This window comes from Tamandua tetradactyla, chromosome 6 (assembly GCF_023851605.1).
Source record: "Tamandua tetradactyla isolate mTamTet1 chromosome 6, mTamTet1.pri, whole genome shotgun sequence".
NCBI lineage: Eukaryota > Metazoa > Chordata > Mammalia > Pilosa > Myrmecophagidae > Tamandua > Tamandua tetradactyla.
The window spans coordinates 81,119,349-81,171,765 of NC_135332.1; the positions used below are offsets into that span (position 1 = coordinate 81,119,349).

Genomic DNA, 52,417 nt, shown 5'->3' on the forward strand with positions numbered 1-52,417 from the left:
ATGTTTTTTACATCTTTAAAGAGTTTTATGGAAATAGGAGGCCTAGAGATGTTGGCTGGTTGTTGTTAGATACACTGTATACGTGAATAAGTGAAAGGGATGAGCTTAAGGCCTCAAATGAGAAGCTTGAGCACTGTCTGGCAGATGTAAGCATTTCTATGAGTGCCCTAAAGGAAAATCTTATTTCATATAACCATAAACTTGAGATCTCCAAAAATCAGACTCAGAATCTTATTGTTAGATTAGCAGCTTTACAACGGAAACTGAAATATCAGTCTTGCATAGTGTCTGCCATTAAAGTGAGGGCATTGATTGGAAAGGAGTGGGACCCTGAAAAATGAGATGGCGACATATGGATTGATAATGATGTCAGTAGTTAAGTTGAAACCCTAGGTCATGTTGGGTCTTCTTTAGAAAACCCTGTAATAGTCTGCCCTGAGGACATAGCTGGCCCACCTCTAGCCTGTCTTAAAGAGTCAACCACCCAACCTCCACATGGAAGGATTAGCCCTAGGTGATTAATCCTGTTTCACCAGATGAAACTGCAAATTAATGTTCTGAAGCAAATGGCTTGGAAGATACTTCTAATTCTTTTCATGACCCACCCCTACCACCCCTCATTTCTTCCAGACCTATAATTAGACTAAAGTCCCAACAGGACCCTAAAGGTGAGGTACAAAGTATCACACATGAGGAGGCACATTATACTCCCAAAGAACTGGGTGAGTTTTCCAATTTATACAGACAGAAATCAGGGGAATATGTGTGGCAATGGATTTTAAGGGTGTGGGATAATGGTAAGAAGAATATAAGGCTGGATCAGGCTGAATTTATTGTTATGGGCCCACTAAGCAGAAATTCTGCATTCCATGTTATAGCTCAAGGGGTTAGAAAAGGCATGAACAGTTTGTTTGGATGGTTGGCTGAAACATGGATCAAAAGGTGACTGACATTACCTGAGATTAAAATGCCAGAAGTGCCCTGGTATAATGCAGATAAGGGGATCTAGAGGCTTAGAGATGTTGGAATGTGGGAATGGATTTATCATGCAAAGCCTGCTCTTACACTCCAGGAATGTCTGGAGGATGCACCTTTTACAAGAACAGTGAGAAACAAATTTGTGAGACTAGGGCCATCATACCTGAAGAGCTCTGTAGTTGCACTTCTCTGTAGGTCAGATATTACTGTGGGAACTGCTGTCACTGAGCTGGAATCCTTAAACACAATGGGGATGACCGGGTTCTGAATTGGCAGAAGCCAGGGGGCAGCATTGAATCACCAAAGACAGAGTCGACATGGCTATTATAATAGACTGCAAACTCAAAGCAGGAGTCAAAATAATCTGACTTGCAGAGATTTGTGGAGCTGGCTAGCAAATCATGGGGTAACTAGAAATAAAATAGATGGCAGTCTACTAAATTCTAGTTTGAGCTGTATAAACAAAAAAGCTCTACATCAAGTGAACAGAAGTCTAACTTGAATTACAAAACCACAGTGTCACAGCCCCTTAATCAATTTTCAGACTTGAAACAGGTTACAGACCCAGAGCCCCTTGAATGAAGGGAAGGCCAGGTCCTTTTGGGGGACAACCCTGTTACACTGCCACAAATTTATACTGTTACTCTTCCTCCAAGGCTTCCCCAAAGACACTGATGGACTTTTATGAGGGAAACTGTGAATTGGTGAAAGAGAAATGATCAGATATTTCAGGGATTATAAGACACTGGTTCAGAAGTGACATTAATTACAGGGGACCTAAAACATCACTCTAGTCCATCAGTCTGAGTGGGGATTTATGGAGGTCAGGTGATCGATGGAGTTTTAGCTCAGGTCTGTCTCACAGTGGGTCCAATTGGCCCCCCGGACCCATTCTGTTGTTATTTTCCCAGTTCCAGAATGCAAAATTGGAATAGACATACTGAGAAGTTGACAGAATCCTGACATCAGCTCTGTAACTCATACAGTGAGGGTTATTATGGTGGGAAAAGCAAAGTGGAAGCCACTGGAACCGCTCCTACCTAGTAAAATAGTAAATCAGAAGCAATATCAGATTACTGGGGGGATTGCAGAGATTACTGCCATTCTTGAGGACTTGTAGAATGCAGGGGTGGTGATTCCCACCACATCCCCACACAGCTCTCCTATTTGGCCTGTGCAGAAAACAGATGGGTCTTGGAGGATGACAGTGGATTATCATAAACTCAACCAGGTGGTAACTCTGATTGCAGCTGCTGTCCCAGATGTGGTATCATTGCTTGAACAAATCAATACATCCCCTGGTACCTGGTATGCAGCTATTGATCTGGAAAATGCTTTTTTTCTCAATAGCTGTTAGTATGAACCACCAGAAGCTGTTTGCTTTCAGCTGGCAAGGTCAGCAATATACTTTCACTGTCCTACCTTAGGGGTATATCAACTTTTCAGCCCTATGCTATAATCTTGTCCACAGGGAGTTTGATCATTTCTTCCCACAAGACACCACACTCGTCTATTATATTGATGATATCATGTTGATTGGACCTAGTGAGCAAGAACTAGCAGCTATTCTAGACTTACTGGTAAGGCATTTCTGTGTCAGAGGATGGGAGACAAATCAAACAAAAATGCAATGAAATTTCTAGGTGTCCAGTGGTGTGGGTCATGTTGAGATGTCCCTCCTAAGGTGTAGTTCTGAGCTGTCCACTTTTGGGATGCACCTGCATATGGAGCTGAAACATCTGTAAATCAGGCCCAGGTTTTCTCTTCCTCAGTCAATTCACAGTAAGGAAATCTCCAAGAAGCCATAGCTCTGGTCTGAGAAACAGAAGGTAATGTGGCAGGAGTGGAGACCATGGGCATTTGGGCCACTTACTCATACCTTCAAGACCTGCTCTGGCCCTATCTCATATTTCCATTTTATGGTGAAGTGCTGCTGCGCACACCCAACTTCATGGCTTGGTGGGTCAGACAACACCCAGCTCATGATAAGCAACTCAGGTCTCATGGTAACTTGGTCACCCATGGTTAAGTGTTCAGTCTCTGCTAAGGTCTAGTAGCAGACCAAAAGCTGCTTCTCAAAAGGAGAATAGCTATCTGCAGCAGATGGTAAGGCTTTGCTCCAAAATCCTAAGAATCTACATTGTGATTCTCCTATAGGGGCCTGCCAAAGGCTCCAAACAGCATCTCTGTTTGCCACTGACACTTCCAGCACCATTGGACCTGCTGGATAAAATGGTCCAAGTGGCAGAGCAGCTTGTACAGCAACCTGGACTTGTTGCAGAGCCTCCTCTTGTTCAAGTCCCCACTCAAAATTAGCAGCTTTTCTTGTCAATCAATAAATGGGTTGGAGTAGCACACCCAAATGATGAATGTGTTGTCACCAAAATCTAAAGAGACCAACTAGGCATTGTGCCTCTTTTTTGGTTGTAGGAGGGGCCACATGCAGGGATTTGTCCTTCACCTTAGGAGGTCTTACCATGTTCCCCATCATCTGGAAGCAAATGTATTGATAGAACAGTGGAATGACCTTTTGAAAACTCAATTATGGTGCCAAATAGTTGGCAGTACCTTGAAGAGCTGGGGTAATGTTCTCCAGGAAGGTATGTATGCTCTGAATCAGCATCCACTGTATGGTGCTTTTTTCCCATGGCCAGAATCCGTGGGTTCAGGAACCAAGGGGTAGAAATGGGAGTGACACCACTAATTATTTCCCTTAGTGATCCACTAGAAAAATTTTTGCTTCCTGTCCCTGCAACCTTGAGCTCTGCTGTTTTGCAGGCTTTAGTTCTAAAAGGAGGAGTGCTTCTACCAGGGGAAACAACAATGATTCCACTGAACTGGAATCTAAGACTCGTTACTTTGATCTACTCATGCCCAAAACAAGGGGATTACATTCTTGTCTGGGGTGTTTGGCCCTGACTATCAGGGGGTAATAGGGCTGCAACTACACAATGGAGGTAAAGAGGAATTTTCCTGGAACATAGGAGATTCCCTAGGGCATCTTTTAGTAGTACTATGCCCTGTGATTAAAATTGATGGAAAACTGCAACAACCAAATCCAGACAGGACTACTAATGGCTCTGAAATTTCATGAATAAAGGTTTGGGTCACCCCACCAGGCATAGAACCACTACCAGCTGAAGTGCTTGCTGAGGGTGAAGGGACCATGGAATGGGTAGTGGAAGAAGGTAGTGACAAATATGAACTACGACCACATGATCAGTTACAGAAATGAGGACCATAATGCTGTTTTGTTCATGTTATACTATTTAAGTTGTAAGATATCAAGTTTAAGAATGAATATTACCCAAAGACTTGCACCCTATTCTGAAGAGATTTAATGTGTTTCTGGTTATATGCAGGACAGTTGAGTATTGTTAGGTGAGGGAAAAAAGTGTTTTTATTATTTTCTATTTACAAATTAGGTATGGTTTAAGGTGATGTGTATAGCTGCCTAGTTGACAAGGGGTGGACTATCATGGTCAGGTTCATGCGTCAACTTGGCTAGGTGGTGGTACCTGTTTGTCCATCTGGGAAGTGTTGCCCTGTTTGTTGCTATGAGGACATTTCATAGAATTAAATCATGATCACATCAGCTGCATCCACAGCTAATTTCATTTGTAATCAGCCAAGGGGAGTGTCTTTTGCAATAAGTGATGCTTGATCTAATCGCTGGAAGCCTGTTAAGGAGAATTCAGAAGAGACAGACTCTCCTCTCTTCCTGCTTCATGCGGCAAGCCTCTCCCGTGGAGTTCATCCAGACCTTCTGTGGTAGTAGATTCAGTTGTCAACTGGCCAGGTGAAGGTGCCTGAATTTATTGCTGTGGACATGAACCAATGGCATGTGAACCTCATCTGTTGCTTATTACATCTGCAGTCAGCTAGGAGGCATGCCTGCTGCAAAGAATGATGTTTGAGTTAATTGTCTGGTGCTTAAATGAGAGAGCTCAATGTAGCACAGTCCAAGCAATTCAGCATACCTCATTTCAGCACTCACAGCTCAGCCCAGGCATTTGGAGATGCAGAAAGAAATTACCCCAGGGAAAGTTGTTGGAATCCAGAGGCTTGGAGAGAAGGCCAGCAGAGATCACCCTGTGCCTTCCCATGTAAGAAAGTAACTCAGTTGAAAGTTAGCTGCCTTTCCTCTGAAGAACAGACAAAATAAACCCCCTTTTATTAAAAGCCAATCAGTCTCTGGTGTGTTGCATACTGGCAGCTAGCAAACTAGAACAGCCTCCATTGGAATCATCAGCTCCACAGCCTGCTCTACAGATTTTGGACTCTACATTCCCATGGTTACGTGAGACACTTTTATGAATTTTATATTTATGGATATTTCTTCTTGATTCTATTTATCTAGAGACCCCTAACTAATACAGAGAGGAAGTCATGGAAACAGCCAGAAACTGGAAGTCAGTGGAACCTGGAGGAAAATGAAGATGCCATCATTTGCACTGGCATGTGATGGAAAGCTAAGAAATACCAAAGGTTAGTGACTAGCTAAAAGATGCAGAAAAAGGAGGACTCAAGACTTCAAACCCCTGAAACAGTGAGCCAATAAATTCCTATTGTTAAACTGACTCATTGATGTAATTTATTTTAGCAGCCAGGAAACTAAAACACATTTCTTGATCATTCTTTTATCTTTCTAATCTGTGTATTCTTAATCTATATATTTTATATATAGATTTTAATCTGTATATACCTTAATCTTCCCTACAATGACCAGCTTTTTGAACTAATCTTTTTATTTAAATCATCCACCTTAAAAGAACCAATACTGATATCAGTTAGAGATATCTCTTTGGAATAAATGTTATATCTATTCTACTTTGATAAAAAAAATAAGGGTAAGAATATTTATAATACTTGCTGCAAATATACTAACCAGTTACTTAAAAGTTCATTCATTAATACATTAATTCTTGCCATTAATCATGCATTCATTCAACATTTTTTTTTTGGACTTCTACCTTAGAGGCATTTTGTTAGTCACTGGAAACAAGATCATAAGCAAAAGCAAGCATTTCCTTTTCCTTATGGAGTTTATAGATTCAGTGTTGTAGAAAGACACTAAGTAATCAGAGCAATAAATTTAAAATTCCAATAATAGTTAAAATTAGAAAATAAATTCTATGGTGGGCCACTGTGGCTCAGCATGCAAACTTCTTGCCTGCATTCCAGAGACCAGGGTTCGATTCCCAGTGTCTGTCCATGCAAAACAAACAAAGAAAAAATTTAAATAAAAATAAATAAATACAAAAACTATAAGAACTATGAGAGTGTGTATAAAATAAATTTTAGAAAGTAAGGAAGTCTAGAATGTTTCTTTGGTAAAGATGGTTTAATAGAAATCTGTAGGATGAGTAGGCATTAACTAGGCAAAGAAAGCAGAGACACCTCCAGATGGAGAGGAATAGGGGCAAGTAGACCATGGAGCAAGAAGATGCCTAGCAAATCTGAGGGGTTGAAGAAAGCCAGTATGTTGGAATTCAGAAAGCAAGGAAGGCCATAGTGAAAGGTAATGCTGGAGAGCTATGCAGAAGCCATACCAAGCAAAAATCTGAAGACATCTTTTAGCGATTTTCCCTTGATTCTGAGAATAATGGAAAGGCACTCAAGCATTTTAGGCAAGGATAGCAAAGGATATTTTTAGAACTTTGCTTTGGAAAGGTTACCTAAATGTGAACATGATTGGAGAAGATCAAGGATTGATGTAGGTGAACTGGCTAAGAAATCATTCAAGTATTTCACCAAGCTCAGGATTCAGATAACCGTGTGAGATAATAAAAGCTTTTAGCAAATTGCAGGGAAGTAAAAGTGTTCAGCTCTGTTTCCTTTGTTTCTATCATCAATAATAAAATGATGGATATTTTTGTGTCAGGCTTGTTTTACTTTTTTTCCATTTCATGAACTATTTATGCATTAAAAATGTGCTATTAATTATAAATGATTTACAATGGGACGCATTGTTTGTGTTGTACAGTCTGATTTTTTTTTAAAATTATTCTCGTAAAAGAGACACAGCCTAAGAGTTCCCCTTTAACCACACTCAAATATACAATTCAGCTTTGTTAATTATGTTCACAATGTTGTGTCACCATCCCCCCCATCCATTAGCAAAACTTTTCCATTATCCCAAATAGAACATCTGTACCAGTCAAGCATAATAATAGGTTTTTTATTTTTATTCTTGAACTTATTTTTAGTGCAGTGTAGAAATGGCACAATGCCCTAAAGTTCTTTCAGAGGCAGAGCAACTACACCTGGGGGAAAAAAGGGGAAATTAGAAAGATATCTGGAGATGTGCCAAATGTGCATTTTCTTAATAATTAGAACATCACACATCTAGTTAGCATCTCATAAATAATCATAAAGAATATATTTAATGAATCATTTTATTTTCTACTGGCAGAGGTTAACAGGAAAGCAAAATGGTTTTCTTATTTTAAAAATGAGACACATTGATCTTTGAGTATACTCTATCTAAAAGGTAATGAAATGCAGCAAATAAGCCTTCAACCATAGCAACTTTAAAAACACTGATACTTTATATATGTGTGTATATAGATCTGTCATATCTGTCAAAACACCCTAAATTTATATATGTTGGAAAATAGCTATCTATATACATTTATGTTGTGACAGGCAAATGAATATGCATGCTCAGTTTGATTGTACATTTCCTTTTTAATCTAGATCTTTCTGTCAATAATTTGTCCCAAGTTGCCGTTTGAAGGTGTGCCCTTTCCCCCTTTTCCACCTTATAAGAAAACAGCTTGCAAAACTAGACACCATTAATATTTTCATCTTTAAATTGCCTTTTTATAGTTTCCTTCTATACTTCATGTTTTAAAATGATTCATCTACTACTAAGATTAATTTTGAAAAGTATTTGGTATCTATAGCAGTCCAAAACTCTATCACCAAACTGAGTGTGTTGAAGTAAGGATAATTTATGATTTTTATGATTCTGTGAGTTGTCTGTGCAGTTCCCCTGGTCTCACCTGGGCTTATGCATATGTGTTCAGCCAGATGTTGGCCCAGCTAGAGCAGGATGGTCTATGTTGGCTTCTTTCACATGTCTAGGATCTCAACTGGACCGTCCCAGAATGACTGGAATTTCTGGGCCTCCCTCTCCACCTAGTCTTCCGTCCCATCCTTCTTCACAGTATCAGGTGAAGAGAATGGCTACAAAACATTTTAAGGCCTAGCCTTGAAAGTCAAACAGTGTCATTTCTGCCACATTTTATTGGTCAAAACTAGTCCTAGTACCAGCCCATGTTTCAGGGGTGGGCAAGACAAGTTGCAACTTTTTGTTATAGTTCTACATATTATTCTACTTATCACAATATTATGTTATGCTGAAATAAGCAATGTTGCATTTTTACTAAAAATATTCCTGAGTGTTGACTCTTACTTGTCTTGTCTCAGACACACAGATTCATTGTTATATTTTCAATAAACAAAGTGAAACAGAGAGTGTCCACTTGTGTGCAAGTGTGATGGTAAGTTTCATATGTCAGCTTGGCCAGGTCATGGTGCCCAGTTGTCTGGTTAAGCAAGCACTGGCCTAATTGTTACTGTGAGGATGTTTAATGGACTTAAGCCATCATTAAATTGATTGCATCTGTGGCTGATTACATCTAAAATTAACTGAGGAGATTGCCTTCAGAAAAAAAGAGATGTTTCATCCAATCAGTTGAAGGCTTTAAAAGGAGGAGTGATTTCAGCAGTCAGAAGAAAATTTTCATTACTACTTCAGTCGGCCAACTTCTCCTGGGGAATTCATCAGAAACAGTTTCCAGCTTGCAGCCTGCTCTTTAGAATTTGGACTTATGCATTTCCACAGTTTCATGAGACAATTTTATAAAATCTCATATATTTACAGATATCTCCTGTTGGTTCTGTGTCCCTAGAGAACCCTAGAGAACCCTGACTGATACATCAAGGTACAAGACCTTCAATTCCCCTCTTAAAATGAACGTTGTAAAAGGTTATTAGCTCTCTCCAAAATAGTTTTATCCTTGGCTAAAACAGAAAAACCTGGTATTTCTGTAAAACTCTTTTGTCCATGTCAAGATCCTTCTTCACTAAAACATTCCAGAATATAGCTTCAAGACCAGGGCTGCTTAGTCTCAGGGATTTTTTTGTTTGGGTGGGTGGCTTTGTGTTCTTTTTTGTTTTCACACCATATAGCGTTTCCAAGATAACATTTGAATTGCATAATCTTTCTGTCTAACACTTTCATTTTCATTTAAAAAATGACACACCCGACTTCCGGAGAAGATGGCGGCTTAGTAAGACGCGCGGGTCTTAGTTCCTCCTCCAGAAAAGCAACTAAAGAAACAGAAACAATACGAAACAGCTCCCGGAGTCACGACAGAGACCAAAAAGACAGCGTACCCCACTCTGGAACAGCTGAACAGGCAGGGAGAATCCGCTGTGGTGAGATACTCGAGGGGCGCGCGTTTTCCCGGCCGGGGCGGCTGGCGACAGGGGTCCCCTCCACGCACGTGGCTCCCTGGTCTGACTGAGAACGTTGGATAGCGGGGCCCTCCCGTCATGCTTGGCGTTTCGGGCCAGCTGGGCAATTAGGACCAGCACTCTCCCAAGCCGCGGCGGCCAGCGACCCCCGCCTTCACGCGCGGTTTCCCGGGCCGACTGCCGTGCAGACAGACGAGCGCCACGAGCGCCACCTACTGGGCAGGAAAAGAAAAACAGAGCCCAGAGATTTCACAGAAAAACCTTTCAACCAGCTGGGTCCCACACCCAGGGAAATCTGATCAAATGCCCAGACACCAGCAGAAAATAATGGATGACGCGCGGAAAATTGAAGATATGGCCCAGTCAAAGGAACAAACCAATAGTTCAAATGAGATACAGGAGCTGAGACAACTAATGCTGAATATACGAACAGAAATGGAAGAAGTCTTCAAAAACCAAATCAATAAATTGAGGGAGGACATGAAGAAGACATGGGCTGAACAAAAAGAAGGAATAGAAAATCTGAAAAAACAAATCACAGAACTTATGGGAGTGAAGGACGAAGAAAAAATGGAAAAAACAATGGATACCTACAATGGTAGATCTAAAGAGACAGAAGCTACAATTAGTGAACTGGAGGATGGAACATCTGAATTCCAAAAAGAAACAGAAACTATAGGGAAAAGAATGGAAAAACTTGAGCAGGGGATCAGGGAACTGAATGACAATATGAAGCGCACAAATATACGTGTTGTGGGTGTCCCAGAAGGAGAAGAGAAGGGAAAAGGAGGAGAAAAACTAATGGAAGAAATTATCACTGAAAATTTCCCAACTCTTATGAAAGACCTAAATTTGCAGATCCAAGAAGTGCAGCGCACCCCAAAGAGAATAGACCCAAATAGGCGTTCTCCAAGACACTTACTAGTTAGAATGTCAGAGGTCAAAGAGAAAGAGAGGATCTTGAAAGCAGCAAGAGAAAAACAATCTGTCACATACAAGGGAAACCCAATAAGACTATGTGTAGATTTCTCAGCAGAAACCATGGAAGCTAGAAGACAGTGGGATGATATATTTAAATCACTAAAAGAGAAAAACTGCCAACCAAGACTCCTATATCCAGCAAAATTGTCCTTCAAAAATGAAGGAGAAATTAAAACATTTATAGACAAAAAGTCACTGAGAGAATTTGTGACCAAGAGACCAGCTCTGCAAGAAATACTAAAGGGAGCACTAAAGTCAGATATGAAAAGACAGAAAAGAGAGGTGTGGAGTAAAGTGTAGAAAGAAGGAAAATCAGATATGATATATATAATACAAAAGCCAAAATGGTAGAGGAAAATATTATCCAAACAGTAATAATACTAAAAGTTAATGGACTGAATTTCCCAATCAAAAGACGTAGAATGGCAGAATGGATTACGACCCAGCAATACCACTGCTAGGTATCTACTCAAAGGACTTAAGGGCAAAGACACAGACGGACATTTGCACACCAGTGTTTATAGCAGCATTATCTACAATTGCAAAGAGATGGAAACAGCCAAAATGTTCATCAACAGACGAGTGGCTAAACAAACTGTGGCGTATACCTACGATGGAATATTATGCAGCTTTAAGACAGACTAAACTTATGAAGCATGTAGTAACATGGATGGACCTAGAGAACATTATGCTGAGTGAGTCTAGCCCAAAACTAAAGGACAAATACTGTAAGGTTCCACTGATGTGAACCGACATTCGAGAATCAGCTTGGAATATATCATTGGTAACAGAGACCAGCAGGAGTTAGAAACAGGGTAAGATAATGGGTAATTGGAGCTGAAGGGATACAGACTGTGCAACAGGACTAGATACAAAAACTCAAAAATGGACAGCACAATAATACCTAGGTGTAATGTAACTAGTTTGGAACACTGAATGTAGCTGCACCTGAAATATGGTTTTTTGTTTGTTTGTGTGTTGGTATCTTTTGTTTTTGTTTTTTTCTTTTTCCTTTTTATATATATATATATGTATTTTATTAGTATTATTATTTTAATTCTCTTCTCTATATTAACATTCTATATCTTTTTCTGCTGTTTTGCTAGTTCTTTTCCTAAAGCGATGCAAATGTACTAAGAAATGATGATCATACATCTATGTGATGATACTAAGAATTACTGAGTGCATTTGTAGAATGGAATGATTTCTAAATGTTGCGTTAATTTCTTTTCTTTTTTTTTGATTAATAAAAAAAAATTAAAAAAAAAAAATGACACACCCGATGTGCAACAGATAATTAGTTACTTTACTGTTTTGATATATTCCTCCTACTGCTAATTTTATTTTAAAAATCTTTTAGTGACCTTGGGAACTTATTTTTTCAATTAGATTTTTGCAATCTAGAGAACAATTTGTTGAGCCCCAAATTCCATTAATAACATTCCATGGCTCCCTGATTTCAGAGATTTCAGCTTGGGAGATATTTTTTCCCAACTTCTGGATGAATAAAACAGAAACTTCTTTGCAGAATGTGGCACATGGATTAAAAAAAAAAAGAACATATGACAGCGTTCCATGTAAAGACCTATGAACCAAAGGCCCTGGCCACAGAAAATTGGTAAAATACCAATACAGAAATCTCAAAGGAAGGTATTGGCAAGTATATTCAATCACCCATATTCTAAATATTGAGGGAAATATTCTGTTTCATATTTTTCAACATGTGGAAAAGTATTACCATAGGATGTCTCTTGAGAAAATTTTTTTATTAAAGAAGTTGTAGGCTTACAGAATCATGCAGAAAATACTAAATTCCCATATACCTCCACTATTATTAAACACTTACATTAGTGTGGTACATTTGTTACAATTGATAAAAGAATCATTTTATAATTGTACTGTGAATGTTTTACATTAGAGTCCACTATGTGGTACATTCCTATGATTTCTGTGTGTTTGCTTTCAATTTTTTATTCTTTGAAAACTTATGCAACTTAAAACTTCTCCTTTTAACCACATTCAGGAATATAATTCAATGCTGTCAATTGCCTTCCCAATGTTATCCTACCATATCACTCTGAATGAGCCTGATTTTATCTCAGAAGATAAGCAGGATCAGGCCAGGTGAGCACTTGGATCAGAGAAAAATATTTTAAAAATTCTATGCTACACATATTGAAATTTATTTTTAAAGTTATATAACTTCATAGAAGGTTGGAACATTGAATACAAGGCATAGTTTCTTCTGACATGCAGTGCCACTCTCATAGAATGGTGGGGTTTTCCTTTGACCCTGCCACTGCCATATTTACATAATTAGTATGGCCCACTGTGGGGAGGAAGGGTCTTACAAGAGCCCTAAGACATTACCAGATGTGTATCTATGCAAGACAGCTGGGATATGATTTGTTTATGATTGAGCACAACAAGTCTTTGGAAATGCATGGTGTCAATTCTATTAAACTATCCATGAGTGATGTTCAGACAACTGAAGATGGATGCTGCACATGGAACTAATGAGAAGGATGACTCACTTTGATCCTTAGCTCAGGTGGCATGCTGGCTTATTGGAATGGAAACTAAAGGCATTGCTTCTGCTTCTCTAGGAAGCTCTATTCTTGGCAGCAGTGCTTAGCAGTTTATGTTACCTTCTCCAAGGTCTTCCCCTCATATACTTCCCTACCTCCTTCAAGATAATATCCAATACAAATCAAACTTAACCGTCATTGAGTCTCAGTGAACGCTTGAAAAATGGGTAGTCTGTTTTTGCTTTTTGTTTATTTTTGGTCCTTCTCAACAATTTTTTATAGAATTAATGCTACAACACAATTGCATTTTTAGGCTTCAGTTTCATTTTTAAAAGTCTAATTTAAAAGTCCAGAAATTATACCATGTCTTATCTCTTTTCACTTGTGTCCTTGAATGAGGCAAGGATGCCACATAAAGAAATAAAGATAAATTGTAAATATTGATATTTTTTGTGTGTTTATTTGTTTGCCTTTTGCTGTGAACATCTAATAGTGTATTATAACTCTGCAATAAGAGGAATTTCTTTTCAAAATGTTGGACCATTTTTTATGGAATAATGTTGAATGGAAGAGATAAGATAAAATGCTGGTATTATTGAGTCAAAGATTATAGAATATTAATTATACATGGATTCAAAATATGCCCTATCCTATCCCTTTGCCCCTTGATTTCCTTGTCTACACATTGAGAAGTTGGAAGTATCTTTGTTAATGTCAAACAATTAGACATGCAAAATCCAATACTTTAATGCATGTGACCACTTACAAGGTACATTTACGTCTTTATTATTTGATTTTCAAAGCAAACAGGGCTTAGTGTGCAAACTATTAGATGAAGAAATTGAGTCTCAGACACTATGTATTTCACTCCCTACAAAAAGTTGGAATTAGTGTCCATATTCTTGGGTCACAATAAGTCCCATGAAACCTAAATATTTAACAGATATGGTTGATGGATTCAACTTTCTGTCATCTTTCTCTTCAATATTCTTCCTTATCAAGTTCCTCTCATCTTTTTCTTACTCTATGGTTTCCATAACATCCATTCATTGGTTTTGTGACACTCCAACTCAACAAACATTTTTTAGGTGCCTGCTGTCATTTAGAGACCATGCTAGATACTTGACCTCTAAGAGGGAGCAAATGCAGCTCTGGCTTCTGTCTTATCGACACTAATAGTTTGATGAGGGAGAGAATGATATCAAATATGGAATCAAGTAAGTTTAAAATTACAACAATGATCAATTTTCATTAAAAAGTCAATTACATGGTGACTGTGTACAGGGCGACAATGAAGACCACCTTAAGACTTAATAACTGAGATTAACTATGAAGAGAAAATACTAAAACGTGCCAGTTTTCTTTAATGTTTTGAATATTTTTGTCATTAAATGTCAGAGAAACTACACAGCAATGTAGTAAATAGTCTCTCTCTGTCACTTCTCTCACACAGACACACACCACACGATGCAACAACAGAATTTCAAAGAAAACTTTCCTAAAGTCATATGGCTATTAATTACCTTTCATTCCAGGGTCCACATTGTTCACTTCCATGTTCATTTCCACCAAAGTGATGCCTTTGGGAGTGGAAGGTCAGGCATATAGAACAGGGTTTCTTAGCTATGGCTCTGACATTCAGGGTCATATAATTCTTCATTGCGCATGGCTGCTATGAGCATAGTAGGATGTAGCAGCATCTCTGGCCTTTATTCACTAGGTACCAATAATAAGAATTCCCTCTCCAGTTATAACAATAAAAACTATCTCCATATATTGTCAAATGTCCCCAGGGGAGGACAAGGTAAGAGATGGAGAGGGACGTATGCAAAATCACTAATATAAAGGAACCTTAAGATTTTTTTTTTTTGCTGAGAAATCACTGAATAAATAGATGAACAAATAAATGGGTGCATGTGTTACTGCTCCTTAGGAAAGAAAAGAACATGGTCATTTGCTTCCTATCTTTATTCCTCTAATTTCTCTCCAATCCAAAGACAAGTTAGAGTGAGCCATGCAAATCAGGTTTTATTTTGGGTGTTTTATGGTCAGCCATATCATTATTTCAATAATTAAAGACTGTTCATCATTTGAACTCAAACTTGGTGAGCTGAGAGCTCACCATTTAGGTTTGTCAATGCCTTGTCTGCTCTGGAGTAAAGCAGAAGACAACCTATCTTGACTGTATAAGCTGAGAAACAGCAGAATTAAGATCATCACAGAATATGTCCCTATAAAGAAATGCAAGTACATTGGAAATTCATAACAAGTTTGTCAATAAAAAAAAACAGATGAAATTAAATTGCTCAAAACTGTAGAGAACATTGAAAAACTAAATACCTTAATATCATCACCAGTCATTTCTACTTTGCATAAATAATACCATTGCTGAACAATTGAGAACCTTGATGTGGGTTTATTTCACAGATATTTATGTTTTCATTTATTCTTTTTTTTTTTTTTTTTTTTTTTTTTTTTTTTTTAAAGACAGAGAGAAGGAAGGAAGGATAGAAGGAAGGAAGGAAGGAGGAAAGGGAAACATTTTTAAACATTTTCTTGTTTTTATTGTATTCTGTTTCTCCGTTTTTGTTACATGGGGTGGGGCCGGGAATCGAACCGAGGTCCTCCGGCATAGCAGGCAAGCACTTTGCCCGCTGAGCCACCGCGGCCCGCCCTTTTCATTTATTCTTGAAGTGCTGGGGAATACAATATATTACACTAAGTTTTGAAATTCTGTGCTACCAGAAGAGAAGCTAGTAATACTAAATATGCAAGGGTGTTACAAGTGATGACAAGCACACAAGTCTTGTCACCCTAATATTCGCAGTATCACTTTCTCACTCTCTTCTTTCTCCTCTGTGAAAATTTAAAACACCTGCTTTATAATGGTTCAGTACCTCTTCCGAAAGGAAAAAAAAAGTTGCATTGTTTGTCTCTATGTATTTCCTGCCATAAAATAATACTCCTGCTTTTAAAAAATAAAGCATACTAATTTCAAATTGTTTATATATAATAAAAATCTTGAACATTTATCATTCTTATTTAGATAATGGGAAGTAATAATATGCTTTCTTGAAAACAGAGGATTCAACATAATCAAGTGACACTAGATAGTGATCAGGGAAGGTAAATTTTGGCATTTGTCAGTGTTGTACACCACCCAGGCATATTTCATTAGATGTTGTCAAAGACACTGAAAACTGTCAATCACATTAACAACTGACTTATTCTAAAAGCAATTCAACTAAGCTTAATTATAATTAAGTATATTTGAAATGAAGGAACATTAAATACACAAATGCTTCCCGGCAGTCTTTTCAGAGTTGGTGGTGAATAACAGTGCTTGCTCAATAGGAAGAAACCTTTTAATTTAGTCCAAAAATAAAATAAAATAAATAAATTATTATGCAAAATTGGTTGCATTCAGTAAAGAAACTTTTGCCCTCGCGCCCCCACTCCCCCATGGCCAGGCCGCCGGGCACCCCCGGCCCCGACGCGCGCGCAGCCATGGTGGGCCGGCTGAGCCTTCAGGATGTGCCCGAGCTCGTGGACACGAAGAAGGGCGACGGCGTCCTGGACAGCCCGGACTCGGGGCTGCCCCCCAGCCCCACCCCCAGACACTGGGGACTCGCGCCGGCCGGGGCTGGCAGCGGCGGGGACCGTACGGCGGCACCCGGAGCGCTGGAGCCCGACGCAGCCGCGACCCCCGCGGCCCCGAGTCCAGCGTCCCTCCCCAGCCTGGCCTCCAGTTGCTTGCCGCGGCTACGCCCCCTGTCCTTTGGTGAAGGAGTTGAGTTTGACCCCTTACCACCGATGGAAGTAAGGAACACGTCCTCGGTCAAGTACGACTCCGAGCGGCACTTCATCAACGATGTCCACCTGCCCCTGGGCCTGGCGGTGGCCTCCTGCAGCCAGACGGTCACCTGCGTCCCCAATTGCACGTGGCGCAACTACAAGGCGGAAGTGCGCTTCGAGCCCCGCCCCCGGCCCGCGCGCTTCGTCTGCACCACCATCGTCTACCCCAAGTGCCGCAAGGCCGTCTGCACCACCACCCTGGATTACAACTGCCAGAAGACGCTGCGGAGGTTTCTGTCGAGCGTGGAGCTCGAAGCCACGGAGTTCCTGGGCAGCGACGGCCTCCCGGATGAGTGCTGACTCGGGCCGGCCGGCCCCTAGACGGCCCTGGGCAAGTAGGGCGCTGCCGGCCCTGCGTGTCCTTTCGGCCCGGAAGGGCCCAGCCTGCGGAAGGAGAGAGTCACTGCCTCCTGTAACTGTCCAGGAACTATGGCCTGTTTTTAAAAATCGTATGTAGATTGCTTTTTAAAAAGGAGTATGTTTCCAGGTGTGCTACTGCCGATTTCCCCGGAGTCTCAATTTGGTGAGAAAATGAAAAGAAGAGGAGAGCGAAGGGAAAACAGCAAATCTTTGAAGTAGGGGCTGGGGGAGGGGCTCGTCTTCCGTTGTCTGAGGAAGAGCATGGAAAAAGCTTCTGGGATGGGAAAAATTGAGTTTCTAAGAAATATAAGCCACAAGTGCCTTCACGGCCATAAAAATGGTGCAAATTCAATAAATTTTAACCTCCAACTAGGTTCAGTCTACGGCGAGTTGAGTTCCATTTCCATGTGTATTTCCTGTTATCCCAAACTCTTGGGATTCTCTCAGTCTTTTTCATGATATTGAAAAGCCCCAACTACAATGTAAGATGCTTAAAAAAATAACAAAAATCGAAAAAGGTTCACCCTGTTCTTCCCGCCTCAGGACCGCGGGGTCACCAGGCTGCTTAGTTGGGGAGCAGTGGCCTGGGTTTCAGCTTCCTTCCGCTGGTCCCCCAAAGGGCCATGTGTCCTCAGCATCCGGCACACGTCTCCGCAGGCTTGTGTGAGCCTCCTGGTGTGTACTGGGGAAGGTTCTAAATACTTTCCTATTTTTCATAAGGAAAAACGCAGCGGAGAGCCCCTTTGGACTCCACGAAGTGGGTTTCCCTGAACTCACAACAGGCCACACGTCAGACCCCGGGAGGCGGCGGCTGGAGGTATCCTGGCCGTCTGGTTCATCACAACAGGTGACCCCTCCAGGGGTGCTGGATCCACTCACCGTAAAGACATCAGTTGTGTCAAAATTGCAGAGAAAATCTGCCAGCGCCTTAAGTCTAGCCTAGAAAGCGAGGAAATCTGCCACTCCGGTTAAGCGAGGTTGAATTCAGAATAGAGAAGGATGTCACAATTCGAACTCCAAAACCAAATTCAAAGCATTGTAGTGAAGGTATACATTTCTTTCAAGTTTTTATTTTGGTGTAAGCGACAGGCATGGAGTTGAGTGTTAACCAAAGATGTTTCTAAAGTGACTTTGTGACTTGAATCGGCTGCAGGAGCCAGGCAGGCCATGGGTCTGAGAGGGTGTGGATGGCCAGCCTGGACCCCCCCACCCCCGTCACTCGCCAGGCCTTACCTGGCACCCTACCCCTGGCCCTTAATTCTTTGTCCTGCCCATCGCTGTGGCTTTTGAGTAAAGCATGCAGCAAATGTTTTCTTTTCATCCAAGTTTTGGAAAGAAGAAACATGGATATTTCTTTTGAATAAATCCAAATCATGTCAAGTGCTCAGAGGGTTGGGGAGTGCTGTGAATGCGAGTACCGCTGTATCTCAGGGTTCCTGTTGACGGCTTCCATCTGTCCCCAGAGCAGAACTGATGGCTCTTTGGGTACCCTGGAGCCACAGCAGGAATTTTTGTTGCATTGGAGGAGGTGTGATGATGTTCACTCTTGTTTACAGTCAGTGGAGGCCTCCAGAGCCCGTTGTCTCGTGTCCTCTTCAGACTTGACAGTGTTCAGTCTGTTGTACTGATTGCCTCATCCCCTTGGCCGGGAGCCCGAGGTTGGCTTAATGGCCTGAGTTTGCCAGGGTGTGGCTCAGCAGGGACCTAGCGAGGGGGCACTTTGGGACCCAGCAATGCTTCCTACATTTGGAAGAGCAAATGACATGGCTGCAGCTGATAAAAATGGATTTTTAAGTCTGATTTCATAATCTTGTCATTTAATCTGTAAATGTGATTTTTCAATTTATTTGAGAGAACCCCCAGGGCTTTGCTCTGACCAGTTGGAGGCACTTAAATGAGGGCAGAATGATATTGGGGCAGAGTGGCCCGAGAGGAGTTTAGAAGACTGAGCCTTTGGATACAGCCACATTTCAAAACTTCCTTATGAGATGTTTTGTTTTGTTTTGTTTTAGGAAGATCACTTTAAGTTCAGGCAAATAATACCAGGTGTGGAGAGAATCTGAAATATAGCAATAAAGTAAGTGAAGCAAGCGATGGTGAAAGTGTATTAGAAATGGAGAAGCAGGTTTTACTTTAAGTTATTATTCATTAGGGAACCAAGTAGTTCCTTTTGATCCTCTTTTTTCCCCCAACCTGCTCTGCTGAAAGTTGCAGGAAAGGATGCATGTAAAGATGTAATGGAACACTTCAGGGTAAATGTGGATCAAGTGATGTAAATCAAGAGTGTATCATGTCAGTTTGCAAGGTGGAAGCAGTGACTTTTAAAACTCACTGCTCTAAACAAACATTCCTAATTGTATCTGGAAGATACTGTTTATGTGTTAGTTAAAAAGCCTTTTTCAGTCTCTTAAATTATGACTTTCATGTATTAAGAATGATTTGAATTTTAAGAGGAGCTGTTTTATTTTCAAATCACATACCTTCTTTTAAAAATTCAGTTTGAACGAGTACATTTTCATTTGATACTTTTCCTCTTTCTAACCTTAGGAAATCCAGAATAGTATGTGACAAAAATGATTTTTAAAATTTATCTTTGACATCTGTCCCATTCCATTTTGCTTTGTGACTTCTTCATTTAACAATAAATGATCTAAAAATAAAAAAAAGAAACTTTTGAATTTTCCTGTCAGAAAAATAATAAAAGGAAATGTACCTCTCTTTTATAGAAAGCAAGTAAGTTAGTACCACTAGTGTCACCTCAAGCCAGGGACCTAAAAAGTAGCCTAAATTTCCTTATTTAATTCTTGCCCATCATGGCAAAAAGTTAACCCAAATAAACTAAAAATCATATACTTGTGCATGTTGCTTAGTATCTACCTTCTTTTTTCTCTCTTGACAAAACTGGTTTCATCGTACAGGTTATCAAAACCTTTCCTGGGGCTTCTCTAACAAAATTACTTGATTTGCGTTTCTCCAGGTTCTCCTTCCTTCCATGCTCCATTTTCCCCAATACAAAAGGCAAATCTAAACATGAATTTTGCTATGGAGGAAGCTCCTTCAAATGTACTCTGTAGAAGCTTCACAGATCTGAAGAGATAGTTCTGTGATGGTCAAAGGGAGATTTTGTGTCTCTTTGGAGGTGGAGTGGAGGGCAGCTGACAAAGTCTAAGAGAGGAGATCCAAGAGGCTCCACCCAACATCAATCACAGCAGCTCTGCTTCCTGTTTTCCTCCTGAAGAATTTCTTTGTCCAAATGGCTATATTGGGAATCTCTATGGCCACTGCCACCACCACCACCGCCACCATCACATCATCACCATCATCACCGATAGTCTAAAGAACAAAGTGAAAAGTTTATACTGCTCTGACACCAATCTAATTTCTATTCCTTTTTTTTTTGCTAATAGTCCTTTATTCTATACATACCTCCAAATGCTTCACATTCCGTCCATATTGCACATCATTTATCAAACAATGTAAAAATCCTAAAACACAATTTGAAGTTTTTCACATCTATGCCTAGTTTTTGGTTCAGTAGTGCTGCAATATACCAGACATGGATCAGCTTTTACGAAGAGGATTTATTAGGGTACAAATTTACAGTTCTAAGGCCAAAATTTCAAATTAAGGCATCAATAGGAGAATACTTTCACTCAAGAAAGGTGGATCTCAGGTTTCTCTGCCAGCTGGGAAAGCACGTGGCTGGCAACTCCTGGTCTTTTGCTCCTGGGTTACATTGATTTCAGCTTCTGATTCCATTGACTTCCTATGTTGGCTCTTTAAACATCCTCAAATGTCTGCATCTAGGCATCAGCTCTTTGTATAAGTCCTGAGCTTTCTCTCTCTCTGTGAGCTCTTTTAAGGACCACCTTGAACGGGCAGATTCATATTGTCCATTGAAATAATCTAATAAAAAGATACCACCCACAACTGGTCTGAGGCCACAAGAGTGAATTAAAATATCATGGGTTTTCTGGGGTACAAACCAGCACATGTTGGAACCTACTACTCCTGTTATTTGGAATTAGCTGAATCCTCCCCACCCCCACTTCTGTTTCTCTGTATAGCCAATCGTCTTCTCTATACATTTTTGAACCTAGCTAAGAATGTGTTTTCAAGATGACTTACTCCGAGAGATAGAGGGAATCACTTTGACCAATCTATTTTATCTTAAAGGAAATATTAAGGTAATTATTACATGGTTTATCATAGATTTCTATACATCTTTAATATAAGTGTCTTGTAAAAACATCATTTTAGACATTTACTCTGCTCAATGTTTGGCTAATTTAGCTCAGTAACTCAGTAGAATCAAACTGAAAAATAAGCATTTCTGTTATTCTAAGAAAATTATTAATTCAGGCTCTCCCAGCCAAGCTTTAAAATATGCAATTATTTATTCTTAAACATGGGAAAACCCTCAAGTACAGGAAGAAGGGCTATTCCAGGAGTCTTTGAATCAACACTTTCCTCCATGTTCCTGAGTGATAACATTCAATCAAAGCACCACTATAGAGGCCAGAAGGTTTGGGAGAGACTTGTTGGACACCAGCTGCTTATAAACTGGCAGTTTAATGAAAGAAGAGATATTGAATTGCATTGGTAACTTCTAAACATTGAGTAGTTGAAATTATAATCTATTGTGATCACAGAAACATCAACATACTCTGGCAGATGTAAAGAGGGAACAATTGTTTTCTACATTTCAATCATACTGTATGAGTTTCAGTGCAATCGATGCTATTATTAAACTAATAATGCAGAAGGGGGAGTTCCTTAATAATCTTCTGAGATGGTTATCTGTCTCTTCCTCTCACCTCACTCCAATTTGGAGATCATATACATCCTGGATTTTAAGGATGCTTTTTGCCGTATTTGGTAAGGAACAGAGCTCCTCTTAGCATTATGTGGTACAAGATGTGGGCCACAGGAGGCACTGGATATTAGCAAAAAATAAAAGTTTGCCTTGTAAAGAAATGATGTTGGAGGGAGTTGAAGGAACTACAGACCTAGCTTGCAACAAGGGTGAACCAGATTTGACTGAAAATAAGAATGCAGGTCAGGGTATGCAGGGTGAGGGAATCCAAGAGGCATGTGGTGGCTGGAGTAGGAGGGTACTGGAGAGAAACAAGGGAGGTTATCCCTGGCATTAGTGAGTCTGTAAAGATCATATAAGTTAGTGTCTGAATGTTCCAATTAGGGATCCAATGGGAGAAGGGAAGAGTCTTTTTGCAGCATCCTCTGATTTATGTGTTTGCCTTGTCTAATAATCATATTTTCTTTCTTTTTTTTAATAGAATGCACCTTCTAACTAATGCATAATGAAGTACTTTTAGAGAATATGTCAATGAAAAAGATAATCATAATGAGCCAAAGGTAAAAATTATAAGTAATGTTTTTCAAAAAACACATTCATACTCCCTTCTAAGTACTACAAAATTCAATATATAGCTCAAGTTCTCAGAAATTTATATCCTATCTCTCCCCATTACATCTTTTTATAAAACTAACTTTACACTTTTTCATTAAAAAATACAAACTATTCATAATAACAGGTTGGACAATTATCCAATGCTTTTAGTCAGTAGAAATAGTCAATCTTTTATTAATTCAGATTAAAAAAACTCTTTCAAGAAAAAATATAAATATCCACTTAACTGTCTACTATCACACATGTATATATATAGCTAATTCTTTTGATATTATAAGGTTTCAATAAGATTGTATGCGATAAAATTACTTAACTCATTGTGCGATAAAATTCACTTAACTCATTTTGCAAGGTATGGCCTCCATATTTTATACCTCATCTGTAGTGAATGCAATCTGTTTCTTGCCTCTAAAATACTAAAGGGAATTACAGGAATCATTGGCTCACTGATTAGGACAAGCAATGAATTTACATTATACCCCAAATCAGTTCTCTTAAGAGTTTTCATTGGTGGTCATTATTTGAGCACAAATGAATATCTTAACTACTTGGTGGCTGTTAACCACCACAAAATAGGACAGACAGAGTCAGGAAAAAATCCACACACATAGGAGAAATTAAAAAAATAAATAAATACCATTTGGGGGTCTGGGGACAATGCACTCCATTCCCAAACAAGACTGGCCACAAGCCACGAAGCCCTTTTATATAGTCCAGCACAAACACTGGTCTTACCCACACACACTCTAAATTGTGGAAATTCAGAGATGCCGCCTTAAGGCTGCTAGGAAGAACATTTGCTTAGAGACAAGGCTGTCTAAGAGTTTTGTTTAACTTTGGGTATTAAAGGTATTTAGGTTTTAAAAGGTAGGCACGCGTCCCCATAGAAAGGAGGGAGTTTGTTGGCGAGACTATTTTCAATTGAACTTGTCCTCATTGTCTTGTAAGGTTGTGCAATGCTGTCATTTTCTTGGAATTCTGCATTCTTTCTCTGGGCCTTGGAAAGAAAGACTCTATACAGCTAGTAAGTTGTTAATATGGAGCTGTTTTATGTTTATATATGTTTACAACATTCAATTTTGTGATGAAGAGTGCCTTTAAGATTCTCTGTGCTTGGAGGACAGATAGAAAGAAGACATGTTAAAAAGAATGCTGGGAAAGAGATGATGATTAAATATTGATTAAATAATAATTTATGTGTCAAAAATTTTGCATTTTATTATAAGTTGGGTATAGTAAACAGCTTTAAATATAATAACATAAAGTGGATAGAAATTATTCAATAAATATTAGTTAATACCATGAATTGCAGTAGTTTCAACTTTAAATGGTTGTTCATTCATGATGGATGGATTGTGCTGCCTTGAGTGGTAAATTGTGGAGGATTCAGAAACATTGTGTCTGACTGACCAGAGACCTGCTGAGATGGATTAGTGAAGTCTGTCACAGGAAAAGGAAGCAGCATATCCAAACATAGTGTTGGCAGCTGCTAAACTATCATCTTTACCTGTGTGTTACCTTCACCAGGTTGTAGTTTAGCAATATCATAATAGTCATAGTGCAACAGCACCTCTGCTAAATGGAAAATTAATGTAAAGTGACCTGGGCACACAGAATAGATGTTTCCATGTTTTCCTGAGTGAGTACAAGGAAGATTTCACAGTGGAGGGAACTTTGGATTGACTCTGGAAGATAGAGACAGGGTAAGCAAGGATTCATGCATTCAAGGCAGAGAGAACCATATATGCCAAATTACACACACACAAATCAGAACAAAATTGCACTTGGGTAACTTTAAGCAGATCAGTTTTGCTGCAGCCTAAAGTATGAGGAGAATTTAATATGGACAAATAGGCAATGACTAGATCACAATATAGACTCTCAGCAATGCTGGAGGGTTTCAGTTATTCCTGTCAGTGACATTCTACCAAGGAAATGTAAGCTTGGTAAAGCATGGTCATATTTGCAGTTTCCACAGAATTTTTCAGTCCTCCTTTGTGTTTCCTTTGTTCCAGGCTCATGTTACTCATTTGTACCCACTTACCATTTTCCAGCATTCTTTCTGATCATAGCCCCTCATGCCAGTATTAAACCTGGTTACTAATGCAAAACACTGTACTTATCATCACGAAAAGAATCTGCCTCCTTCATGTTGACTCATTGTCTTGATATAGACTGTGCCTGCTTTATCTCCATTCAGTTCCTGCATCAGGCTGGAAGAGCATACATTAGATTCGCTCACCCTGCCACAATTCTCTTCTCTCAGGTTTGATTTTGAGACACTGTTGTGAATTTAATAGTACTCTATTAAATGCACTATCCTTGTCATGGCATATTCCAAAAAGCATTCTATGTAGTGATACCATGAAAAACAAGAGTCAACAGAACAATTAATGATGGGATCCCAAAGACTGAACTGCACAAATCAGTTTTGTGCTTCCATTTCTTTTTCAATGTTTCTTCATTTATATTTCAGTACATAGTTTCACCTTAATTTTAGATAATTTATTTTCATGCCAAAATCCTTCGTGATGGACCTAAATAAAAGTAAATTAAAATGAAAGCTGCTGTTGCCATGCAGCTTTACATATAGATTTTAGATTTGATAGGAACTTAAAGGCATTCCTTTCTCATCATTCCTAATGGAACCCAGAAATATTGACTAGCAAAGCTTCAATTTCTGAATTCACTTATCCTTTCTATCCTCTAGTTTTCACTTGAATCTTTTTCTTCTTGAGCTCTTATCAACTGTGTGAATTTGCAGCGGTTACTTGACATCTTTAATTTTCCTGACCCTAAAATAGTACTAATTATAGCTACTTCTTTTGATTATTATGAGGCTTCAATAAGAGTATATGCATAAAACTAATGCAGTGAAGTCTGCCCTATAGAGATTCAACAGCTAAATGTTAGACATCCTAAAGATAAAATGACCAATGCAGTGATCTGTAAATATTCCCAAAATCTAGTAAAAATAATTGAACAATTATTTAAGAGAGACATGAGAAGGGAACATGTTTTGTCATGAACATAGACTTATACATGTGCAATAGTAGACAGAGGAGGTATCTTAATACATAAGTTCATAAAGACAATATTTAGATTATTGTTATGGAAATACTTGCTACAGCTATCAGGCGCTCAATTAATTGATGAAGTAACCTACATGAAGAGGATGGGAAAAACTGGCAGAGAAATGTTAAGCATAACCAGACAATAGTTTACTGAACTTTAGAATTGGTTTGTTCCATTTGGTTTCTGGGCCTCACTTTATGAAACATAGATGAAAGAGTGAACATTTGATCTGTATATCTACTAAATTGTCCTTATCACAATAAATGCATATTCTGAAAGTACCAAAGGGCAAGATTCTGTTTCTTACAGTCAGGCATTTTGAAAATGTTTTCATTGATACCTTTAGGAGGAAATTCACATCACATATTTATTTCATTTTAGAAACTTAAAGAAATCTTTCCAGGTCAGGTGCATCCCTTGGGGAAATTCAGTGTTAATGGAAACACTCCTGTGCACCTGTCTTTGTAAATATTTGTTTTTGTGGTTTATGATGTGTTTAATGTTTCCAGGCTATATGAAGTCAAATTGTAATTTGAAATGTGTTTCCATAAGAAAATTGTCCCTAAGGTATAATAAATTATCAGAAACTTGCTTATGTGAAAACACAATTTTCTCTATTCCTACATGTCAGTAGACATCAAATATATTTCCTTGTTCAATGAACATAAAGGAAATGGGGGGAGTCATTAATCATGTGCTTACTATGAAACTCATGTTTTACTTGATGCTCTTTATGAAACTTTGAGACTGAATGTTACCAAGGTCAAGTAATGAGTATTTCAAGAGCTGGGTTTGCAATTCAAATTTAGGCAGATCTAATTTTAGAATTCTTATATGGGTCTTTTATCTACTTCACCCACATTAGCAAACATTTGATAAACACAGAAGTTGTGGGGACAATAAAATAGACTTATTAGAAGATTTGACTTCAGAGAGGATTTCAGCATACTGAAGAAAATAATTTGTCTTTCCTTCTGCATTTAGAAAAGTCCAACTGAAATTTTATTTGAATCCATAAGGTATTTTTCTTTATAATAATTACTAAATAAGTTATTAATGTGCATATAATATACTTCTTCTGATATATAGCCAAATGTTACTTACTTATTTTTATTAATGTATATGATGTTTGACCCTATTTATATGATACCAGTTGCTTCAACAGGCCTTCTACATTTCACTATTCTTTTATACCATTTACTGGCAGTTAACAAAGGAGCCAAGGATGGGAAATAGCATCATATATCCACTGCATTTTCACCAGCTACATTCTTCCTGCTTCTGTAAGAGTGAGGTGAGGAGCAGGGACCAACAGGGCAGAAGCTTCTGCATGCTACCAACTTCACTCACCAACTCAACCTGTCCAATACCATGCTCATCTTGGTCTCCCCAAGACCAATCTTTTCCAGTCTTACCTTATCCCCATCATTCTTGATGTCTCCATTGTCAGAGTCACTTAAGTTCCAGGGTCTCACAGAAATATTGAAGCAGTATGAAGAATAGAAAAATCCCTGTCAATTAAGTCTCTGCTATGTCATACTTTCTCTTTGCCTGCCCTCTCAACCACCACAGATTTTTGCCATATTCCAGATGAAATGTAATCAGTTTAGCTCCTGAGCTGTGTGACTAGTGATTCTACAAAGTGGTCTAAAGACAGATGGAAAGTGAGACAAATTAAAAGAAATGGCATTGAATGAATTTAACAGGCATAAGATATATCTTGATTAAAAATTATTTTCTAAATTGTAATAGAAAAAAATGTGAATCTTTGACTTAAGGCTATACTGTTCTCTTCCTAATGGGTTTCTGTGAACATTGTTTTTCCTTTTCTCCTTCTTGAAATGCATGATCCCACATCTGCATCTGCTTTTGATCTGCATCTGCTTTCAAAGTTCTACTCATTTCATCATTGTAGTCTAATGCTCCTTCTTAATATTTACTCTTCAGGAAGAATAAAACTATAATAATCTTTAAAAAGTTGGCTTTTTTGCTTTATTTGCCATATTGTCATATTTTAGACACTGTGCTAAAAATATTTGCAGTATTTTAGGCAGCATGCTAAGTGTCTGTGTGCATGTCTCTCTGTGTGTGTTTTATTTTTCCCTTAATTTTGCACAGCAATCTACTATAAAGTAGACAATAAGCTCCTCCATGCTATAGATAAGGAAATAGAGGCTTAGAAAGGTGAAGTAAATTTTCCAAAATCACACAAGGGTATAGTGGAAATGGATTAAAACTTAGAAAACAATTTCCTCATTCCATTTTTCAGTACCATTGTAAAATAATTAGCTTCACACTACCTTTAAGACCCTGGTACCTATTGCCTGCTCTTCCATTCTCATTCAGGGCATTGCACTACAACACAAAGTTGTATTTGATGATACATCTTGAGAGGTTATATTCTTAAGGGAGGGAATGACCAGGATTTTGCATCTCCTCATCATTTCTAGCTTTGTGCCTCACATACAGAAAGAAGTAAGTGAATGCTTAGATAATACATAAACTTGCACTAATATATGGAAAAAGAGGTTGGACTTCATGGCTTCTGTCATTTTCCTCTCTTATGCTAGCTATGAGTATATTCCTTGTTCTCTTCCAGTATTCTGATATTTGCATTTCAGTAGTTGTCAGCCAAAGGTAACCAGTGGACATTCGGCAAGGTCTGGAGAAATTTTTAATTCTCATGATGAATGGGGGCAGTTACAGGCATTAGTGGGTAGAGCCCTAGGGTGCTATTAAGCACCCTACAACACCCAGGATAGCCCCTCACCAAAAAGAATTGTGTAGCCCCCAAATCAATAAAGATGGAAAAACCTGATTTATATGATATGTGTATATGATACATACTATTTTTCTTTGGAATCCTTCCTAAGGACAAAATATTTTCTATCGAGTATAGTTTTGAAATAATTTAAAAGAAAATATTGTTTTTTCTTTTATCTTGGTAAGTTACAAGGTTCCAAGGTTATTGACTTGAAGCTTGTCTTTGCTTGTTATTCTAAATTTTCAAAATGTTTTCCTTTCACCTAGTAACAAAGCAATGATAACAACAATAATAATAAATATTGGTCATAACATCCAGCCAAAATTAAACAATAACTTAATTCCAAGTTTTTCACTATATGCTTTGATTGTTTCATTTAATATCCAGCCCAATTTTTAAATAATGTACTCATTACACAGTTTAGGAAACTGAAATGTAGATATTTTAAATGGCTTATCTAATATATGATTATATTATTGTATATATATAGATATATAATGGCAAAACTGGAATTAAGCTCAAATTGTCTAGTATCTAGCTCCAAAAAATATGCTCTTAACTGTTCTATAATTCTGTCCCCCATGGTTCTGAAATCATGGATATTAGTGCAGAAACAAATTTGAGAGCTAGAACTGTTATGACCAGAATAAAATAATTAAAACATTAATTATAACTGGCACATTCAGTTATTCTCCATCCCACTACATTCTTATCAAAGGCATGTTTGCATGAATTTAATAAATCTCCTCTTGCTTTGAGTCCTTTCTGCTGCTGGAGTACATTTCAGGTATGCATACTTGCATGAAAAAGGAGTGCTGGAGAAGGGGAAGTTACAGATTCAAGTTGGAAGTAGCTCACACATGTTCCTCCAAACAATTAGGCCTATGTCTGTAACTGTGCCTAAATTCTGTGGGAGGTGTAATCCCTCTCTTCTGGGGAAGCCATCTGCTTCCCCCCATGAAATGACTAATGATCTGAAGTTCCTGGATTGTCTAATCATGTTCTCAGTTCAACTAAACAATCTGTGAAATTCACATGGGAATTGCTTCAATAACAGTTCTCATAATATCTACAGCTCAAGCAAAAATAGAAAAAAAAAGGTACATGCCACATGCCTTTAGGTACCTTGAACAAAATATATCAGGAATAACTTAACCAAGGTTTTGTGCTTTTGATCCAGTTTTCTAGAATATTAATTAGAGCTGGTAATGATTGCAGAGTCAGTATTTAATCTTAAAACAAATAAATCAAGGAGGAGAGACATAATCTAATAATCAACTTTTCTGAAGTACTATTTCTGTTTTATTGAAAAGAAAACTAAATTTATAGAGGTTAAAAATTGGTGATAGTGGTGGAATCAAGAGTGCAGTGCCTCATAGTCTGACTCAGTTCTTTTAGTTAATTAATAGAGTTTGTTCTAAAGCAATATCAGAGCTCATTCCATTAGGAAATGTGTCCTTCCTACTTGAAAGAGATTGGAGAAAGGCAGGGGTTAGTCTCTGCAGCATTCTGGACTTGTGTGTTATACATTCACCACCTCATTTTCTCCTCACAACAATCCTAAGGGATGGATATTATTATCTTTCTAGAATAAAAATACCATAAAGAGCAGGCTTTTCTCTTGATTGCACTCTACCCATAACACCTTACAAAGTGACTGGCAAATAGCAGAAGCTGAATTAGCCTGTTGAATGAATGAACAGAGGCACAGAAGAATTAAGGAAATTTTTCAAAGTTAAACAGTTGGTGAGCATCTTCTAAGTATCAAATCCGTATTTCTCTAAACTCCAAAGTACATGGGGAAAATGCTTAGTAGAAAATAAAATAAAGGCTCCATTAGTTCATTATTGTCATAGAACCAACACCACCAAAACTTTACGACTTAAACAATAAATTTATAAACCTCTCCTTTTTTGTGGGTTGGAAATTTTGCCCGTGCTCTGCTATGTGGATCTCCTCACCTAGGGCTCCCACAGATGTTTGTGGTCCACTAGAGGTCAGATAAGTGACTCAGCTGATCATTGCAGATTCTTGTTCAAGGGGAAGAGTAGATGTATCCTAGGCCTCCTAGATTCAGAATTGTCACTGTGTTCCTAACACTGCATTCTACTGGTTAAGGCAATTCACTAGACCGTAATTTAAGGGGTGGGAAATACTCCACCACTTAATGGAAGAAGGTTTCAGGTCACATAGCAAAACAAGTGGATATGAGAGGAGACTAATTGGGTCATTTTTGCAAATATTCTATGATAGGAGGGAAAAAATCAATTAGTCCATTTTTCCCATTCTTTGTGAATTTATGGTTTATTAAATCAAGCATGGTGTTATCTACTTAATTTCAAACAGAGTACTGAAGAACCTATATTCTGAAGGAGCATGAAGGCTTTTGTTTTTAAATTTCCACTCTTGGATTAACTACATTCGATAGGTGCACATTAGCCTTGGTCAAGAGCCAAAAATGATTGTCACAACCAGAAAAGCTGGAAGAAGCAGGTCAGATTTCAGAAGTACTGGCTACAAAAGCTCAATTATTTAAATAAAAAACCCAACGCAGATGATCAAATAAGTAGTTGACAGTATTTGATCTGGAGCACAGGGAACCATCTGCTCATTCTATAAACTGAAGCTTAGTCAGAAATGCAGGCAACCATGTGCAGATTTAAAATTCAAATGCAGGCTGTGTTATCTGATCTTAATTTTAATGCAATTCAGAGTCTAAATTTCTATAGAACATTGTGGATTATCAGCATAGGAGCAGAAACCTCATAAAGAGAGTTTTCATTGATTTTTCTCCCCTGAGATCTAAATCTTGCCTTCTATTGTGAGAAAACAGGGCGCCCAATATCTAACTGAAAGAAGCAACTGTGAAATTTAGTGTTTTCTTAATCTTCACCCTTTCTAAAGAGATTAAGAATATCTCTGTTAGCTGGGAGAAGTCTCTCTTTCTTTCTCTCTCTCTCTCTCTCTCTCTCTCTCTCTCCCTCTCCTCACCTCCCCCACTGTAATGAATTAAGGGAACCTATTTTGCTAAGTTTTCTGCTTCTAATTTTAGTGAAGTAACAATCATTTCCCTGAGGCATTCAGAAGGTATTATTCTGCATTTAGAAAAGGAAAAGATAAAAGCATTTGTATCCCTCATGCCAATCTCTCCAATATGTATAAATTCATCAAATTTTGGTTTGCAAAGTTTAACTTTAGTGGATCAGTAAATCAGAAGAAACTATTTCTTTAGATTCTAAGTCTTTAATAGAATAATACCTTACAAATAAAGATATTTTCCATTTCAAAGGAAGATTAGTGAAGTATTTTAGCTTTTTAACAATTGCACTGAGATACTGAAATTTTAATTTTTGCAAAAGTTTTGACCAAAAAAGATGAAAAGTATCTAAAGTGAGAAGAAATACAGAAAGAAAAATATAGGGATGGAATAATGTTGATTTTATGAATAGGATAGTTAGATGCATGTTAAAAAGATACTTATATACATATTTAAAAGAGTCAAAATATACCAGTTTATAAGCAATAATAGAATAGATTTTACTTCTTTATATTCTGAGATAAATGAAGTGTAAAATTCTTCCAAAAACATCACCCCTAAAAATCCATTTTAGCTCTTTGTCAAAAGAAATGCACTTTTCTTTTTCCTTATCCTAATGGGTGGAGGCACAGAACACATAGCTAATTGAGGTTCTAGTTGCTCTGGTCAGTAACTTTAAGTTCCACAGACTTCAGAGTCCTACCTGTCTAGAGTCAATGCAGGTGTTCAACCCTATGCTCTGCTGCCCAATAGGAACACTGAAAAGTCACTCTAGAAGTTCTTGTTTCAAAGAACTGTGACCTACAGGTCCATCTATGATTGTCACAGCAAAGACATTGACCATAAAATCTCTTAACCCAAGAACCACTGGTTTCACGAAATGCCTCTATATACACAGCCATTGATTTTGCATGGAAAAAAGTTGCTTTATTGATGCTTCTATTTATATTTTATTAAGACAAAGGTAACCTGGAAGGGTAAAAAGATAAGTAGGAGAATACAAGCACATTTGGTTCTTTCTAAGTTCCTCAAGAAAATTCACAAAGATTCCAACTACACCAAAATGTTATTTAAATCACAATTGCAAAAGTGTATAGTTTAATGAATAGCTGTTTCTCCAATGAAGGTTTGCAAATGTCCAATAAACACATAAAGAGGTTCAACTTTATTAGCCATGAGTGAAATGCAAATCAAAACCCCAGGTGACACTAGCTCACAAGCACTAGAATAGCTATTATTGAAAAAGTGGAAAAGAATAAGTCTTGGGCAGTATGTGGAGAAATTGGAAACTTCATGCACAGCTGTGGGAATACAAATGGTGCAGCCTCCGTGAAAAATAGTTTGGCTTTTCCTCAAAAAGTTAACCATAGAGTTGCCATATGACCCAGCAATTCCACTTCTAGGTGTGTTCCCCAAACAGTCTCAAACAGATTTTTCTACACCAATGTCCAAAGCAAGGTTATTCACTACCGATGAAAATAGAAACAACTGAAGTGTCCATCAAAAGATGAATGGATGAACAAAGGTGGTATATACATACAATGGAATATTATTCAGCCATTGAAAAGGAATAGAGGGCTAGCAGTGGTGGCTCAGCAGCAGAGTTCTTGCCTACCATACCAGAGGCTGGGTTGGATTCCCGATGCCTGCCCATGCAAAAGAAAAAAGTAAAAAAAAAAGGAATGGAGTTCTGATGCATGCTACAACATGGATTTATCTTGAAAACATTATGCAAAGTGGAGTAGACACAAAAAGACAAATATTGTATTATGTTTTCAATTGTATGAAAGATCTAGAATAAGCTATGTCCTAGAAATAGAAAGTGGATTATAGGTTACAATGGGGTTTGGGGACAGGGGAATGTGGAGTCACTGCTTAATGGGTATAGAGTTTGGGGTGATAAAAAATCTTGGAAATGGATGGTATTGATTGTAGCACATTGTTAATATAATCAATAGTACTGAATTGTGTTCTTAAAAATAATTAAAACAAATTTTATTTTATTTATGTTATGAATAAATAATTTTTCTATGAAAAAAATTTCATAGAAAAGAGTATGGCTTAAGATAACTGAGATTGAATGCTTTTAGAAGAAATTAAATGTTGAAATATTGTACAGATTTTATTGAAACTATGCATAACTGTATAAAAGGCCCTGTTGGCCTGAATCTGTGAGTCACGATGAAACACCTTGTTAATGCTATAGGAGCAACTGAGAATTGTAATAACTCTCTTGATTAGCATTCCAGATAAAACAGGTTTTTCTTCCTCTTTCCCATCAAATTTCACTTTAAAGAAAATAATTGTGATAAAGATAAAAGTCATTATTATCCATGAATAATATTACCATTCTCCACCTCTCCCAGTGCAATATGAAGGAACGTTCTCCTACTGGCAATTCAGAATACACTACTGAAATTCTCACAATGACTGTCTTTTACAGTTTCTTTGACAGAATTCTTTCAAGTAAATATCATTATAAACATCATTTTCTGTCTCAGTTCAGATAACCTCTCCAGCTAGTCAATAACCTGATGTTGGGAATTTCATTAAGATGTAAATTATATATTTGTGGACTCAGGGTTATTCCTGAGTATCAGTTTTATGTCACAAACTCAGGGGCTAAGCATATAAAAACTTGAGAATGGGTCACAATTGAGAGTGACTAGTCCTCAAGTTTTGCTTTTATAGTTACAAATACTTTCATTATATATTTACTAATGAAACTTTATCATCAAAATTCATTACAGCATGAATAAAGCTTGTGCTTAATGTGAAGTTTAATTCACCTTTAACAAAGAAGAAGGAAAGGAGGAGGACAAAAGGGAAAAGAAGATGAATTTTGTGGGTAATTTTCCCCTTTCATATTTTTTCCCTCTAATTATCTTCTTCCTAATTCCCTAGCTTTGCTTCTCATGATATTTTATGTTTTGATAGTGAATATATTTATGCAAGTCATTTGAACAGTGGTCTCTGAAATGAAAGCAGTTATACATAAAATTTAATTAGCTAGAAAAGATCTTTAACACATCTTATATTTGTAATAATTAATATTGCACAACTGAGTGGGATTTGCTATTAGATTGTGATGTTTAAGAACTTAAAATTATATGACACTAATGCATATGCACTGTTTTTCAGGGATTAATCATGGGTAAGACTGATCTCATGGATATGAGCAGGCAAAAGATGGAGGATGAATATGAATAACCCCAAAACTCATGAACTCAAGAGTAGCATTAGTAAGAAAGCATAGCTATGGCAATGTGACCACATACATTTTGAGTTGTTTTTGTTTGCACATTCCTGATTCAATATTACTGTTATTGCAGAAAATAGTTGAGAAAGGATTGCTATATTTGAACCGTTTCAAAGAGAAATGAATCAGACATAAAAAAGACACCTTACACTTTTATTCCTTATGTGGATTTTTAAATGCTGTAACTTGAAGCATTTAACTGATGATTCATGTTCACTCTACCACCTGTCTCTTGTAGCTACTGCCAATGGAGCCAGTTGTAGTGGGCTCCAACTGAATTCATATGAATGCAATTTGCATGCTGGTACCAATACCTATTACCTCCCCTATTTAGGCTTCCTTGTTGATGCTGATCTGTGGGGCTCATGGTGACCCCCACTTTGCACCCACATATAAAAACCCAGAAGTAAGGAAATTAATATCTTGTTGTTAAATCACTTACTCACTATGAGATAGGAAAGTTGTTAGATTCATTCTTCTCTCTACCTCTCCCTTCCTCAATAGAATTTTCCATGAGATCCAGTAATCAAACTTAGTAGACTAGCTTTATCACAGCCTTTTTTTTTGCTCTTTCTCCTTCCTTCCATCATTAGCCTTGTGCCTGCTTCCTGCTATCAGGAATTGTATTCCTTAAGAAAAGCAGCACTTATTACTCAGCTGTCCCCAGAAATAAGAACCTGAAGCAACAATATTTCCCCATGTAAAGCAGGCATGGACCTTTCACCAAATCTTATATACATTCAGTCATATTATAACCAACATTGAGTATTGGTCCTTTAAAAGGGTTATAGTTGAGGTTGCTATGCATTACTAAATAAAACTAGGAAAATTTATTTGTAAAACAATTGGGGTCAGAATTTGAAAGTTGTCAGTAATCTGGTTTAAGATTCCTATAATTTACATTTTATATTCAGCTACTAGTGGTATGTTCAGCTTTTGGGATACCTGAGATTCTGTTTGCAGTTAAGAACAGAGCACCTGAAAATGTTAGTGGATTATTTGAATAACAAGTGGGGAAGATCAAGAAAGAAATTAATACATATACATGCTATACAAGCACTCAATGGCAGAGCCTTGTATGGCAAAAACAATCCAGACTAGAGATTCAGTTTCAAAAATAAAGTATTCTTTACCATCTATCCCCAGTTCTTCTAAAAGTATCATATGCATTTCATTCTAGGGCTGGAAAAAACATTTTTTCATGTTTGGCAATACTATAAATATTCATAACCACATATCTGTCAAAAAAGAACCACTAAAAGTGTTTAAACCACAAAGGGGGAACAATTCCTTGAGTGGTCCTTGAAGAAATCACACTACATGTTCCACCCAATTTTTCTACCTTTTAAGCTAAAATTCCTGACCTTCAATAAATAAATAGCTTTTACCTAATGAATAATATTCAAAAAGGAACAACAACCTTCATTTTTGAAAAAAAGAAAAATGTCATTTTGCCTTTCCTCTTAGGAACTGTTTTTGCCCACACAGTCATTTTGATCTGGCTTTTTTAGAATTCATATTTTTGTTTCATTTTCAAATCACTTTTAAATGTCAAGTTTTTTGTTGTTGGGTTGTTTGTTTCCCCTTGTTTCCCCTCTTTTTCCTACATCCAGCAAAAATGTTTTGTTGTAAAAGCTTTCCTGGCTAGTCAAATCATTCTGAAGATTTAGAAATAGTTGTAAAAGAACTAATAAAGGTCTGCTTCCAATTCATCCTCACCACAGGCAGCGTGGCCTTGTATTTTGAAATCTGGATTCTGTGACCCCATCAGCATAGTGACAATAAGACTCTTAAAGTAAAATGAAAAGACTCTCCCCCCACCAAAAACTATCTTGTAGTATAGACCTTCTCAATTTCTTTTCATAATGCTCTTAGGTCTGTCACCTGATCTTATTCTGAGATTTTTGTTTTAATGGCTTATTTTTCTAGGATTATTAATCATGGACAATTTTCATATAATATTAATGCTGAAAGAACACTGGAAATCAATCAGTACAAGTAAAGCATATAAAGCCTGTACAGGTAAAGCGATTGTCCACAGGCACACAACTAGTTAGACATGATTGTCTTCTGTGGCTTCATTCTTAAAGACAAGAAATGTTTCCTCTGAAACATCTGGAGCTTCCTTTAGTGGTATTTAAATTATGTCTGCAACCAGGAACCTCGAATCACAACTTGAAACCAAGCATGATTTGTAAAGAGCTCATGATTGCAAGATCAAAAAGACTACATTAATATGACATCAGCTCATTGATTTGTACCTTCATTCCTATTCTCCTGCAATTTAAAAATAGCTCCACTGATTATGGCAAGGTTTTCTTCCTTTTGGGAAAAAAAAACGGTAGCATAATTGAATTTTTCAGTGTTATTTTTGATGAATATTTAGAAGCTCAGAGCCAAATCTTATCTGGGAAATTTTGAATTCGTCTATACAAAATTGGAGAAAAGCACAGATCTAAGAAGGAATGAGCTGTTTATTTCAAAATTCATGGTTGAAGAGTTGAATTTCAGGTCAAGCAGGAACAGATATTTCATGTTTTACTTTTGCTTTTGATCTCGTTGGGCTCCTTTACTCTTACTGATAATCAAACATTATTCTAAACAAATATATCCAGAACAGATTATTTCTGAAATCCCAGATGTTCTAATCTGATGAATCCATATTGCTTAGAGATCACTGAAAGAAAATTCCAAACAGTTTTATGGTATATGGCTTTTGTTTGTTCTTTAATGTAGAGTGAACTGGTTTAGTTGTATATAAGGGATGTCTCAAGAGAACCTTCTATGTGGGTCAAGGAATTCTGAAGGTATAGTGGTTTCTCATGTTTCTGCTGTGTTTTTATTTTCCTCCAACACCATTTTCTTCTTTTATCACAGGATCATCACAGTTGCTGTTTTCTCTGTCTTCTTGCCACTTTTTATGACTATCTTTTCATTAGCTATCATGATTTTGCTCAAATACCACTTATTCCTGGAATGCTTTGTTGACTACCCATCTAAAGTGGCTCCACAAGCCCCCAAACAATCTCCCTCTCTCTAGTGGTCATCTTACAACCTTTGCACTGTTTATTTGCATCTTATATATTATGATTGCCCCTGGGTTTGTCTGACTTTTTTAGTGGCATATTCCTAGTAACAAGACCAAAGCCCTACATGAAAATAACTGTTGAATAAATTCAAGCATCTGCTGGACCAAGTGCTAGAGAAGTTTCTGCTCTGGAAGAGGAGGTGGAATGGGGTATGTGTTCCTTTTTTAGGGCATGAAAAGTATATTAGAATGAAGGAAAGGCTTTTCTTAGCTCTACTTTCAAGAATGAAACAGAGCAACACTAACAAAAACAGTTATCATTTATTGAACACTAACCATTGTTAATATTTTGGATGTATTAATCCAATTCTATAAAAAAGCAAACCAGAAATAACCTATTAAAATACATACTATTTTACATATTTTAAATATGTAAATATTTAAGGGTGTTTGAATAACATGGACTTGCCCAGGTGATATGTATTTTAAATGGCAAAACTCCAGAATCCACACATTTATGTATTTCATTGATGTGCCTTCCTAACTAAAATGCAAACATAGAAAAAGAGGAAGGATTTGTAGATTAGCCTCCATGATTATAAATACTGAGGATTTCTTAAGTTTTTGTAATTTTCAATTTTTCTATTGACATAATGTGGATTCAGTGTAGGGAAACCATAAAGGATAGAACTGTGCTCTGTAGTGTAACTCAACAGAGCTTTTACCCCTACTAGGTGGAGAGTGTCAACTAATTGGACAGAAAAAGAATTTCATAATTTGTCTCCCTTGAGAGTGTTAGTAAATTTCAATCAAGGGACCAGTCAGCCTTCAGCAGACCCATATGGAGCAAGAAAGGGAAGTACATATCCTCTTTTAGAATGGATTCCCCAAAAGTAGATCTTGAAGCTTAGATTCCTGTATAAGTGATGAGCTAACAAAATGATCCCGGGAGAAATCAGCATTGGGATGATGGAAAGAAGTCAAGTAATGGTGCAATTTCAGGCAAAGTCCTAGCTTCAGCCTGAACCCACAGGGAAGTATGAGATCCAAATTATGCCTTAGAGTTTGTGCTATCTCAAGACAAAAGAATTGGACTTTCATACTTTTCTGCCAGACAGCCATTGGTTAAAGTACATACATTTTAAGTACATATGATCAAAGTGACTCTATTAGTGCTAAAAAAGCCCCCTCAAAGAAATTCTCAGAGACTGGATCTTGACAGCAAAACTGCACATGAGCTGGGATAGACATACAGAAATATTTCAAAGATGGAAGCACGTCTGGGCAGAGACCAAGAGTTACACACCCAATTTCCTTCTCCTAACTGCTTCTGAGCACTGCCAGGACTCTGCAGTGATCGAAACAACTAGGAATCCAGAGGGATGTAGTCTTGGGGAGACAACAGAGAGCCAGAGGGTAGAGTGCATTTTTACTTGAAGTAAACAACTTTATAAGAAAGAAACATAAGCTTGAAACACACAACACCTAGTAGAAATAGAAAAGAGAACTGGAGGGATGAGAGAAGAGATGGCATTGTCCATGCCTCCACTGATTATCCAGGAGTTCTTAGATAAGTCATTTAGCTGGTATTTGTCCCCGATTTTTAGATGATGAAATTCAAGCCCAAAGACCTCTACTGCCTTTAATTTAAAAATGCTGTGGGCATTAAGCCCATGATTTGTTTTTGATTTGCATTGCACCCCCATTCTCAATGAGAACTACTTATACATGTGCAGTTCTAGGTAATGGCATTATTGCAGTTACTCTTCTTCACAAGATGCCTAAACAGTAAATACAGTTTGCCATGGTAGTAGTAATTTAAAGATATTATATTTGCACTTCAAACAGCTCTCAATTCATGCATTCAAAGTTATATCACCTCTAAGGAATTTTAATGTAATATATACTTAACACTATGAAAAATTTCCTCTAAACATCGGAAGTTTTCACCTAGAAAAAAATTGCAGTCATGTCACAATTAAGTTTGGCTGATTTGGCAAATGTTATAACTAATTCTGAAAAACAGAAGTATGACAGAAGTGTGAAATAATTTGAGTTACATTTCTATAGGGGTCTGCTAGGGGCCTCCTTTAGCATCCTAGCACAGCCTGGCACTTGTTTGGTACTAAATTAAATCTGTACTGAATAAATGAAAGGTTCCTTCTGGCAACTCAGACAAATGATTTAATGCTCTGACCAACAATTTCCTTATTAGGAATCTGAGGTGTTTTATACTTTCTGGAGTTTTTTTGAGGAAATTAAATCAGGCCTTATTTTTAGACATTTTTTCCAAGTTGTAAAGGGCTATAATGATATGCAGAAGATTAAAAAACACTTAGCTCAAAATGAACTTCTGGAAAATGACAGTAGAAAATTCAAGAACCATCTCCTGGCCCTTACCCTTATTGCATCCACTGGGAGTTTCTTATTCCTATTGTTCTGGTTTGCTAGCTGCCAGAATGCAACACACCAGAGATGGATTGGCTTTTAATAAATGGGGATTTATTTTGTTGGTTCTTCAGAGGAAAGGCAGGTAACTTTCCACTGAGGTTCTTTCTTACATGGAAGGCACAGGATGGTCTCTGCTGGTCTTCTCTCCAGTCCCCTGGGTTCCAACAACTTTCCTCGGGGTGACTTCTTTCTGCATCTCCAAGGGCCTGGGCTGAGCTGCAAGTGCTGAGATGAGGAATGCCGAGCTGCTCAGGCTGTGCTACATTGCGATCTCTCATTTAAGCAACAGCCAATTAAGTCAAATGCCACTCACTGCAGCAGACACGCCTCCTAGCTGACTGCAGATGTAATTAGCAACAGATGAGGTTCACGTACCACTGGCTCATGTCCGCAGCAACAGAACTAGGTATGCTCACCTGGCCAAGTTGACAACTGAATCTAACTAACACACCTATCAAAAACTTCTCCAGTGCACAACCAAACTACAGCCATTGTGAGCCAGTCACAGGAACTGCACTCCAGTGTCAGTGCTTCCAAAGCTAGTCTAGCCTCTGCTTCAGAACATTTGGTTGCCGCTTGTTAGGAATGGTTTCAGCTCAGAGGAGAACATAAGGGATTCCTAATCATCTTTTCTACTATGATTTCAACTACCCGGTATAGTAGTAGCATGGTCTTCTGTGATAGCTAAGATTATGGACACCAAAGTTAGACTACACTTCCTTTTAATGGCTATGTGGCATCTGGCCAGTTGTTTAGCACATCCCAGACATAGTTTCCTTATTTGTAAAGTGGGAAAGATAATACTGCTGTGTATGTAGATCTGGTTGGAGAATAAAATAAGGTATTTTAATGAAACATTTAAAATATTGGCAATTGGCAAATAGAACTCAAAGATATTAGCGATAAAAGCAATCACAGCAGCAATTGTTGCTGTCACAATGGGCAGTTATAACACTAGTACTAGCATTGTCTTATTGCCTTACTTTGACTTTGATCTCTTTGGGAAGGGGAAAGCAAGACCTCTCAATAGTTTTGTTTCATTTTCTTTTGTTTTGTTTTTGATGTGTTAGTGGTGTTTACTATGTGTGTCTGCCTGTATTGTTTTGTTTTGTGTAGACACATGTATTTTGTTCACCAGAAAAATGTGGATTGTAAATCTAAAATGCTATATTTAATAATATGTTAATAACAATAAAATAGTATCAGTAAATTATATAACACTGTATAGTAATGTTAGTAGGATTCTAGATGAAAATTATTTGGCTTTTTGTATGCTTGTGTAATTTTCACAATAGAAGCATATTAGTTTTACATGATTTTCACATAATATGTGAACATGATTTACAACATGTTCATATATTATAAAAATATAATTCTTCAGTGAAACTTTCATGGAACATTTGATTATGTAAATATGAAGACTACCTGGAGAGGCTGGAGGGAATTGCCTGAAAATGTAGTGCTGTGTTCCAGTAGCCATGTTTCTTGATGATGATTGAACAATGATATAGCTTTCACAATGAGACTCTGTGAATGTGAAAACCTTATGTCTGATGCTCCTTTTAGCTACTATAGCAACTGAAGAGTAGAACATATGGAATAAAAATAAATAATAGGGGGAGCAAATGTTAAAATAAATTCAGTTTGAAATGCTAGTGGTAAATGAAAACGAGGGGTAAGGGGTATGGTATGTATAGTCTTTTTTTTTCTCTATTATCATTTTATTTCTTTTTCTGTTGTCTTTTTATTTCTTTTCTAAATCGATGCAAATGTACTAAAAAATGATGAATATGCAACTATGTGATGATATTAAGAATTACTGATTGTATATGTAGAAAGGAATGATATCTAAATGTTTTGTTTGTTAATTTTTTTAATTAATAAAAAAATTTTTTAAAAAAGCCTTTGTTACTGATAAAAAAAATATATATATATATATATATGAAGACTACCATTAGGATGTTTTGAGGCCAAAGAGAAGCACAGTTTGGAGAAGGAAAAGCACTTAATGGAACAAACTATTTTTGCATTTTGTTTATCAATAGTTCCTTTCATCATCATTGTCAACAGAGACTATTCAAACAAGGTAAAATGTGACACTATAACTTGCTCATAATCAAAAGACTCGACGCAGAATAAGAAACTCAGTTGACTAAATAGTGCGTATGTGTGGGTGGACTCCAGAATCTGTCTGTAGATAGCTTACTATGTTGCCATCTACTTGGAAGTTCAAGCTAATGGTGCATACCACTTTAATGAGTGAATGAAAACCTATATAAAATAAATGGACCATCAAATAGGGAAAAAAGATACATTAGCAGGTATTAATGTATCTTTAGTATTGGATGAAGTCAGTCTTAAAGGTTTCTTGGAAGCTCCCACAGGGAGCCAACTTTCTTTCATCATTCATTTCAAACTCTAGATAGTGCTAATCCATCATTATGAAAGCACACATCTGAAAAGACTACAATAACCTCTTTAAAAAGCCCTGTCTGCCATCTATTTAAATGATAAAGTTTGATATTGCTGATGATTGAATGGAAAAGAATTAATGGGGAATAATTTTTAAATTTGCCAAATGGTTATTTTTAAAAAAATCTGCTAGGTATTGACATTTGCATTGAGATGGATTAAAAAATGAATAATATATTTTATCATGTGTTTATCTAAATTATGTATCTAAAACCAGCACTTCAAAATCAATACCATTATCCTCATTTTAAAATTGAGAAAATTGAGACTGAAAATGAATGCCAGAATTGACCATGGTTATACAGAAATATATGGTTGATGTAGTTTTCAATTTGAATCCAGGTCTGTCAGACTTCAAACATTTATCTTTTTCCACTATAAAAACTACAAGTGAAAAATTCATTAGTCATTATTTTATTGTAAAAAGAATTTGTCTCAATATAAACCAAGCTCTAGGCCAAGAATTTTACATGCATTTTCTCATCACTCATTTTCTCACAGCTAACTTTGCAGTAGGTAATATGGCACAACATATCCTCAAGGAAGATGAAGAAGGGAATGACTCTGGCTATTTCACCAGCTTTATCTAGCTGAAGAATAAATGAATGAATGAATAGTTGCCATACACGACATCATCAATCCTACCTGATTTAACTATGAATATCAGGACATCTCTGTAACATTCTACATGGTTTCATAATTTGTAAGATTATCTTAGAGTGTTGAGGCTTTGATAGTCCAAAATTGAGACCAAAAAAAGCATTATAAAAAATAAAATATTTTTTTTTAATTTTAGCTCAATCATTAGGTTGGCAATATGGTTTTTTAGTAGCTATATATGTTTTTCAATTTAATCATTTAAACTTTAATCTCAATCCTACCGAACTTTTAATCTACTTCTCAATATTTATTGATATTCCTCTCCTTTTGCCATGTAGTTATATTGGAACTCCACACATAATTGCTGTCCAATTTCCCTAGCACGTGTCTCTGGGCAACAAGGTGACATTTTTCACTATTATACATCAGCACAGGTTTCTATGATGTTGAATTCTTACTTCAATGGCTAGAAACCATTTTTTGACCCTTTTATTTGAAACAAATATCACTCTGTTAAAGCTGAGGTTTCTCTCTGTGGTAAACAAAATGATGACCACATAAAGATTTTTACATCTTAACTGTTGAATCCTATAAATATGGCAAAATAAAAAAAAACCATTATAGATGGAATGAAAGTTGCTAATCAGTTGACTTTGAGGTGGAAGATTGTCCTGGATGTTCTAGGTGGACCCAATCTAATCATATGAATTCTTAAAATCTGTCTTTCCAGACTGTAATCACAGAAAGGATAATGATGGAAGAAAGGTCAAAGATGTTATATTGCTAGCTTTGAAGATGGATAAATTATGCAGTGAACCTAGGAATGTGGATGGCCTCTAGAAGGTAGAAAGGACAGGAAAATGGATTCTCCCTTAGAGCCTTGAGAAAGGAATGCAACCTTGAGTACACCTTGACTTTCTCTAGATGAGAACTATGTCAGATGTCTGACCTGCAGATTATCAGATAATAAATATTTGCTGTTTAAGCTGTTACCATGTGGTGATTTGTTATGTATGACAGCAATGGAAAATTAATACATTCTCTCACAATTTCAAATGTATTATGGAGTTTTTCTAATCCAGCAAAGCCATAAACACTTTGAAAGCGAGTATAAAGAACATGTCTTGCTTCTGCAGTAACCATCAATGTTAATGTTGATTACGTTGTAGAAGAAAACTTGTCCAATCAGACATTAATGCTTAAATGCTAGCTGAAAGTGTCCATCATTACCTGTCTGGGAATATCTTCAATGGTTGGGAATCCATTATTTATTAAATACCTTCAGTGTTTGAGAATCCATTACCCATTGAGGCAGTCCCCATTCAGTCCTTGGCAGTTCTGGCTTTTTATGCCAAAGATGAACTATAGATCAATATAGGGAGAAATTTCTAACTCTACTCATTAACAAATGTTCTAGCTGTGTCTTTCAGAACAAGATGAATTACTTTTCATTACTTTCCTTGTATGACAAATGCTGACATTTTTCTCCATTAGCCCTCTTTCCAATCTAAACATAAACTGTTGGTCATTGGCTTCCTAGGTACAACAGGTCCAAATCCTTTCCCCATCCTGGTAGAGAACCTTTGGATAGTCTCCATTTTGTTACTAACCTTTACAAGCCTGGCACCCAAAGTTAGAATGATCCTATTGAATGAGAACCCACTATGAGAACAAATCATAAAAAAATAGGTTTTGCTTCATTTGACAACAGGAAAGAACATCTTTTTTTGAAATAATAAGAAAATATTTTTCATCAGCGTCATAATGACCTTAGTAAGAGTTCAAATGTTGGGACTTCATGATACTGGAAGCAGGGAAAGTAGGTATGTGATGATTCCAATGAGCCAGGATCCACTGGTGGTGGGACCCAGATGATAGCAATGAAGGAAGAGAAAAGTGGAAGAATGATGGATATATTTTTGCAGTAGAGCCAGCAGAGGATTTCTGGTGGATTAGATGTAGTATGTAAAACAAAAAAAGCCTTAGAATGTTTTCACGTTCTAAGATGTCAACCACGGGAAGGTTATAGTTGACATTTATAGATATGCAGGGGCACAGAGGAGAAGAATGTTTGGGGAAAATCTGAAAATGAGTGAGCAATTCAAGTGGAGAAGTAAAGAAAGAAGTTGAATATATAATCCAGAAAGACATACAAGCTGCAGATATAAAATTATAAACTATCAGTAGATAGATTTCTTTAAGTCATGAGAACAGACATGGGCACTTAAAGTACAGTTATACATACAAAGGAGGCATAATACCTGATTTCTAGGCACTATAATGTTTGGAGATTTTGGAGATGAGGAGAAATAAGCAAAGGATACAGAGAAAAAGCAGCTAGTGAATTAGAAGAAAAGTGCTGAAAGTCAAGTGAAAAAAATGTTTTGGGAAGAAAAATGTGATTGATTTCTGGCAATAGATCAAATTAAAAATCGAAATTGATCATTGGATCTAGTATCATGTGGTTTATTGATGACAAGATATTTCTCAGTGGAACTGTTGAGGTGACTGACTACCTAATTGAAGTCATTTTAATACATGATTGGAAGAGACAAATTAGAGAGAACAATGGGACTTGATAATCAATAATGATTGTCCATAATGAATATAAATTTAAGGAGAGGAGAAAAATAGTGCAGTACCTAGAGGAGAATGAAGTAAGTGGAGATTTGTTTTTCCTTTTAAATTGAAAAAATATATGTCTTTATTAAATGCCATTGAGAATTATCTGATAAGGGGGGTGATAGGTGGTGTTAATGACACAAAGAGTGAGAAGACAATTGCCAGAGTGATGTATTTACATGCTTAAAGAGTGAGAGGGAATGGAAGCACATGCAGAAATGAAAAGGTTGGCTCTAGGACAATGAGAATTTTATTCATATTAATAGGAAGTAAAAAGCGAAGTATACAGATATGGATACACAGAATTGGCGGTAATGGAATTGTCATTTTGTTGATGTTCTCTTCTAATTACTTGAATTTTCTTAGTGACATAGGGAATCAGGTGAAAAATTGAGAATGAGGACTGAAGTCTCACACAAAAAGGAAAAAATGTGCACAAGTTATCTAGGATGGTGGAAATATGAGTGGAAAAGAAAGAAAGATTGCTAGACCTCCCATTTGAGCTTGAGATCTAGTATTTAAATAAGGACAAATCAATGTGGCTGCATATTTTCCTTGAGCCATGTTCAGCTTTGAACTTGGAAATATGGAGTTGGTGAAACTTTAGATTTAACCAGGGCTGTGATTATATAAAGAGAGGGCAATGAAGGAAAGCGCAACAAGTCAATTTCAGGGGCTTCAATTATTTGCATCAAAACTGGCTGCCAAATGTCCTATATCAGCAACTAACAGAATCTTATCCTTGTTTCTGCCTGACAATATGGTTACCATTTTTTTGGCTCTTTTTTAATTCGCTAATCTATATCTTTTCAGCAACTTTCGATTTTAGATGTCATAGCTGGGTCAGGAAACTTTCTCAGGATTATTGGCCCCTGAGTCCCATATATCTTCTTTAAATCAATATATTTTGTTTTTAAGTGGATTATTTTGTGTCTCTGTGGCAAAATTCAAAATTACAAGCATATTACAGTGAAAAGTTTTCCCCATGCCCCACTTCCCATCCAACCTAGAAAGTTTTACCCATACTGTATATATAATCACTCTCATTAATGTAAAACTATGATTTGATTATATTTGTTTTATTTTCAAGAAGGCCCATATAAACTTTTACAGAAAATGACGTTGTAGCTGAATGAAAAATCATTGTACTGAAATCAACCTCCCTTCCTATTAGTTGAATTCCACCCTTTCTGATTATATTAATTTCCTAGGGCTGCTGAAACAAATAACAACAAACTGAGTGAGTTAAAACAACAGAAATTGATTGCTTCATGATTCTGAACCCAAAGCCCAAAATGAAGGTGTTGGGAGAACTATTCTTACTTTAAAGAATCCAGAGAAGAATTTTTCCTTTCCTCTTCCTCTCGACTGATGACTCCTGGAAACCTTGCTGTTCCTTGGCTTGTAAATGCATCATGCTTATCTCTCTGCCTCTCTCTTTCCATGGTCTTTTTCCTTGTATGTGTTTATGTTTCTCCAGATCTTTCTCTCCTTGTAAAGGCAGCAGTTGTTGTATTTAAGAAGGTCCACCATGATCTCCTATGACCTGATCTTAACTTGATTGCATCTGCAAATACTCTATTTTCAAACAAGTTTACATTGCTGATGCCTGGGTTTTGGACTTCACCCTATCTTTTTGGTGATCACACTTCAATCCACAATGCTTAAGGTAATAATCTCCTCCTTCTTATCTAGTTTATTTTTCTTTTTTTGCATGTATGTACAAATATACATATGCATATATGCATAGTAACTGACAAACCTATTTTATATTTTATGCATTTACTTACTTATTTCTATTTGAATGGAGGAAAGTAAGGAAGAAAAAATTTTGCTTTCTTTACTTGGTTCATCTGATTCATATATTATTTCATATTTTGAAGAAGACTGTTGCTGTGCTATTTACGTTCAATCACACTGAATAGCCAATTTTATTTCTTTGAAAAAAACCTGAAAGTATCATTCATGTGTATAGAGACTAATGAGAAAGTGTTCTCTGAATTTTAAGAGAAAATGTTCATTTGGATTTTTTATCTGCAATATTTTATTCTGTAAAGTTGTTTGCCACCATTAGACTCTGGCTTTGTAGTAAAGCCTATATGGAGATATGGTTTTTATTCTACAACCATTTGTTCTTATTGATCACTTGCTATAGGCTGCATGCTCTACAAGGGGTATAAGAAGGGTTAGAACTAAGATTCAAAACATTATTCCCAACTAATTTATCAAAAGAAAACATAAAAAGCTGTCTTGAAAAATTTCTTCATGCTATTGTCCCTTCATCCCCTACCTATTACATATTCCAAAAGGACTTTCATACATTATTCATACATCAGCATCTCTCCCAAAACATTGCATCATTTGGAAATTGTATATTAGTCCATGCCTTTTTGCCTTCCAGTATAGAAGAGAGTACCATTCAGCTTTCTCTTCCTAGAAATGAGCATTGTTGATTTTGAAGAAATGACACTTCAAATTTATATGTTAGATTCAATATGAAAGGGCCAGCAAGGTCAAAGACAGATCTACCAAATGCCCCTGCAGGTTCTGAGCTCACAACTCCAGGGGTTGCTATTCAGGTGGCATAGATGTTAATGAGTACATTAGAGCTGCGCTAATCAACTTTGGGGAAGAAATTGATGCCAGTCCTCTGTTTGTTATCTATTCATGACAAGACAAGTATAAAAATTGAGGATAAGCATCTATAAAATTTTATAACTCTCTCACCAAAGTAATATTATATCAGTTGATGTTAATAATGAAAAAGGCAAGTTGTATTTTATGTGCCTTTTAAATTCATTTTTTCTAATAACCCATTTTATTTTATTTTGCTAAATTATTGATCCACAAAAGTCTGGGTGGCAAAAAAAATTAGTGTTTCCCTTCAAGTAATTTGATGCACACCCATGGTTGAGAAAACAATGACTAGAGTTGGATGTTGTTTGGAGCATTAGTATTCACGGCAAAGAAGAACAGAAGTTGAGGTGGAGAGCTAGGTTGAGTCACTATATTTGAAGGGCCTTGAATGACAATAGATAGATACATGCTCTGTTCTAATAGTGAGGGGGGATTCCACAGATGTTTAATTAGAAGGTAAATTGAGAAAACATGTAGTTAAAATGATTGCCCTGTTGATACTGGATGGAGGAATCACTGGAGATGCTTTCTAGGAGATCACATGCAATATTAAACATTGTTACTTGTCTTTTAGGAATACACCTTCCAGTATTTGTATCTTGATCCAGAATTTCTTTTCAGCTCCATTTCTTTCTCTCTTCTTCCTTCCCATTCCAGTGCCATCACCTCTTCCCATGACCTAGTTCTTCAAATTTAGACATATGAAAGAGCGCTCTAAGCCATTACTTGTGAGAGTTTCTATGGCCTGTTTGCATGACCATGAAAACAGATATCCCTGAAATCTAATCCTGACTCTAGAATTCAGTGTTTGTGTGCCCTTGGGTACTCTAGGTCTTTATTTCTTCATTTCTAAATTTCAAAAGTCTAACACAGTGGATAATTGGGACATATGAAAAATTTAGAGTAAAATACTAAACGCACTCATTTTGAGTGGTTCTTTCTATTATTATCTATGACTTCCCAACCTACTTTCTTGACACTTACACAAATACTGTGATTTATCAATACTACATTCAAATGTGTCTCCATTTATGAAGACTTCTGAGATTCCCCTATTTTTTCCTTTGAAATTCAGAACATTTTGTAGGCCATTTACAGCAGCAATTGTACATATACATACACACACACACACCCCAAAGAAGTGACGTTCCTCCCTGAAGGTGCAATAAAATTCTGACAGACAAGAAGTACACATACACTATGACTAACTTTGAAATCTGAGACAGAAGGATGAAATAAAAGATAGAAATAGCTAAATCCAGCAAATTTAAAATGAATTATGGGACCTAAGTTCAAAAACCTATTCTGGAAGCACTTTGCAAAGAAGGTAATTTACATTGCTTGGCATCAAAGTCCTCATTTTAAAATTGGAATGAAAATAACATATTTGTGTGTGTGTCTGTGTGTGTGCAAGAGAGACAGAGAGAGAGAGGAAGGGAAAAAAATCAGAGAGTTTTAAGTGAAATAGCATGTCCAGACTTTGCCTAATTTCCCACAAAGAGCAAAATTGCATCTAAAATTCCACTGCTCTATTTCCCAAATGTCAGCTGCATCAAAAGAGCTTACAGATGCACAAGTATCTAAGCTCACCTCCAGAGTTTTTGATCCAGAAGTTCTCAAGAATTAGTATTTCTACTAGGTTTCTAGGTGGTACTGATGCTACTGGTCCAGGACCACATCTAAATCTCTTGCTTTAGGTAGGTAATCACTTCAATGTCAATTTCTAGGCTCAGCTCCGAATATGGGGCATGCCCACTTCTCTGTCCTTATAGACACACTGCAGAAGCTTTTCTTTACCTGCAGCCTTCAGAGAAATATGGCCCCTCAGCAGTGATGAAGAGGAAGCATTGCTTCCATCTTCATCATATTACTCCAGATAAATTTTTCTTCCCTGTGCAGATACCTCAGGTACATGACATATACTTTAAACAGAGATTATGTCAATTCACTACTTGATAGCAGGGACATTCTGAGAAGCAAATCTCTCATGCCATATCTCTGCATCAAATTCCTCATTGATGGGCATGACCTGGAAAGGGTATAAGCTCTTTACCTTGGCATTAAACAAGGTAAACATTAAACATTAGTTCCAACTTGTCTTTTCCTTGAGTTCACCACTCCTCTGCTGCAATTGTGCCACATATGAGATTGCATGGCTCTTTGATAATGCAGCACTCACTCTGAGGTGTAAGGAAATAAAATGCATGAGAACAGGAGTTAAAATCCATGACCCTAAGCCAATCAATCAATATATTATTGACTGGGTCAATATATTATTGTTTAAATATATATAATGATTATCAACATATTAAGAATGTGACTCTGCATACATTTTTTACCCATATCTGATTGATAAAGAAACTGAGTCACCTGAAGATGAATGATACCAATCTCATTATATAAGAGATTATAAATGAGCTTCCACCATCATTATGTTTTGATCGACATAAACAGACAAAATGGCTATCTATTACATTTCATTTTCCCTTTTTAATTTTCTTCTTTCTATTCATATTGTGTGCATGAGTATTGAGGGGGTGCATTTACAAAAATGCTGTTCTCTTTATCAAACCTTTCAGCAAACTCTACTTTCCAGGTTGAAAGAGAATAAATTATTCTTTTTTCAATAGGTTGAACTTCATTTTAAATGTTTTTTTAATATGATCCACACATTCTCAGTGACTTGGGGACTGAGAAAAGGGGAAAAGATGCATCTCACCTGAGACTGCCAAGGGATCTAAAATCAGCTCTTTCTGTCTCTCCTAGAGAAGAAAACACAATAGCACTGAGTTCTACCAGCTTGGAGCTCAGTGCCCATTCTGTAAAACTCCATTCTTCCTTCAAAGACTTAAGTGCTGAAAGAATGCTGAGAAGCAATAAAGTAGAGACTTTGGGAAAAAAAACAGAGAAATTTCATGCATGAAGACATTCTCTCACAAATCTATGGGAAGTTACAGTAAAAAATAATTTGCATTTGAGACAGGTCTGAAAGGGAATAGTTACAAGTCAAAAGATAGATGAGAGAAACAAATGGATTGAATTTGTGTATTTCAACATCAAAGTATAATCAAAACTGATAGACTGTGTGGGCAGGGAAACAACCGTCTACTTTTCTTTCCTGAGACAGTGTTTAGAATACAGAGTAAAAAGGAAACCGCATAACATCAGGTCGATGAAGCTGACCCACTCAACGTTTTTCCCATTGCCAAAGTTAATTATTCACTATGTGGGCCACCGTGATTCTGTTTTCACAGGTTCAATCTTTGATTTCACCTCACGTTCCTTCTCTCTCACACCTAATCATCAAACTTTATCATATTCTCTATTTCTTGAACATGGCTTATATATTTAGGCTTTTAATCCTCCTGTGAGCCCCAACTAAACTGCACTTCACTATCTGGATTCAGACCCCATACTCCTCTGATTGTCGTTACTTATGTCTTTCTAACTCTGCCTTTCAACTGCTTGGAACCCTGTTTTATTTCATTTGCAAGATCCCAGGATTTTCTGCTTTTGAATGTGGACTTCAGCTTGTTAGTGGTATCACTAGGATTTGGAAATAATAGACCTGGGTTGAGGTCCAGTGTTCCTTTAGATGAAATTTAGTAGGCTGTTTCTTTTCTTTTCCTTCTTTGTTTTTTTTTTTTTTTTTTTTTTGGCATGGGCAGTCTCTGGAAATCAAACCCAGGTCTCTGGCATGGCGGGTGAGAATTCTACCCCTGAACCACCATTGCACTGCCCTGTAGGCTGCTTCTTCATGAGAAATATTCTAAGTACAAAATACTGAAATCCTTGATTCTGCACACACATTTGTTCTTATGCACATTGCACACACTTGCAGGCATACACATA

At 37.1% G+C, this 52,417-nt stretch overlaps 1 long non-coding RNA gene and 1 pseudogene across 2 annotated transcripts; both read left to right on the forward strand.

The window, feature by feature from the left end:
- The first annotated feature begins 16,481 nt into the window (after positions 1–16,481).
- On the forward strand, positions 16,482–19,852 carry LOC143686171 (refilin-B pseudogene; annotated as a pseudogene). The gene is made up of 2 exons (XR_013176950.1): positions 16,482–17,352; positions 17,910–19,852. The product of XR_013176950.1 is annotated as a refilin-B pseudogene (transcript).
- A 1,476-nt stretch (positions 19,853–21,328) lies between these two features.
- Positions 21,329–34,320, forward strand: LOC143686172 (uncharacterized). The gene is made up of 4 exons (XR_013176951.1): positions 21,329–21,376; positions 22,487–22,565; positions 23,569–23,644; positions 34,247–34,320. It is a non-coding gene; the product is annotated as an uncharacterized LOC143686172 (long non-coding RNA).
- Positions 34,321–52,417: the final 18,097 nt, after the last annotated feature.